This window comes from Hetaerina americana, unplaced genomic scaffold (genome assembly GCF_022747635.1).
Source record: "Hetaerina americana unplaced genomic scaffold, ioHetAmer1.1.p SCAF_9, whole genome shotgun sequence".
In the NCBI taxonomy this organism is placed as follows: domain Eukaryota; kingdom Metazoa; phylum Arthropoda; class Insecta; order Odonata; family Calopterygidae; genus Hetaerina; species Hetaerina americana.
The window spans coordinates 42127577-42199665 of NW_027287538.1; positions in this window are offsets into that span (position 1 = coordinate 42127577).

Genomic DNA, 72089 nt, shown 5'->3' on the forward strand with positions numbered 1-72089 from the left:
TCTCTGTATCGGTGGAGTATGTGGGGAGGAGGTGGGTGAGGAGGAGAGAGGAGGACGAACCTCTCCCGCAACGCCTCCCTCTTGCCCTTACGATTTTCTTTTCCCTTCTCCGGCAACTCTCAGCCTTCCTACACCCCTCTTCCATCCTTACTCTTCCTCCCTTTTGACCGCATTCAAAAGAATCAATCACGCATTCTGAATAAAACTGGACGATTTTTTTTCCACTCCCTTCAATCCTAAAGCGCTATTGACAGGAAATCCGTGCGCAGGGACGGAGAGATCAGAGGGTAGGGTAAAAGGGAAGTCGAAAAAAAGACCGAAGTAAGAGGGATGGGGGTAAGAAATGGAGTGCGGTAAAAAGGGGACATGAGACGATATCGATTATTGACTTATTCATTGGCTTTATTGCTTTAGGAAAGAACTTCGGGTCTAAGAAAGAAATCTATGCCCTCCTAAGCAATTAGGGTACCACGCTGCTATTGCGGTGGACAGTCTATCGATGGTAAACTATAGAAAACACCTCTCCAATCAATTTACAACACTCAAAACTCAAGAGAATAAAGAAATCATAGCTGCACGAATAAAATCTTTTATGAATACATAAACATCCTGAATGCAAAAGAATAAGAAAATAAAAAAATAAAGGTGCTTTGGGAAAAGACGTAGTAACACGAAAATAGTCCCATGAATTACTTTACCTATAAAAAAGTGGAGAATTACGGATATCGATAGTACCACCAGCATCTCAAAACGCTGAAATGTATATAGATTTAATTCTGCGAATTTTGTGTCCTATTTTACTTTAAAAAAAAAGGGTTTTTGAAGGCTCTTTTGCAATTTGTCAAACTAAATGCCGTGCTGCTAATGGGGACATTGACAGCCAGCAGGATTAATGGTATTTTTACTTTAAAAATAGGAGCGTTCCAATGAAAGCACCAACGGAAATTTCTTACATTCTTATAAAAGGGCATGCTTACCTCAGTCAAAATTTAAAATAAATCCATACTTCCGCATATTAAATAAACTATATTCAGAGGTTTTTTTATTCATTTCAAGCATTAAAACTAAATACCATTTAAGCAACAATAATTAATGTACTTTATCTTCAACGAATAAATACCGCACTGAAACTATTTTTTCAGAAGTAATACGCGTACATTTAAAGTAAAAACCTAAGAACGGCAATAAAGTTCTGATGTAGGAAATCCCACCAAGTGTTCTTTGGAAATGAAGAATCGTTTAATTGCTCCGCTCGAAAAATGTCATTTTTTTGTTTTCTCTTGGTTCATGTTACTACGAAAGGTTACTTACTTACTTACGCCTTCATTTACTTTCTATAAGGCCATTGTAATGCGTGAGTGACTTGAAATGACTAAAGGGGAAATTCTCCAGCAAGTGTTGTAATACCTATTGTCAGAAGAAAAGGATGGTGATATTATGCCTGGTAAGCTACCACCGGATTTTACATGCACACAACCTAATTCGCACGTTCCAAAATGCCGCTAATCAGTTAGTGATGTAGTCTTTACAATGTGCATTCGTTCATTAAAAAAAATGGAAAAAAGGAAAACTGATGTAATTATTAATACCTTTGTATAATTTGTACCACATGGGGATTGAACCAAATAGAACCGAACCCTATAAGGAATGAAATTTTAGACATTTTATAAAATATTCCGCAGATAATTCATCATCGATCCGTCGTCAAAGTACTATCTTAAGACATGGGGTCCAATTACAGCATCAACCCTTACACATAATGCGATAAGTTATTGGAAGAAAAATCAATCAAAATAATTGATGAAAAAAGTTAAAAATATTACTGAATATTAAAGGAGACAAAAGGCGAACAGAGATGAGTCAAAACAGTTTATCCAAATAACTGGTAATAAAATAATACTGGGACATTTTAAATAAAGTTCATTGAAAATAAAATATATTTGAAGGAATGGCAAAAGAGATCAAACATTAGAGAAAAATTTAACTGAATAACGTAAGTCACGAAAAAATGAATGAACGAGGAATACATAGGGGATTTGGCGTGAATCCTAAATAAGGGTTCTAGAGTAAGTGAGCAAGAGAGAGTTTTAATGCACACAATTGCGAACATCGAATAACCCTTATCCTTCACCATGTTGAATAAGAGTGGTCGACCCATTTTGAGCTCAGCCATCAAGATCTTGTTACATCAGACTTGTAAAACCACCAAGAGAATTATCACACGTTTAACTCGCGCGGATCTGAAGGAGATGGGAGAATCATGTGTTTCAATTTGCCCATATACTCACCCGAGATCAAACAACCTCCTCGCTATCAATATGATAGAACCCTTGAAGCTAATGCCTCCAACAACATGCTCAAGAGAAATGGCTTGTCAGAGTAAAATGGAACGAAGTGCATAGAAGGGAAGAAAGGAGAGAGGCCATGGTTGAGAGAGGAAAACATTGGCTGCATAGAGAGAGGGAAAGTAGCTTCTCGGAAAAAGGAGAGTGGGATGTAAAAAGAAACCCATCACGAATCCTTAAAAACATGACGACTAACTTAAAGGGAAACTTACGATTCCATTCCGTCCCACCAAACTGAGCGAGCCTTCAAGATACTTTCCTGGGATAAAACCATTAATTGAGGAGCATAAAAATTCACTTAAAATGATGATTGAAGCCTTACACTTCCCAAGTAAAACGGCTCGAAAAAAATGGATTATTGAACAGAATTAAAAATGTCGATATTTCTTTTGGATATTTTTTAACAAGAGAGGTCTAAAAATTTGGGTAGGAGACAGTATCAGGATGGTTTCAATATTTATGATTCAAGGGAAAGTTTGAATATCGTTCCTCGATGCTTCTTCGAAAATGGTGGCCCACTTTATCGATTATGGAAAAACATGTGCGTAATTTAGTTGAGAATTGCAAAATCGTTTCTGTCCTCGTAAACATCCATGCCAGACTGCTTCGGAAACAAATATTAAAGGCATTAAAGATAAGGATATAGGCCTAGGTAAAAGGCTAAACAAACCAACAGCTGATGTGGAATTACGGGGAAAATTAACACAAGCTACATAGTCATACCCACCAGTTAAAATTACATTAAGTCTTAATATTTCACATTCTTAAAATCTCACTATCTATTAAAACCCCATTAATTACAATGAAAAATCCAATTTGCATACAATAATTATTAACTAATTTATCATTGTTAAATTAATATGTCGTTATGTGAACAAGATTTTCTAATTACAAGCATTATCTTACATTTTAACACGTATGTTAAAATTAAATTAAAATGTATTTATTTTAAGCAAAATTAAGCAAATATTTTCACCCATCCGACAAAAATGAAGTAGAAATTTCAGAATATTCTTTCTTTAAATACTTTTATATTTAAATTTCATTTATTGTTAAGGATAAACGTCTTTCCACTATCAATGCAGGAATGCCAGATTTATCGTGAGCCATTGAGCCAATAGGATAAAACTAGCATTTGCTCCACTTCTGACAATGACAACAATATACATTGAAATAATTATGTATTATTCCGGAGGAAAAAAAATATTTAGGCGAACAAATCTATAATCCATCCGTTAAACATTCCTACATCATGAGTTTTGCTGCATTCTGAATCTATTCAACGCGAAAAGGTAATAGATCAAAGAAGGTTCCCTGAAAAGCAGCGTTATTTTAAAAAGCCAGTAACTCCAAATAAGTAACACTGCAAATTCTACCGCATTTTCCAAGGCCACCAATCCCCTCCTTGACTTTCTCATACTCTTTGGACAGGCGTGGGATACAAAAAAAATCACGAGGACGGGAGCCCAACATTCTGAGAGCGTCGAAACTTTGAAACTGCTCCAGATATACAGACTCGATGCCAGGGGCAACGAAGCGAAGGGTGACGACAATGAGTGTAAAGGGGGAGTCTGGGGGGTCGCCATATACGTTTTGGAATATTTTCCCGGTCCACGAGATCCCTTCTCACGACATCCGACTCCAATCCCCTCTCCCAACAGACCATTCTTCTCCTCCCTCTAACACGAGAACCATCCCGAACCGCGACCGTCCGAACCGTTTCCCGTAAGGATGAGGGTGGCGGGGAAGGAATGAAAAAGGCGGATGGAGAAAGGTTTTCTTTTAAACATAGTATAAGGTGCCGACCGGAGCATTCTCTCTCTCTCTCTCTCTCTTCATTATACCCCCCGCCCCAACGCCTTACCATACCTCCCCGAGGGAGTGGTTAGCGGGTATAAAAGAATGGTTTCGCCGATACAAGTCGAGACGGTGAGGCAAAAGAAACAAAGACAGACGTCGTCCTCACGAGGGCGCGAAGGCGTTTAGGTGGTTGAGGGAAGAGGCGGGAAAGGGGGGAAGTGAGTGCGGGGGCCCGCGCGAAGGCGGAGGTGGTTGGAATTTTCGGGATGGGGGAAAGCAGATGCGACTCCTAGGAGTTTGCAAAGGACTGGTCGCCCGACGGGGCGTTTTAAATACGTAAAGTGGATGCTCTTAATATTCAAGGAAAATATCAAAAACGAGATGAGAGGAGTGGAGCAGAGGGGGAACAAAAACTCCCTAAGTCAGCGGAGCGTCTTTTTCCTCCCACAGGAAACTTCCTCCGGCCCTTTTAATTAAATTCCCTATTTTGGCCAATCTGCGGGGAAGATTGACGCCACTGTAATTTTCAACCTCCTGATAATATTATTCAATTCGCTTTACAATTAAATCAGCGTAAAATAACGCAACAATGTGAAACGGTAATAAGATTATAAAATTTATTTCAGCGGCATTTCCGTTGTTGGCCGTCAACTTGCTTTAATTTGCATTCATTGTATTACTTTAGGAAAAGAGATTGGATTACCTAAATGTGAATCGGTAGAAGATGTGATGTCGCATCGGATAGAGGTTCCTTTTAATTCATTAAAGCGATTAAAAGGTTAAATTCGTCGTAATTCCCATTTAATGACTATTCCATTTTTCCTACGGTAACAAGAATAAGACTCGCAATAGTGTCAATTTTATCGTACTGGTATTCTCTAGGTATCACGGAAACAGTTATAAACACCGGAGAGGAATTGGAATTTTTTCCATCGATAAGAATTGATATCGATGATCTTCAGAGAATTTAATTTCCACAACCCCAGACTCCAATTGCTAAATTTATGACTTCAACTAAATTTGCATCGCTGCAAATTAAACTATCAGTCTTAGAACACGCGATTCGATATTCTAATTGTAGTGCTTGCGACAGGAATCACTTGATTTTGCACTCCCGCACGATCCAAATTGCAACTAATGATAACACAGGAATTCATTTTAAAGATGCAAAGGAGATATACTTAGCAGCATTTGACAAAAAGAAAACTCTTATAAAGGCATTCTCCGCTGCAATACGGCTCTATTTTTCTATATCTACAAGGCAGTAGATTATACAGCGTAAACCTAATGCCTTAGCTTCGGGTTAGTGGGTTCAGATACGAATATTTATCATTGCACGTGTTTCAGTTCAAATAGACGATAAATTCTCTTATAAATAAAATAATGATTATTGAAAAAAAATATTTAAACATTTCTCTCTATTGACAGAAATAAGTTATGGTAAAATACAAATATTCCAGCTCATTTTCAATCGATTTTGATTTACTACAACATAAGTAAAGCGAAACAGTAAACATTTTGCAAACATTTCGTCAATGTACCTTAATTATACAGAAAGGCATTAATTCATTACAATCTTCCATCAGGAGGAAAAATATATTTTTTTCAAATCTAACCAGTGGATTCATTCGAAAATCACGTTCACGATTGCGACATGCCCTCCGCTTCATCAAGCATCATCTATCTACGATATACCAGACGAACAGCATCTGCGGAAGAAATCCTACTTACCAAAAGCCAATCACTAGGCACATGCTAAGGGAAAGACAAGGACTTTATGAGGCAACTTAAAAATAAAGCAAAAAATTGATCAAATAATATTTGCGCAATAGTAGTACTATTGCGTAGTATAAAACGTATTATAATGTAATTAACCACTCGATTTCAATTTTATTCAACTAACAACTATTTCTTATAATATTTCACGATATATTCTTGACACTTACGGAAAATATTATGAAAGCACAAGTTTAATCTTGCAGACAAATTTACCGGTTTCGCTTACTAAAAGGCATTCTAAGTTGTTCGGGAAGGGTTATTATGATAGATGTCTTCGGAGAAATTCTCAAATCACTGCACGAAACTACTACGCTTGCAGCAAATATTATGGTTCCTCCAAGGTTCCGTCTTTAACATTCAGAAGGGAGCACGTTTATCTTGATTTATGTATCTTTGGTGTCCTTGAGTCTATTTTTAAATGTTTGAATTTTTAGCCCTACTATTCCTGGCCAACAAAATATCCCTGCACATGAAGGAGGAGTCGATATTTCAATACTAGATGAAATGTCAAATGGAAAAAGAGGACAAATTAAGTTTCACGCCCGGAAAAGAAAAAATATTACCCTCCCCATTCTGTCAGACTATTTACTTTATTCCATTTCCCCAACTCCTAGAAACATTCCTTCCTATCTCCCAAGCCTTCATAATAAAATTCACAATATGCTTCTCTATAGCTTCCCTTCTTCCATTTTCTCATTCTTTCCTATCTTCAAAGCAACGAGTCATATATTGTATCAACAATAGCGTTGCCAAATACACTCACACGGACTTAAACGCATACTATTTGATTTCTGCATCTTTGTTCATCTCCATACAATGCAACGGCAGTTAAGGGTATTGTTTAGACTGCATCGCCTTACTACTGACTACATCTGTATTACCTTAGTGCCATTCTTTCCTCGGTAGCATAACACATTTCGCTGGTAAGCGAGGAAGACAGCGTACACTGACCAACTCCATCTAATTGAGTGAGCGAGGCATTCACGAATCCACTAGCTTCTAGAATTCACGTTGTACTTTCATTGACTTATTCAGTAATACCTCTCCAAAAACCTATCCTCGTCTCCTTTATCACATCTCATCCCGGCTTTTTCTATCGATAATCCTTCCAGTGTTCAAGAATATTGTTTTCAACGCTAAAATGATCTTCAGGATCTGTCGGAAATGTCCATAAGTGAATGTTCTACCAACAATTCACTTTTAATCGTTTAATTTAACCACAGATGTGCGTCTCAGTTAAGACAACGTTGCGTCTTAGTACAAATAAAAAGTTAAAGAGCGCAAAATGGCAAATTTTAACCCTCGCTATAGAATTCTCTTGTATCAAAGCTGCTGCTGCATATTGTAGTTTTTGGTTTGAATAGACAATTTCACCATTTAATGTACTTTTCAACTAATATCCTGAAAGTAAGCAACACCACTGACATGAGAAATACTACCCAAAACACAATAATCAGGTAAGTACAGAGAAACTTGTCAAAATATAAATACTTATGCGTATATTTGCAAAAGAGCATAACTGAGAAAAATCTTTCGAACTGTTGACTGGTATACCAAATAAAAATATGTACTCTTCGTAATTTCATGCTTTATGGTGTATTTTAAGATTCAATCCAGGTTTTTCCCTCCCTCCACCATCAAAATGGTCTCTCGCCAACCTATCATTATGATGAGGGACATGATTTTCTCTTCGCATATAATTTACCAAATCCAATCTGTTTCTCCGCATTTTCTTTCTCTCATCCTTTTCCTAGACTAAAAGCCTCAGATTTCCTTAACTAAATCTAGGGATTTCATAATTAACCATTTCTTTATCAATATTCAATGAAACCGATTTCCAAACTAATTTGAGTTTAAACTTACCAGATAAGACATCCGGGTTTGTACGGTTGAAATTCGATCGCCCGTAAGCGAAAACATAGTTTGCTCGAATCCCGCATTGGGGGTCAGTGTTGTCATACGCATCATGCTATGAATTCTCTAGCATTATGAAATTGCAGAAGGACGATCAAATCTGGTGGAGCAGCCAAAAATCCAATAATCAATATCCGGAAGGATATGCGTGCCTATGAATGCCGAAAGCATGCGAGATGCTGGTATTTGAAACGACAAAATTACATTCCTACTAAGTAATCGGTGATGTAAGCATATTCATCTCCACCTTAAATGTATGCAAGTGGCTGAAAAATATTCCGCCAAATTTGTTTCAAAATTCTGCAGCGGAATCGCGTCCCATGGTAGATAATTTTAACTATTTTTGGATGGTAATCTTTGAAGGATAACGAAAGCAGAAAAATGTGATACTCTTAAAAGCCAAATCCATATGCACTTCACAAAATATTCATCATCTCTGCATGCTTCCTATTTTTCCAAACGATGTATAAAGTTATTTCCTCACTCTTCCTTGCTTGCTTAACATTATCTCTTCTCACAGTCTCCTACCAACTCGTTTTCATCAATTTCCCACGTTTTATTTCTCTAGCGCATAGATATCGCGAGTCAAGTTTTCATGTTTTCCTTAATACAAAATTATTTTCTTCCATTAATATATTAGCTTGGCTCCCTCCAATAAAGGATTAGCAAAAAAATACTAATTAGTGGTGGAAGAATGAAAAAGTAAGCATTATTAAGAGTCGCCGAACAGTCGGACAATCAGTCATAAAATCGGTTTAAAAAGTACTTGAAAGGAGTGCACTTTCGGAAGTTTTCCGCTTTTGAGCAAGGCATAGTGACTCTGAAGGGAGGGTTGAAAGAGTGGAGAGACGAAACTGGATTGAGATAAGGGGTGAAGGAGAGGAGAGAGGAAGACAAGAGGGGAAGAGTGAGGGAAAGTAAATGACGGAAGGGAAGACATGATAAGCTGCACCACTGAAGGACGCTGAAGGTTGTTTTTCGCGAAAAAAATACAAAATTATCACGCAATAAAAATTGCGTTCGAGCGTCGCTGTCACGTCCCGGATGTGAGCGACACTGACAAGAATAATTTTCCGTCACGGCTTTTGTCGTCATCTCCCTCGCTTGAGAGAGGGGAGAGTGAGCGAGAGAGATGAAAAAAAATATTAATTCGCCAGTTATTATTTTCGTTTTGCTTTCGAAAAACAAGGTATCTCAAAAAAAAACGTCACGCGCGGTTGAAAATAGCGGCTTCGAGGTTTTATAAGGGGGGGCTGTATACACTAGATGAGGATCGCAGAATATCTTTTACGGAGAAACCATGTTGAAATAATCTGTCTTTCACGCCTCTCATCTCCTTCAAAAGCCTTGTTGAAGGATTTTCATTAAAAAAGACTCACTGAACCCTCCTTTAAATTTGAGTATCAGACTATGATTTTTTTATGCATTCACATCATATCAAGTACAATGAGCTGCCAATTTTCATAAATTATCTCTGTCTTATTTGCGGTTTTATTGCATACCACATTATTTTACAGAATATTTAAAAGATAACAATGACATTTCTGTTTAACTTTACGTCATGTTGCACATCTACAGTTAATCCACAATAGAAATGGCATAATTCACGAGCTTAATATGAAATTTTCCAACTTTTTTCACATGGACAAAAAATTCATTTATGTGAAATTATAACATATATGGATATTTACGACCTTATGTTGAAGGATTTCTCGGCAGGGAGCCATTGTTAATGAAAGAATACATTAAGTTAAGTGGCATTGAATCGTTCGTGGCAAATACATTACTGCTTCCATTCATGATCAAACAATCATCATTATTTACCTATCTGTGTGCGTTCAAAATTTTAATAACCCGATAAATTAAACATATACTTGATACGAGACCTGAGGAGTGCTATGTTACAAAGCTTGAACAGATTTCAGTCCTTATAAAGTGACTGCTAAACGTCCAACTGCTCTCAGTCCGATAACTTTTGGTCCGAAAAAAAGAGATCAATCAAGAAGAGCAAATACGATTTGATACAATTCACGAGAGACCTGTGAAGCGACGGCGCTACTGGAAATACGCCGATAAAATCGTTTGAAAACTCAACGCCAGAGAAAATGTAAACGAAGCTATCCCATCAAAGTAAACGTCATATGGCCTTCTACACAAAAGGTGGAAATGAAAAGCAAAATAAAATTCCTCCATCGTGCACAACTCATAATGGGATCAAAGAGCTTATAGTAGAATGGCGGGTGAGCGCTAGAATTTTCTTTTACTTCAATTTGCCACTGCGATGACATTGGCTATCACATGATATGTTGCAAAACAGTAAACGCAATGAAAGAACTTCCGTTCACAGTCCGGATTTATGTATTTCGGAATGATAAATAAATCAAAGGCAGCGATGAAATATGATAGAACTTAGCTTTTAGTATCGATGAGTATATATATTCCTGGATCAGTATGGATTTCATTGTACGTTTTGTAACGTCGCAAAACTTCTACACGGTTTAAAATGAAGGGATGAACACCATAATTAAGTTCAACTAAAAATATTCCAAGCAACAAAAGTATGACTTAAATAAATAAACTACCTCGAAAAATTAAGAAATATATTAAATTACCATCATCATCACCAACTAATTCCCAAAGTATTACAAAGGATAAATTTATCATACAATTATTTTTTAATTAAAGTTATGTAAACTATACATGAATGCATAATAACGACCAAATTAAAATGCATAACTGAACTCACTCCCCGTCATGCTTTCTTTTTTTATTTATTAATAAAATAAGTGAGAGGAACTGCCATGCTGACGATTAAAACTCCTCTCTTTTTCCATACCTCAATTGAAGGTGCTGAAATAAGCAAATAAGAACATCCTAATTTTGATAAGAGAAACATTTGGAGAATTCCTTTGAACACAGTAATGAAGAGTTCAATGTCGTTCTCCATTTATTTATATTCTCTAAACTATCATGTTCCCAACCAAAGTCTTCATTCCAACATCGAATATTTTACCAACATTTTCCATTACCTGTTTCTCATAGCATGTAGATTATACAAAGCCTGTAGATTAACCTATGTTTTTCTCTTAAATAATTTCATGATAGGTTCGATAAGTTCCTCTCTCCTTGTGTTTTCCCTCCATAAGCTTTAGAAACACGTCGAAGAGTGGGAAGAAACAAAATCATTATTCTCAAACACAACGCCTGTCATTGCTGCACCTCCTCTAATGTACCAACTTGTAGGTTTTAGTTTATTTAACTTTTTGATTTTCTGATGTATAACAAAGAGTTACTCATATCCTAGCCAATTGGACTAATCATACCTCAATGGTAATGAGTGGTAGTAGACTTGCAGAGTGTTGTGTGCGAATGCGTAGAACAATCCCGCCGATAAACTCCTAGGTAAAAATCCTCGGTGATGCCTTTGAGTAATCGCCTATCCACCTAAGAGGGTCTCTCGGTATCAAACCTTTCTAAAACATCGCAAGGGACACGGGCTAAGAAATTGACTTTTCCCTACTCTTTTAAGTTTAAATTCTAATCGCCAAAAATCTTAGCTTAAGCCTTAAGCTCTCCCTCGAAGACCAAAGTCAACTGCACAATTGATAAACAATTTTTTTTCCATGCAAGACTTACATAGAAGTACTGATTAAATAAAAATACGAAAATCTCGAAGAATATTTCAACAAAAATGAAGCCCTGAAAGCCAAATAGAGCAGTGCTTTCAATGTTCTCGAGGACAGGTAAACTAGTATATGGATTCCCGGGGGAATGAAGGTGAGGCGATCGGTGAACTTTCAAGTGGGTAAGGGTCACTTAGAGAGTAACAGCGCCGCATCGAGTATTCCACTACGCCAAAATCGTCAAGGACAAGCCCAATTCACCCCTTTCTTTTAGATAATAGCTTAGCCTTAATACATATGCCTATGCGTTTTCAATGGGCACCTGTTAACAAAACTCTATAAAAAAAATACTTCCCATGATAGGGGATATCACTAGCTAAAATAAAAACGTTTCGTGATGTCATAAATGTGACCACATATGTATATATAGTATATATAAAACTACATAAATGTACCAAAGGGCTTACTACGTTGGTTGTGCTCAATCAAGTCAATGTATGCAGTAGACATTAGCTCTGCAAATTCTATGATAAGCAATTATTCCCGAAAACCCTAGAGAGTATCTATCAAGGTGACTATATCCACACTCTTCGCCAACACGGTAAAATAATAATGACACTGCTGAGTAAGAATATGCAGCCATCCACACGGAAGTCACCTTCTCTCAGGACGATCAGAATTAGAAATGTATAGCAATCACCACCGGGTTTAGCGAAAGGAAATATTTAAATTGCAAATTGAAGACAGCAATGGTTGATTTGATTTTATACATCAAAATTACTATTCATAAATATCAGAATGTTTATATATGACACCTGAGTTACAAATCAGTGAAAGCTTAAACCTTAAAATCCACCACCAAACTTAGCCAAATGTATTTCATGAAGTACCAATGCATGAAAGAGTGATCGTCAAAAATAAAAGCAAATATATAGATGTAGGTAGCTATAAAAAGAAATGGCATAAGAGATTCTAACAAGGGACGCTTATTAGCCATACTATATGTCTAACTACCAGGTGTATGCTTTCGATAAAATCAGTAACAATATGTCTCCGGGTTCTTAGGATATGAATTAGTGCTTAATATTTAAAGCGTTTAGTATTACATTCAACCATCTCGCGAAGTCAGAACCTTCTACCTAAATTCAATCAGCTAAAAAAGACCTACTCCTAGCCTCACTCTCCTTTACTTACCAACAATCTCCATTCTTCAAAATCTTTCAATTTCCCATTTCCTCAAAATGCCTCGGTTAAATATCTCCGCCTCTTCCGAATTTTTACCGATAACCTTACCCATTTTCTGATGATCCCAACACTTCTTTCTCTTCTCATTCGACTATTAAATTTTTTCCACGGTAGCATATTTAATGTTCATTTTAATATTTACTAATATAATATGGTATCCTAGAGCATATATCGTTCTACTGTTTAGTTTTGTAAGTTATTCACAAAACGCCATATTGACATCTACCTACTCTATCTATTCAAGTCCAAAGAAATAGTTCATTAACCTAGTAAAAATTGCCTAACAAGAATTTGTATGAAAAGAATTCATTTTAGTTACATCCACATTTTGAAAATGCTAGCAATTTCTTCGCAGAAGAATGTTTTTTTACGAACCATTAATTTATAAATGTCTCACACAGAGGAGGAACTAATACACAGCACGGCTGCGGGCTCTTATCCAAAGTATGGAGTATCTAATGAGGTTGAGTTATTCCTTGCATTTTTCCTATTCAATCAAATATGCATCATGAGAAAAATTTTGGATATTCCATAAATCCTCACATGAAATAAAGAGATTGAATGGGAAATACCTACGCAACAGCAAATTATCTGCAAGGGTTGTTATTGCTAAATCGCCATTTGATAATAATAGTCTGAAGGTTGATACGGGGTAACATTGAGGGATTAAGAAAAGGTGTTTTTTTTTCGAAAAAATGTTTTCCAGAAAATTTCTATGGGAATAAATGCATCATTCCCACACGACTACTGCTCAAAGACCAAAAGAACAATTCCTATTTAGCGTATTTCTCCGAGAATAAAATTACCTTTCCAGATATTTTCAATAATTTGTTCAACGTTATCCTCAAATGGACTGGTAACCCCGTTGGGCATTAAAAACTACGATGCCAAAAATAGGAACTCTAGCTCGATTATTGACAAGAAGAAATCCTGCTAAGTAAGTCGTCTCTTAAATCAAGAAAAAATAATATAAGATTGGGTAACTTTTTATTCTGGAAATTGGAGTAGCTAAAGAGAGATTACGTCAAGATACCCATCTGTGTGTTGAACTTTAGTCTATAATCTCTCTATCTCGGTAGAAATAAGTTATTTGAACTGAATAAGCGGCAAAATTCTCCAGAACTAACGGTATACGAAAGATCTGCATAGTTTGACGGCGTATGCGACTTCAATTGAGAAACTGCAGTGCAGGTAGTAATGGCCATTGACGGCGTCGATCCCAACGGTGCCACCGTTTCCCCCCGACCACCACCACCGCGAAAATATAAAGGGCGACATACTGATCAGCCGCCCTGATTTACCTCCGCGTTTGCGTTTAACTGCGCGAATAAATCTCTCCCTTCCCACGACTCACCGGCAATGCGCGCCACCCAACTGCGCAGAATAAACCCGTCGCGCCCGCGGCACTCCCGCGGGCATACCTCTGCACAAACTTCCCGTCGACGGCGCGAAGCGTAAAAATAAATAAATATGACCCCGCGCCACTACGGGAAGCACCCCGCGTGATCCGAGTAATTCAAAACCCTTTCGGGGCTCGTGGGAAAAATTCCGTGCAGCGACGGCTAAAAGCCCCGCTGCGCCGTGTCGCCCGGCACCATAAAACCGGCCGGCCGCGCCTCGCAATTCGCCGTCTCGGCATTGTTCGCCTGCAAGCGCGACCCCAACCGCTCGGATCCACTAGCGACTCTCTCCCCCTCCGCGGATTCCTCCATCATAATTCGTCGCGCTAATGGCCCTTTGCAGCCGCGCCCACGCAACATCCCTGCCGTCTCCGACGACCACATTTGACGTGCAGGAAGCATGGATGCATCCATCTAGGCGTTGGTGGAAGTCTTCGGGGGACGGCCTCGAAAATATTAAGCAAAAGGAGATCCCCCACACATTTCAGCGTTCCATCATAATTTGATTACAGTATTATATTACGTACAATGAACTGAACAAATTTGTGTGAAACGCTTCCGATTAAAACCCAAGATTGATAAAATGGTGTATTTAATCAAAGACCCATTACATGGATTTCATTTTAGCGCAAGCGACACGTGCTAGTATACACATCACTACGACCCTTAAAATTAATTTTGCACATAAATACGCAATATTTTTATTTTGCTGTATTAGGAGTGGGGATAACCACCTATTATACTGTCGCTTTAAAGGAATATCAAGGTGAAAATTTTCGATAGTGTTCTTAAGCCTAATAGTTTTCAGAGATCCGTAACTGAGCCAATTGAGTTCATATTATGGTATGGCACCAAATTTTCTTCTCTGATTATCGTCATACAGGATACACAAATCACTTATAAAACACATCCCGTAAAAAAATGTCAATTAATATTAAGTTGAATTTCAGAGCTAATTGGACCATGCAGTTAGTGGAACTGATCCTCTTCATTGTACTGGCATAAAGCCAAAGACACATCAGCTTTAAGCCAATGTGTAAATACGCGAAGTCCCAACCCAAAACCAACAAAAATCAATTTCTGAAAACAATTATTTCATCGATTTCAATTGAGTGAAACAAAATTAAATCCTTAACCGAGCATAGTTAAATTAGCGGGACAAAGTTAATTGCATTCACCAGTTGACAAATTAAATTGGTATATATTTTTTTATTTTCTGGACACGAGAACTTTCTGGGAAAGAGCTGGCGGCACTGGAAAAGGTACTGCCTTCAAAGCCTCAGAGTGTAATTTGCACAAGCCATGAGACACAATATGAGGAACAGATTAAATATACGCCAAAACAGCGATAATTTAGACTAATGCTGTAGTATTGTAAACCTTCGTATGACAACGCTTTAAACAGGTAGCATGTTGATATTCAAATAAAAATGAAAATGATTTTCTAGCATAACAGGGCAAATATTTTCAATTATTCCCGGTGTATTTTCCCGGAAAAATACTTCATTTTTACATGCTCTACCAAATTTCTACATGATCCACCAATTTTTTACATGCTCAAGTTAAAATTCTCATAATATTATAAATTGATGACAGCTAAAAACTGATAGAAAAAACTAATTAAAATAACATGATAGTAATCTATTCTTACTTAAATATTATTCTCCAAATGTTAATATTAATAATATTTGGGAAATCGTACTTTTAGACTAATGGAAATTATTAGAACTGTTCAATATGTTATGGGTAGTTGATGTATTCATGAGTTCATTAGAAGCAGAAGGTAAAAAAAACACCTTAATCTCCAGTAAGGAAAAGGAGGCATTATTTTTTTGTAAAAAAAAAACAAAATGACGACTGCAAAATTTCGGATATTGTAATTAAATAAGTATTCCTGAGATAGCATACAGTTTTAGCATATGATCTCGTAGAGTACTTCATTTATATGAAAGACTGAAGATTGTAAAGCTGTTTTTGCATGCTCTCGTAAAATGCATTCTAAATTTATTTTAAATGTTCCAGTGTATTTTTAAAGCGCCTATAGTTTTCTAATCAAAATAATTTCTATGATTACACAGGATAGATGAATCACCCTGCGGGAGATGTTACTTATACAGATTATTGGTAGCGCCTTCGTCTACTTGATTGCCTTATTCGTAATTCCTGTAACCTAAAATTGGTATAACGAGTCTCTAATTCTATTTACTCTGGTTTTTTAAATGTATTAAAATAAGTGTTCTGCATTCAAAAGTGTAAAGCAGCCGTCTACTTGTTGATTGTGATGAAGTATTATCAAACTTAAACATGCTAATAAACAGCTAGATAACGGCACCTTTTTACAATCTGGCGTTACATAAAAAAAGGACAACATTGAAGAATAATAATCGCTGTGCATAAGGTTTAAAATTATTTCACGCCTATCTTAAACAAATATCAGCAGTATCTAATGATGAGTAAGCGTAATCATTAAAGCACAAGGTTAGCACAAATAAATGAAAATCGATGAAACATGGTTTAAATAAAAAATAATAGTACCTAAGAGCTTGTCATAATAATAGAATCTAAACAACCTGAATCATCGGATACTTGTACATTGATTTGATCAATTATTGATGCAAATAATGTTATTGCTTTATCCTTAATTAATGGAGTAATTCTTTCGGGTAAAAGCAGTAGTAATTTACGTAAAACATACTTAGGGTTTCAATAAATCCACCCAAAGTCAACAAATCTGGCCGCTCAATATATAAAAGGATGGAAACGGTGATTCCCACGAGGCTTTCCCATAATCCATTGCCGAAATTACACCGTTTAAATTAGATGCATACAAACCAAAAAGAGGTGAAATTAAAATAAAAACTAAACTGTACATGTTTGCCCATCGATCTCCTCTATTCCAATCCGTAAAGCATGAGAGATATTTAAGATGAGTACAATCAATTTAAAAGAGGCAAACGAAGAGTATTTTTCAAATTTTCCTCTTTAATGCTCAACAAAATCATTTAACACAAACTTCACATGAAAATTAAGTCATTATATTCTTGATTATTACTACTATCCCTCGGTCTCAAATCCATTGAAATATTTCATAATATATTAAAGTCAAATACACAAAAATTACTAAGTATATAATAACCAGATACCGCCATAAACCTAATTTATTTCAAATTAGCTATATCTAATTCTTCAACTGCATAACAGTTTTCTTTCAAATATTGCACAAAAAGAAAAAAGCTATGATTAGCATTTCTTAGGAAACAAATGGAGTGGGAGTGGTACCTTATTACGCGGAGGTCATGAGAAGTTCAACAGGATATGATGTATGAGTTAGTAAATGCATGTGGAAATTGCCATTCCTTCAGCTGCTTTGCTCACCAGAGAGAATGGAAAATGCTGCGAAGTTTTTTTCCGTTTGAGTTAGCATATCATTTTAAATTATATTTACAAATAAATTATGCATGCCACGGTGAATAATCATTCAATTAACATAACATTTTGAAACGCTATGAAAATGAACAAGGATGAAAGGCAGATTATATATAAAATACCTACAATACTTGCACATCTAATAATAAAACAGTTTAAGAAAGCACAATAATTAACCAGAAGGTTGTTTCATAGCTGAGAATAGAGCTCACCGAGTACTAAGCCCAACGACGTGTTAAATTCAAACATCAAGGTACGGGGGTCAGTTCCTTACCCTGTACCGCCTATTGTTTCCCAAGTGGTTCCGGTAACCGCAAAATCACACACCTTGAGTGTTTCAAGGGCGAAGCTAAGGGTGCTCATTGGCGCCCCCGGCCTGATCCCTCCGATCAGTATCCCAGTGCTTTACCCACTGGACTACCACGCCCCCAATAAAAATATGAACACATGAAAAATAACAGAACACTTCTTGAGTCCATTACCTAACATAGTAATTCACTAAGATGGAAAATATGGCATCACGCTTACATTATTCAACACATAAGTCGATAAATTTCAATGGTATTTACGAGTAAATACCAATCCAGATATCTAGAAAATTCAAGCACAATACCTACTTCGTTCTTCGAGTAGTAAGTTAAAATAGGCTAAGCCCATATCCAATTTCTGCTAAGAGTAACAGGAATTCAATTGAACACAATATTTCGAAGAATTCAATTTCCTAAACAAGATGATTTTTCACTAAAACCATCTGCTGGCATTTTTAAACACTCTCTGCAATTATAGCCAAAAGCACGAATCGATGAAATGACATCACTGATATCTACATTAGTGATTAAGGGGAGTGAAAAATAAAACCATCAGGCCTGGCAGTTCCAGTGCCTGTATCGGGTACAAAAAATTACAAGTGAATATATTATTAAAGTCTTCAAATCAGAGCGCATAATTATTAAATACGAGGTGCGCCGGGATTCTTTGCACTTTTAATCGTTTTCCCGAAAGCTTACAAACTGTCAAATTACTATCCCAACTTTGCTGGAAAAAATGTTTCGGCCGTCCTCATTATTGCTGAGGAATAATCTTCGGTCATTATTTTACAGGTATGCCTGGCGCAGTACTACGGCTTGCTTAACTTGGGAAAGTTGATATTTTCAGGCGCCACTTTGAGGTACTTGATTTAATATAATGAATTAAATGATTTTAATGATTACTACAAAACTTTTTTATGACTTCGAATATAACTTCTGCATAAAACAAAAACTGTGCCGTACAATAACAAGGAAATAGCGTTTAATGTTAAATAGTGGTTATTACACCAAGTAACCAATGATTATCGATCAGTTTCTCGTCTTTCGTTTAGAAATATCATGTTTTCATTTTCACGACTCGAAGATCAACTTTTTTTTACCTATAGAAACCTTGTTCGGCATGGGGACTAGAGGGATTTTTTCATTTGGAGCAGTTAAAGAAAAATTGTGAAGACATTTCTCTTCCGGTAAATGAATCACGATTTCTCCTAAGCAGAGGCTCGACCCCTCCGAAGCGAGGGAATTCCTAGACCCAGGAGCCGGTCCCCAATCTGCTGGGGACGACGACGGCGTTTAAGCTCCCGGGCCGCAATCGAACGCCGAGGACGAAATCAGCAAGTGCTCAGGATGAAGTCTCGGCGCGCGCACGCGCTCCCAGTTGTCCCCGACGATGGCAGGGCGTTACAACACTTGGCATACTCTAATCGACTTAATGGGTTTCAAGAGGGTTGAGCGGAGGAAAGAGGGGGGGGGGGGGTTGAGGGTACCGAGGCGCGAATCCCGCCGACCCGTTCTCCCTCCCCCCACCATCCCGCGAACCCCTTCAAAACCAACCCCTCGACCCAGCGCCCTCCTGGCTGTTTTACGAGGTGTGGGGGGAGTAGGGAGGGGCGCACGTCGGCCACGCCGGAGAGCGTACTTCCGCCTCCTCGACTCCGAAGGCCTCGTCTGCAAATGCCGACGCGCGGCGAGGCGCCACCCCCTCATCCCCCGAGCATCCATTAATTCTCATCGAAAACATCGGAAACTACTACGTAGTTTGACCTCCCTCCAAACGAAATTAATTCCGAGCAGAGCATTTAATCACACGCCCCGTCCTCGAGCGCGAATCAAATGGATCAAACGAGGCTTCCACCGCCCGTCCCAAACACCCACACGTTCCCAAACCCTTCGCTCTCCACCTCCGAATCCGCCAAGGTTGTTACGGCTGTGTGGTCTCTGTCGATCAATGAGCGATCTCACGTCACCGATTGATGGGCTGGAAATCTATTTCCAGTAATCGATTACCCTATCTCCGAGCCTTGACGCAAGAGTATGAATAAACCTAATTCCCAGATAGCTTATGAAATACGATACGATTTCAACCGCCGAAGACTTACATCAGTGGTCCTAAAATTTCACTGCAAAACGATATCAAATAAATAAAGGTACTCATTGCACAACCAAAGTCATAAGCGTATTATTATATTTTCCTATTGCTGAGAAATATCTAATAATTTCGAAAAAAATGCTATTGATAAATATCTAATATGGCTCCTCAAGAGAGAAATATTAAATATTTTTCAGCAGATATATTCACACCCCTATTTGAAAAGAACTACTAAATTAAAATTTGCAATAATCTAGTGTCAATTCAAAGTACTCTATATATGGGTGAGCGAAAAATTCTTTTGTTAAACTTTCATTTGCGTAAGACATGGCTATGTGTCCATCAATTTTACTACCTACAAAAAATGAACAGGTCATAGTAATAGTTCACGCGCTGAAATAAATAATTGCATTAGGATGGTCAAGAGAAGCGGCATTACATGCCATTTTCATTAAATCAATTATTTAGGCAATATATGACACCAGAAAATTGGCAATGGCTCTTGGTGATCACCAAAAATGAAGAAATCTAATAATCATTCATAGAAAAGAGTGATGGATATTACAACAAAACATCAGTGGTAGCAGAATAAATATTAACCTTGGAAAGGAATAAATAATAATTTTTTAGCAGACGAAGGCGAAGACAGTTTCATGACTTGCTAAAAAAAAAATACGTAAATTGACTAAGAAAATCGGCAAATCAATGAAGCGGTTTTGCAAGAATTTTGCCGAGTAAAAAATAAAAAATAATACAAATTACCTAAATTCTAGATCCACAGGAATTATATGCACCCACACCAAAACTGCCAAAGAAAATGTTAATCGATATTATATGAAACTGATATTATCTTGCTATTTCCAATGTTTTCAAAAAATGGTACATCTCCGCAAATTTGGAAATTTTTACAAATCACTAATCTCAATTTTTAAACTCAATACCCTGAACAAAAGAAACGACGAAGTTCTGGTAACACGTTAAGGAAGAGAGACGGCTCTTGAGGAAAATTTGAAGCAGGCAGATCAAGTGGATGCAAGAAATAGTGATTTAGACAATTAGTGACTGAAGATGATAACGATAGCAATTGAGAGAGAAGAAGGGAATGCATTTTGGATAGAATAAAAGGCAGTAAAAGCATACAGAGTTGAAAAATGAGTAAATTGTACTATGTAGCAGAAGGTTTTGAAATATATTTTGTCGTTTAAGTTAGAAAACCTACCCTAACACGGTAAATTACTGATTTCTAACTAGCTCTGTTCATAAGATGTTGAGTCGCATAATTATTTTCAATCTCCAATCTTATTAACTTCAATATTTACGATGATTCACTCAGAAAAAACAATATAAAAGGTCATATTGACCAGTACTCGCCTCAGAAGCTGCCCAATCGTGAGCAATCATGATCGTTTCGTAACCTCTTATCTATATCACCAAAAATCTTGTAAATGCCATTAATTTGGCTTCGGTAAAGGCACTGCTTCATTTCGACATACAACATATGAAACTTCTCATCGCATCCCCCAGCGTTAAAGATCTAAGGGTACTTCCAAAAAGTACCGATGAATCTGGAGGTATTAAAGTTGCTCGAGGAGTTAGAAGAGGCAATTAAATATTAAAGATATTGAGAACATCGCTCCGACGAATATTGAGACCGATAAATTTTGAGGATTCAGGACTTTATTAGCTTATAAAGGCAATGGCAATCTTCTCTTATTGCCGAAGTGGAGAGCAGGGCGCAGCGTGGGAGAAACTAAATAACCGAGCGAATTATGGCTATTCGAAAACTCTAAGAAGACCTCTTAAGGGACCCTTGGACGTTACGTAGGAAATGGGCCCAGTCGGGAGGACGAGGGAGAGGGACAATTTGAAGGACTGATTTGAATCTCCCGGAATGAATGCTCAACCCGCTGGTAGAAGTATGAAATCTAGAAGATGAGCTCCGACATTGTATAACCTAAACTACCATCGAAATACGAGGGTCATCCGGAAAGTAGTACCCGTTCGTGAAATAAAGACACAAAAGTAAATATTAACAAACATAAAAAATTTTATTTGAAAGAGGATACTTTAAACTACTTCTCAACATAATCTCCAAGCAAATTAAGGCATTTGTCATAACGTGTGACAAGTTTCTGTATTCCTGCTGCATAGTCCTTCGCCGCCAGCTCATTGAGATACGCGAGGGACCCATCTTGCACAAATTTTTGCATAATGCAGATGGTGTTTAACAATTTCATGAACAATTGTTCGAGAAACATTGGGAAAATGCTCACAGATGTCATCAATTGTGACGCGCCGATCGTTCCTCACGAATTCGTCAACTGAGCTCACCAGTTGGTCTGTAATGACAGACGGTCTCTCCGAACGCTCATCGTCGTGTGTGTTCCCCCTCCCCATGTTGAAGTTGCGACACCACCGCCGAACAGACGACTCGTCCATTACATTGTCTCCATACACCTCCTTTAATTGGCGATGAATATCACATGGGCGAACGTTTCTTGCATTGAGGAATTTAATCACTGCCCTCACTTCACAACTGGCGGCGTTCTCAATTTTTTTAAACATTGTAAACAATCACAGAAACAACACAGGCAATGCTAGCGTCACGCAACTTGGCTCAGAGAAGGCAGACAAGCCACTGAAGCTATCTGACCTCGTCCAGCGGCTACTCGCGTCGTCAGCACTTCATGCGGCACGAACGGGTACTACTTTCCGGATGACCCTCGTAGATACATATAATTCCGAGTGGACAGCTTAATTCATGCAAAAGAATCTGAACTCGATTAAACCGTCTTCGGTCCAAAGAACTGATAACGACAGTAATAAAGCAGGAACGTTTCCTCATTTAAATAAGTTTTAATCATAAGTTAATAATGAATTTATTAGACTGGTAAGAAGATGAAAATCATCGCCGAACGTTTTCCCTGAGAGACAAAGGGATGAACAGCTAAGCATTAAATTCGTACCATATACCTATTTATTATATTGATAGTTCAAATAACCTTTGTTAAATTATTAAGAAATTCTAAAAGCAAGTCCCTACATTTATTGTAAATACAAGAGTGTGTTAAGAACCGACAAAACCTACCATTTACAAAGAGGTAGACGGGATTACTTACCTGAATAAAATATTACCGCTCTGTCCCCAGGATTCGCTATTAACCAGAACAGAAGAGAAGGGTATTTTAAAGTGGGTCACATGGCATTCCGGAAATGAATCAGTGCATTCAAGCCTCCCCGAAGCCGATTCAGCTAATAAAATGCATGCGTCAGGGAAATCGGCATGCTGCTGCCTGAAGTCGAAAAATCAACACACGATAAAAAAGCAAAAATGTTCGTGTTGACTATGTCTCCCATGATAATGATAATTAATGGTCAAATTGCGATGGATGCAATGCAATATGAGCACGTCAAAATGAGATAAATACCTTAATTGAGGCCCAAAAAAGGTTAATAGCTAAAGCTGAAAGCTGAAAGCTGAATAAAGGCAATTAAGTTCATGTTTTGTATTTCATTGCAATATTTAACTATTTAAAAGAGCTGTAACGCGTTAAAAATGTTTCGCACGACATTAAATTGTTAAATGACATTATTATTGCAGTTTATATTGAGAAAATAAAATGTATCGGTGATCTTAAAAGATATAATTATAAATAAAGTTGTTTCCGGCGCAACTTGGTGGAAAATCTTCTCATTGAAATCAAAATATAACTAAGTTAGCCAAAAGTCAATATAATTATAAATATCATAATTCGCACCAACATAATGTACCAATCTCTGTCAGTCAATATGCTCGATCACTTGAAGTCATTATTTGACGGAAAAATATCTGTTTTTTTGACTTATCTATCACTAAAAATCAATTGGCTAAATAGCAATCAAAACCAAATGGCTTCGTATGCACTATTTTTAACACTGATGTTAAAATCATTACACCAGCAATCTCAGGAGACAACTTCCCAATGGATTTTTTGAGTAAAAAATAAGATTTTTGAAAGCTTATAAATGGTCGGAAGGCAACTTCCACTTATTTTCTTGGGAAGCAGCAATAGATTTTTTAAACAGAACATTCACACCCTGTGCATTAGACTATATTTACATGCCATTATTTGGCTAGCAATCGCCACTATAACCTCGATACAAGCTTCGTAAGTACCTACATTTAAGAAGACGCGTTCGATATCAATGGAATGAGCTTGAACGAAACAAAAACTCCATAATTACGCAAACTCTTTCGTAAAAATGCATTCGCATATCAGTTAGAGGCCTCCCACATTTGAGTAAAATGCATCCATTCCATCATGTTTCCGCGAAAGGTTCGGTAAACATTTATCACACACATTCCTCGACGACGAGAAACATCTGGAAAAAACATCTAAGCCAACAGGCTGCTCTTCCCTTATTCTAAACACTCCCGTCTTGCCATTGTCTTTTGGTTCTGCATTCAAGGCTTTTAAGGACAAAACTTGCAATTTCGCCCAGGGAAAAACATACCCTTAAGTCAAAGATTTAAAGAGCGTATGTGGCAATTTTTGACGTCATTTGGACATTTTTGCGCCGGCTGAGCGAGAATTGCCTTATAAATGCTCGATAAAAATGAAATAAAAGTAACGGTAAGCCCATCAAGTCTTAGGGAAAAATCCACATCCACCACGGACGAAGGTATTTAAGTTTGAAAAATGTACAACCATTAAAGGCATTTACAGCTTCTACAGGCAGAATAATAGAAGACATGGACATTTTGGGAATATCTCACGTTACCAAATAAAGGTCGTTTTTCGAAAGAGTAATCCATCCATATTTCCGTTCATAATTGATATGGCTAATGAGTAGGCTGTAATATGAAAATAAGTTTCAAAGCAAATATATGAAAATTGACCACAGGGACTCTAGGAATATAGCAGTAAATTACGTGTATGGAATATGCTATCGAAAAATAATTAATCCAAACCTTTAGAAAGGTCCATTGCTTTTAATGTTTTTCTTTCCTTTAAAGAAAGACAACTTTAAGGACGATTTTAGGTGTGAGTACCAACGAGACAAAGGAATTTGAAGAACAAAAGTGCAGGGAGAAGGGAACGAGATTTTGTGCAACGAGAATGGACGTCGAGTAACAAATGAATGCGTGCGATGAAAGTAGAGACGGGAATAATAACAACACAAAAAAAAGAAAAAAAAGGAACAGAAATGAAAAAATAAGAAAATTCCAAGTCCGTGGAAAACATCGAGGTGGATATTGAGGTCGATATCCAAGGAAGATGAGACGACCCTTTGGTTTGGAGGTTATGAGACGGAGAAAAGAAAGGATGGAAGGAGATAAGACGCGAAGGTGAGAGGCTGCGGGATCTTAAGTAAAAGAGCTAAAGGGAGAGGGAAAACAAAAGGAACAAAGAACAAACGCTCTGAAAGAAGAGTTCTTTGAAGATAAGGCCAGGTGAACACTTTCAGAAACGAGAGAGCAAACACTGTGATAGCCCCCTGGTACAGTTGGTTACATCGCTGCGGTCCGTAGAACAAATTTTGAAATATCCACGACAGGAAAAAAAGCGCTAACCATAACTCAATGACTATTATACTTAAAATTCCAAATATTTAAGGTGTTAGAGTTTACCGCCAATGGTCAATGGATATGAGGTACACCAATATCGAAAATAAATAAATTAAGTTCAGCAAATCATTTAATTTAAACATGAAAGACAAAATAATAGGATTGAATACCACAAATAACTACCACTGAAGTAACGAGTTAAGCATGGACCATTAGTTAACTTACTTTCCTGAAGTGATTCTTTTTACCTTGAGAAATTTAGGGAACATATTACTTGTATTCTTCACTTCCTGCTATAACACCAGAAGAATTGATGTCAATTTGTGTTTAATTACACACATATTCTTCATGCCGTTACATTTAATAGTAAATAGATTTAAAACAATTCAGATTATAATTATATTCCGGGACTTTCTCCCCATTACTAGTTCCTGTCATATGATCCTGTTCTCACATATTAAGTAAGCCTCTGCCACATTCTGTCATTGTTTACTGCCCGAGTCATTTCATCGCAAAATAAGGTATAGAGGACGAATGCGAGTATGTGGCAAAAGGTTTGTGGTGTGCCGCTGTCATTTAGCATGCAACATCTACATTTTTCATTTGAAATTTGTAATTGTTTTAATCAACCACCACTTGAGCACTAATTATTAGGAAACCAAATCCAAAAGGATGAACCATGCTATGGAAAGCACAGGCATTAGGGGTACTCTGTATTCAAATTAACACAAAAACAACCGTCAGCAGTGAATGAGAATAAATCATTCGTTATAATACTAATATGATGAGACAATTTTCTATCATCGAGAAGAGATGTTCTTTCCAGGTTCATTTTCCGTTTGAACGGACCATAACCGTAACACAATGGAAGCGAAAAACTAGTCATAAAAATCGTCTTATCCAACGTCTTCCACCGTTTTTCCAGGATAGTGTCGTAACAAATACAGCTCGCGGTGTTCTGCGAGTAAGCATAAATAAATCGGTGATTACCCGATGAGATATAAGTGAAAACCTGGATCAAGCAAATCCCATCGTTGATGATCGCCAATATAAACCCCACTTTGTTTCCTTAAATCGTACCAAATCTCTTCAGACATAATCAAGATTCTTACTTATGGCATCAATATGATCGCTCCTGAAAAGACGACTTAAATTTTTAAAGCAATAGTTACAGTTCACTGTTAGCCGCAAGAATTTGTGCATAGGCCGAACACCCTTCGTTCTTTACATCTAGGATTTGGCCAGCAATGATCTTGTCACCGTACAAAGACGGTTTATGTACTATGCGCGTGGTATATACTGATTTTGTAATTTCATTTTGCTTTTAGAACACATAACACAAATTAATCGAAAAAATCTGAGAATTGCTTTACATGCCATAAAGATTTTCCGTTTCCGTTTTCTTGATATTTTACCGTCAAAGCGAATACCAGACGTATTTCTGTTTGCGATTTCCGTACTTATTTATTCTCTGCGTGACTATCAAATTTGCTGTGCGGCAGATCTTTCGTGCGTCTCATTCCTTTCAATGGTTTCTCAGTTGCAAGAGAACCACTCGGGAGCGTGTTGAAATTTGCTTGAACAGGGAAACGAGCAGAGGGAGGAACGACTCTACTGGAGGTCAAGGCGGGAGTCACGCGTGCTGAAGAAAGGCCGCAGAAGTAACGGAAATGGTGTTCGTGGGATTGTTCGCTCAGCTATATGAAAGGGAAACCTTTTTGCTGGGGGAACAGAAAAAATCAAGCGATAGATACGGTAGGTAGGCCACGCGACTGAAACGTAAAGGAAAAAAAAGTAAAAAAAACATCGGTGTTTAACTTCGTTCCTCGCGAAGGGCGTTGTCGTCCGAGTAACTGCAAAGCAGTCTTTTTGTAGTGATTTTGCTCACCGCCGCAACGATACATTTCACCTTATTTGCTAGCAGTTCTATTGAGACTACTGTTAAATAAATGCTCTAAAGTGCATTATCAAGAAAAGTTTCTCTTTGGCGCACCAATATTAGTCCGCGTGACAATTTATTGGTAACACCAAACAGATTGAATATTAAGAATGTACTGTCACTGTAGAGTCAAAAATATATTTCAACCATGAATAATTAAACACCGAACAACTAAACAAGACGAATCCCACAGCTAAACACTGATACGCAGAAATGTTTGGAAATATAAATGCTTCTTCATTCAGGTGTAGGGAAAGGTACACGCCATCCCTTTCTCCTCGTAAATTCAGGTGATTAGTTAATCCGTTTTAACAATCACTTTTTTGCCAGTAAGAAAAAAGCGATCTTGGCCGCCTTAAATTGGGCTGGATGAGAGTTTTTATTCCCGAAAGTGAAAGGATTTTTCCCCTACATTAGTTTTTCTGTGGTGATGTCAGCAACGAAAGATATTTCACAATTCCCCGCAAAGGAATTTTTCAAACGCGTGATTGATTAAAATCATTTTCCGCAGCCGTCATGCTCTCTGCTTGTCGTTATTTTTGTCATAATTGGTCATTTGTCATCCAAACTCGTGTATTTATCTCATGTTCTTAAAATAGATTAGCAGCGCTGATATTCTCGGTGCACCTTTGTTCTTCTCCGAAATTTATATATCCCACAGGAATCAAACGAACATTTACCTATTATCTCTATTATTAAAAAAATACATACATGCTTATCTTAGGGGAAACCTGATTCTACTTAAGATTCGATAGAGGCTTTAAATGACGCATTTAATCCACAAGAGCACGACAAACGATATTACAGTTGGGGGTGAATGGAATCTTCCTTCAATAGAACGGGGACAAATACTGCATTAATACCTCTGCAAGAAACTTCGATTCATGCGAGGCTCCCCTTAATATGGTCACCGTCAAAACAATTAGCCAAATAATAAGAATACCAAAGATGGGCAAGAAAATTCTGGATCTTTGCTCAATACACCATCCCAAAATTGTCACATATTCATATGTAACGGAAGAAATAAGTGACCACAAAGAAACTGTAAAAGAATTATCAGTTTCAATAAACAAAATCGTTAAACTCAGACGAAAGGTATACATGAAATTCGAGAAAAGTAATTTCAAGGATTTTGCCACGTCTTAGAAAATTCCTAAAAGTACACATTAGGAAAACGCTCGCCTTTTTTCTGTTTTCGTGTTGTTATTGTTCCCGTCTGTACTTTCATCGCACGCACTCATTTGTTACTCAACGTCCATTCTCGTTGCACAAAAACTCTTTCCCTTCTCCCTGCACTTTTCTTCTTCAAATTCCTTTGTCTCGTTGGTACTCACAACCTAAAATCGTCCTTAAAGTTGTCTTTCTTTAAAGCTAAGAAAAACATTAAAAACAATGCACCACCTTTCTAAAGGTTTGGATTAATTATTTTTGATAACATATTCCATACATGTAATGGACTGCTCTATTCCTAGTATATAAAGCCTATCGTATTCGTGAATTCTCCGTCCGCAATGCGTAGAATACTAACCGGTAATAAGTGTCTAAATTGCATGTTTACCTGCCCTCTATTAACGTATTTTCTTGTCCTCTTTGTGTAGGCATAGGAATAGCTGCTGACCATTTTATAGTAGCAACATATGTATGCATATTGCATGATTGGTGTTCGGTCGCCCCCTTTCCACGCGATTTTGGTGGATGACGGGGTGCCAGGTGCATGAGGAAATAAAGTGAAGGTATGTAGAATGGCTGATAACCTACCACCCCCTGCCACACGTCCTTGCGAAGGCTTGCGAGGTATCTACATCTACTTAATACCCCGCAAGCCGCCACAAGGGCGTGTGGCAAGGGAGGTTAGGGCAACACCCGTAATTGAGAAAAAAAACCGCATGCAAAAATCACAAATTATTACAATCCACAAACAAAACATGGTATACATCCATGCAAAAACCCTTGCAACCCATACACATACAAACACGCAAACTAAAAGCTAAGATAAACATGCACCTTCAAATATGCCTGATGTATATGCAATGTTTAACTTTGTTCCGACTTGTAAATTAAATGTTTTTAATATTTCTACCTGACTTGTGAAGTGACTTCGGTTTCTTACCATTATGATTCTTGATTATTCGGGGAAAGAATGTGGATTTGTATCTATTTGTACAGGAATCTATCTCCCATATTTTGTCTTGGTGGTGTAACGTCCCTTCTTTTATCTTTCTAAGGTATTGTGTAGATGTAAAAGGCACATTTCTACGAAAAGTTCCAATCCTGAGCATTGGGTAAAAAATACAGTTTTCAAATTTTGGATGCATATCAGATTTAATTGTTAACATCACGTGAATATGGCGTATAATTGAGAAAATATAAAAGTACCTACCTCCTGTTACGTTATGACATTATTCATATCCAAAATTTCAATATGTTTAACGTAAAAGTGATGTTTCTTTTATAAGATTTATTTTTTACAGAAAAGGCATTTAGGAAGTTTAAATCAAATAATGTCATGGATAAATACAAGCATCTCAGAAAGAACTAATTAAGGATTAGGGAAACGTGGGAGGAAGAGTTTTTTTTGGATTGCTTCGCGGAATGAATGATTTCGTTATTTCTGTGATAGTAACCATCCCCAAAAAAAGGATCTGCAGCCGTTAGGAAGAAGTACAGGGTATAAGTTCGATTTCATGCGCAGCTTGAGGAAGTCAGAATCATCACTAAGATGATGAAGTAGAAGGAAAATGATTATTTAGGAGATGATCAGTTTGGGTTTAGAAAGTGGAGATGCACGCACGATGCCATAGCAGTGATAACATTACTAATGGTGTGAAACACGGACTACAATCAGGATACACTTTTTCATTGATTTCGAAGAAGTTTTTGAGAGAATAAAGTGGATATGAATATTGAATATATTGCAGAAAGCAGCAGTAGATTGAAGGGATAGGAAACTTATTCCCAATCTGTTCGTCACAGACTAATCAGGTGCGAGTGTCGGATGGCGAATTTGAATGAGCAATGTTGCAAAAAGGGGTAAGAGAGGCGTGTAAATTATCACCCGTCATTTTCGTCGAGTACGTGGTGGTAATGGTACAAGAGAAATTAAAAAAAACTCGAAATAGGAATGAAAATCGGCGGGGAATTCATAAAATCAGTTGGGTTCGGAAATCATCACGTTTTAGTTAGCCAGTCGGCCTAGGGGTTACAACCATTGTTGAATTAATCAGAAAATATGTATTAGAGACAGGGGATGAGAATCACTGTAGGCAAAAAAAGTTCATGAGGTTTTCGAGAAAGCGGAAGGCTAAGTTACACTTACAATATGAGGGCATAAACTAGAGAAGGTGGGACATGTCACCAATATTGGAAGTGATTTAGACCAAAATGATGAAAGCGGGAGAAGAAGAATTGCGTTACGGAAAGAAGGTAGGAAAACTTACAAAGGCCATTAACTTTTAGTACGGATGTCAAGAAGAGGTTAAAGAAAAGTTTGATGCGAAGCGTGGTTTTATTCAGAGCGAAAACATTGCCGTTGAAACAAGATGATGGGCATCGATGGGCTTTCGAAATTTGGGTTTGACGAGAGATAGAAAAGGCGAAACGAATATAAAGGAAAACAACCGAAAAAGTATTAGACGTATTAAAATAGGAGGAGGAAGGATTTTTAGGCGATACCCAAAGTAGGAATTAAAGGTGGATGCAGAGGGTTTTGGATGGTAATGCAATGTTGAAGACTTTGATATAGGGGAGAAAGTTAGGCAAGCAAGGAAGGATTAGGATCGGCATGTTGGATGGTATGAGAGGAGAAATAAGGTGTGCGGAAATGAAGAAGAATTTATTGCAATGTCGGATAGCAGGCTCTGTTTTGTTAGGAGATATTAAGTAGTGTATCGTTGTTCAGTTTGTGCACTTCCAAAACCTTGATTAAATGATAGACTACCTAATAATAATAATTCCCTCGGGGCCGCAAGAAAACTCAGGTATGTTGTACCTTTCCAACCTATGTCTTGCCGTGCATTTCTTGACTCAAGGAACTTCCAATCTCATTCCTCTTCATTTTACCCTCATCTCGTAGTACTGTGTAAAATCTCGGCCGGATTTTCTCAGAACTTTTGCAATTTAATTAACGTTTTCTCTCATGGATCCCAAATACCGGCCTCGTATTTCTTATGTGGCCTAACTTTACATGCCAGTCACGGTAAGCTTCCTGGAAGAGGTGTCGACGGGAACCTCATCCAGGCACCTCATCACGGCCTCTTTGAGGTTATCCATCGTTCCAAAATGGTTGCATTTTAAGCTCTTTTTTATTCTTGGGGACACAAAGAAGCGCGGCGGTGCGACAATAGGATTAGAGTGCGGCTGACGCAGCGTTCGTTGCTGCTCAGTGCTTGGCCAGTCACCAGGAAGGCGGTGTCAGACTACAAATACTCATTCTTTCCCCGAACAATCAGAAATCATAATAGTAAGAAACCGAAGTCACTTTAGAAATACTAAAAACATTCAATTTACAAGTCGGGACAAAATTAAACATTGCAAACATGTTAGGTATACTTGCAGGGGCATGTGTATGTTAGTTGGTAGTTTGGGTGTTTACATGTGTTTGGGTATTAAGTGTTCTTGCATGAATGTATGCCATGTTTTTTTTGTGGATTTATGAATTTGTGGCTCTAGCATGCGGTTTTTTTTTTCCTTTTCTAAATTACGGGTGGTATCCTAACACCCCCCGCCACACGCCCTTGCGGCGGCTTGCGGGGTATTAAGTAGATGTAGAAGACGGTGCGTTGTCATGGTGCAGCCTCCAGTTTGCTAAGATTTCCTTCCTGAAGCGTTGTACTCTTTTCTGCAGCTTTTCGAAGACTTCCATGTTAAACGATCTGTTCACTGTCTACCCCTACGGCAAAATTTCTTTGCGGATAATACCATTTCAGTCGAAAAAGACGATGGGACAGACCCTGTACTTTCCTGTGATAATACGTAATTACAAAATACTGTGAACCCTACTACGGAATGTCTCGCAGTCCGGAAGTAACAATATTTCCAACGAAATATGAGCTCCCTTATAGAATGGTTTTTAAGCAACAAGGGTAACGTCCATAAAGTACGTCATGCACTTTGGGGATAAGAACACTTTTGTGACTCCTTTTGGCGATGAGGTAGGATCAAAGCATTTGTCAAACAGTTGCGTAACGCAAAACGCGACTAAAGTAAATATATAATGGCACTTACCAGCTCTCCCAGGCGTAGTTGGCTACGAAAAATTACGCAGTTTCTCAGTAACAGCCAACGGCATTAAAATAGAACAACCAAGCATGGTATTATAGCGAGAGATAATGATGCTCCATTCCTCATCCAGTTGCTAACATTTCGGCTGATGCGAACGTTACGTGCTTATTTAACTAGTCCTCAGCGAGGAGGGAAAACATATAAACGCGAATCGAGCGAATTTCGGGTTCCATGCTAATGGGAAGTATTCCAGCAAACTTAATAAGATGAGAATTATAAGAGCAATATGACGACATTTTAGTCGACGTGTACTCTGGTGACGGAGAATGACAACGGAGGGATGGAAGATAGTAAAAAAAAACGAAAACGGCGTCACGTTATGTATGTACAGAGCTACATGAGTTGTTGGTTAATGCCCTAACGACACCACTCGCCCCACACAAAGCGTTATATTTTAATTATGCACGCCTGACTCCCGTGTGTTCCAACATGACGGAACGCTTTAGAAAATTCGAGGAAATAGGGACTACTGAGGAAAAAATTCCTGGCGATTATTGCGTCTCCTCGAACTGATGCAAAAAATTTCCCAGAATGCATAATGGACGTTTGAAGTGCATAGTTCAAAAACTGAGTTAAAAGATAACATTCAACGGAGAAGAAAATTAGACGGTACGGAAACAAACGTAAAACGGATTGATTCCAAACGGTTAAAAAGACAAAATGGAAGGATTTACACTCTAATTAGGCGCCATTTATTCCGCTTGACCCACATGAAACGTAATTCGCTTCAAAATCCTAAAATTGAAGGAAATTGGTAGGGAATGACTTAAGCAGGGACCGAAAAAGAGAGGTTGGGGATGAAAAATGCAAGGGGAGGGGGGGGACATCTTGCTTCTGACGACAAAACATAAGGACGGGGACGGCATGGGCCGAAACACTTCCACGCAAACAATCCCAAACGTATTTATAGCATTATGGTGGTTGGAAAAAAAACACCGGCGGCGGTAATTTAACTGGCCGAGGTCTTAGCGGAAGAAGAAGGGTAAAAAACATGGAGGCGGAAAAGGGCCTGTTGAGTGAAAGAGAGAAAAAGATAAAGAGAAAAGGAAAGAAATGAATGAATCAGAAAAGGAAGAGTGTTGGGAGATATAAGGCAAAGCAGGAGAATGAAAATTTCGAGGAGCGTCACTGAAAAGCTGAGAATAACGGAAAAAGAGAAACGACTGTCTAGTCTCCAGTATGTTAAGGTTTTTATTTACGGTGATATCCGAAAAACAGTTCTCCTAATTGCAGTTCTCTTAGTGCTATCACGCTGCTGCACTCATAGCTAAGTAGGCTGCATATTCAAAATGTAATACGCAACTCTCTATGTTTGGATATCAGGAAGTTATTAACACCGATGATTATTTATTATCGAAGGTTCCAGGCCGGAACAAAATGTATAAGCCCCTTCCTCGTACCTACGTAAAAATATTAGTTTTTTAACCCGTAGCTTAGTAAATAAACACACTGCTGCTTCTAAAACTCAAAGCATTAAATCACACCCATTTAAATAGAACACAAAGAAAGTAAACACGGTTACAGCACGTGGCTCCACCGAGCTCAATGTATTGAAGAATGCCCTTACCTCTTGCATCATATAAAATGACTACGTTGGTCGAAGGTTATTCATTTAATTAGCAATAAGGAAAAGATTAAAACGCAACAACAAAATTAACAAGGCACTGAAAATACCGCAACGACACACCATAAGTTAAAGAATGAAAACGTGGTTATTTGGTAGATTGTTCGCAAAGATATTCCAAGTTTTAAGTACCAAGAAAAGCTATACATCGTTTAAAATTATTTTCCTGTTACAATCTCTCAGAAGCAGCCTCGCACCCAAAATTTTCTCCCGGGAGATAAACACTCTAACGACAGCTACCAAAATGCCATCAAAAATTCCTGGAATTCCAATGCAAAAGTCTTCACTTAAATGCACATATGAACGTTGAAATTCCACTGGTGACATAATACTTATAACAATCACTAGAGGGCATAAATTGGCATTCTACAAAAATGAAAATAATTTAAACGAGAATAATGCTGAATGGAAATCTATTAAATCTACATCTACATACCTGAGATACCTTTAAATTCGACGCAAGGGCGTGTGGCGGGGGATGTTAGGAACCCACCTGTAAAAGAGAATAACACCACATGCAAAACCAACATATTCATGCAAATCTACAACCACAGAGGCAAATTCGATATTCATGCGAAAACCTCTATAACTGACACACATGCAAATGCATACACTATCAATTAACATACACATGCACCTACGAATGTGCCTTATCTCGTCGCACCTTTAATCTTGTCCTGACTGGTAAATTTAATATCTAATACTTCTATAGTGACTTTGGCCTCTTACCATTATGAATCCTGATTTTCCGGGGAAAGAACGAGTCTTTGTATCTATCAGTACTGAAATCTATCTCTCTTATCATATCTCTGTGGTCTGATATACCTAAATAATGTGGGACCATAATAATTCCTTCAGTGCCATTGTTAAACTCGCCTGTTCTAAATATTTCTAAAAGTCTATGACTCACTTGTTGTCTTCGCATCTCAAGTGGCTCCAATCCTATTTCCTCTAAAAGACCTGTCACACTCGTCTTCTTATTGTAAAAATATTTAACGAATCTGGCGGATTTTCTCTTGACTTCATCTAATTCTTTCTGTCAAAGTTTCTCCCAAGAATCCCAAATACTTACAGCATATTCCAAAAGAGGCCTTACTAGAGTGAAGCAACACCTTTCTTTTAATTCCCCATTAAATTTCCCCATAACTGTCGTTTAATAAAACCGAGTTTATTAAAAGTGGATCCGTATATTGCCCTGATATAAGCTCCCCATGAAAAACGTGGTGTTAGAACTACCAACAAATTTTTTAACTTGATCAACCGCAGTTAGCATTGAACCCTATATTTCATATTTTATATCCTTTTCCCCCACTTCCTTTGTTCCAAAATTTCTAAATTGTGTACTTGACTATATTAATCAGTGATCCCCATTCCTTGCACCAATCCGATATTGGGCCTAAGTCTCTAGAGAGTAGCTCGCAATCTGATGGGCCCCATATTTCCCTTTATACCTTTACCTTTATATATCAGCAAATAATCTGAGGAATAAAATTCTAAATAAGTGATTTTATTTTAAGTTAATTCCGATATTTCGTCCATCTATAACAGTACTGGTACGTTCGAATACGTTTCATTCAGTAACCACTTTAAACTAAAGAGCATAATTATTAAAGAAAGACGTTATTGTTTTGTTGCCCGCATGGCCTCTGTTACTTAAAAGTATTTTTCTAACCCCAAAAATACTGGAAACTTTCTTGCGGCCCTTTCAAAAATAGATTCTGCAACATGCAATCTCTTTTTATGGCTCCACGCCTGGAGGCTGTTGGCGGCGATGACGTGCTTTTGATGGGTTCATTCCTCTCCCGGGATTTCGTCGCTTCGGCTGGGCAAGTTGAGGAGATTTTCACCTGCCCTGTCGACGAGGCATCTCCAAGTATCCGAAATTGACGATGCCTTAAGGATGGGGCGAAATTTGTGTTTGCATAGCTCATCTGGGCGACATTATCTTGCCATCGGGGGATTAATCCTAACGAGGACATGTTCTTCCAAAATCAATGTTTAAATTTGTATGTATGGAACGATAAAATAGTATTAACGCATCAACATAAATATAAACGCGTTACTTGAGCATAAAAAGTACATTAAGAAATATTTCAGTGATATTTGAGAGTTAAATGATGTGTAACCCTGATAAACATTCTTTTCCTGCAAAATCGCACACTTTAAAGTATTCATGTACGCTACAATAAATCCATCAATTGCGGTATCTTCTTACTTAGGAGAAGATTATCCACACTAGACCTGTACCCAGTGTGTCTACTAAGGTAATTGGGAATAGGTACGAGATAATTTTCTTCACTCTAACAATGTACACATTTAATATAATTTGGATTTCATAGTCGCTCCGAAAGGAAAAGAAGGCACCGAAAGCGTTCAACAGGCATCTACTCCATGTTGATGCATTTCACTGGGATATTTTTGGGTTATCTGTCCATACGAATCTCTATTTATGCGTCGTGGTTTCCATTTTAAGAAATAGGTCACGGTACGAAGTATGAATTTCATAGCCACCCTAAAAGTAAGAGGTATTGAAAGACTTCAAAGGCAATACCCCTCATCTCACGGGGACGTATTTCACGAAGATATTTCCGGGCGGACGGAAGGAATTCTCAGACCTAACATGCGGTAAGTTGCAATTTCCCACTCCCCATCCCTACATACAAACCTTCCCCCGCGCGTTCCTTCTCTAGAGAGGCCGTGGAATGGAGAGGAAGAACCCAAGGAGAGATGGGATGAGGGAGAGCGAGCGGTACGAGGGGGCTTGAGGAGGAGGAAACACGGCAGGGGAAGGAAATGAAAGACGATGGAAGGAGCGGAAGGCGAGATGGGAGGCAGGAAGTGGCCAGGGGTGCAGAGTACGTGGATGCAGCCAGTGGGGGAGAAGGGGTGCTGGAAGCACTGAAGACGGTTGAGGAACGGGAGAGAGAGTGTGAGGGGGAGAGTTGAGAAGATGGAGAAGGGAGTTGTATCGCCTTTGGAGAGGGCGAGGACGGTCTCGGGTCCGATGCAAAGGAGCAAAGGGAATCGCGGGGAGAAGGAAGAGAAGAGAACGGCACGGGGAAGGGCATCGCTGGGGAAGGCTTGGAATTTTAGTGCCGACCGAGTCGTATGACCGGGGGATCTTGGAATTTCAAAAGTCGAATGCTGGGGTCGATGGCATTGCGGCAGGGGAGTGGTCAAAGTGTCGGGTACACTGGGACGAAGCTCGAATATAGGAAGCAGGGAACCGTATCGGAGATAGCGGACTTACGATAGATAGAAGGAAATGGAAGATGAAAGGACCAAACGGAGGTCCGACCACGCCAACCGGCAGAATGCTAAAAGAAGTAGTGGCAAGAGATAAGGCAAAGCATTATCTGTGGATCCCATTCGATAAGTGCATTTTCAACGCGGAGGAGCTGATACCCAGCACGACATATGAAAATGTATGGAATAAAAACATAATAATTGAAAATAAAGTGCAATACTAAAACAGGACAACTGAAATTTCTTGCGATTCCGAGGGGAATCTAAATGACACCGATTACATTTGTAGATTCAACCAATGATTTAATTAAGAGGGGTTGGCACCGTAGCCGATACATTAAATTACTCGTTCATCCCTAACACGATATGCAATCGTAACAAAACCAAGCATTTTAATGCATATACTACGACATCAACATAAAGTCCTCGCAATCCACCAAAAATGTTTGTGGCAGGGAGTGCAAGTACCATAAGTGAAAAGGGAGGGCTTGGGAGAGGAAGGGGAAAGGGAAAATTATTAAGTAAAAATCTATCAAATAACGAGCAAGCATATATGCATGCTGGAGAAAGACTTTATTCAAAACAAGGGTTAAATCATCTAATTTTATAGTTTTTTGTTATACGAATAAAGAGAATAAAAATGATGCACATTCATTCATACGAGAGGCCTTCGCCATAACAAGACAGATCATGCAAATTTAAAACTAAAAAGGGAAAAAGACTTGCATTAAATAATCTAGTCGATTATCGTGAAGCCTATAAGAAAATATATGTGAACCTGTGTTTTTTTAATGAGCTAATTCTTATCCAAATACATGTAAGAACTATTATTTGTCGAACACGAATAGATGCCCCCCAGCCCAACTCGGGCCGCGGGGTAGATGTAGAGGTATAAATTAAAATTAAACAAGCACCCTTCGGGACAACATATTTATTTTAAATGAGGCAGATTTTATGAAATGAATAGGTTAAACATCGGCTAATTAATAAGCACCATATCTATGGCAGAGATAAAAATAGCTACAATTCACCCGAGGTTAAGCCCACTAAGTTCACACGTACGATTTCTTATATGAATTGAGTTTCTCATTCCATCAACACTGTTATGTGTTATTTTGATCTAGTTAGAACTCATTTGGAATATGCCGCAAGTATTTGGGATCCTTGGGAAAAAATTTGGCAAAAAGAATGAGATTAAGTCCAGAGAAAATCCGCTAGATTCGCTAAAAATTGTTATGATAAGAACACAAGTGTGACAGGTTTCTTAGGGGATTTAGGCTGGGAACCAGTTGGAAGTGCGGAGAGAACAAGCGAGGCTTAGACTTTTAGAAAGGTTCAGAACAAACGAGTTTAACTATGACACTGAAGGAATTCTAATAATTCACACTACTTAGGTAGATCAGACCACAAAGATAAAATAAGGGAGATAGATTCCAGGACAGATAGGTACAAATACTCATTCTTTCCCCGAACAATCAGAAATCATAATAGTAAGAAACCGAAGTCACTTTAGAAATATTAAAAAAATTGAATTTGCAAGTCGGAACAAAATTAAACATTGCAAGATGTTAGGTATACTTTCAGGTGCATGTGTATGTTAGTTGGTAGTTTGAGTGTTTGCATGTGTGTGGGGTGTAAGTGTTCTTGCATGAATGTATGCCATGTTTTTTTGTGGACGTATGATTTTTGTGGTTTGTGCATGCGGTTTTTTTTCTTTTCTAAATTACGGGTGGTATCCTAACACCCCCCGCCACATGCCCTTGCGGCGGCTTGCGGGGTATTGAGTACATGTAGATGTAATTAACTCAAAAAGTGAATTGGCAAGCTTCATTAATGTACCGAAATGTAAAATATAATTACTGTGTTCAAATGACCTACTCCACGTAGTAAGTTAACTGTATGACTTGAAAGTGAACATCAAGCTGTGTGAACAGTCATTATAATCTCCTATTAGTACCTAAAATTTAAATGCCAAATTTTGTTTCTGGTAAAGATATGGAATAACATTATTTCATGTGCATATAGTATAAATAATTAGTCATTTATTGAAAAATATAAAATATGAGACAAAATATTTTAAAATTCTATAGCTGAATGATTAAAGCACTTATTTCCTATAAAGAGGTACAGGCCTTATTGATCTGGGTACCGCATCGACGCTAACCAAAAGGTTGCGAGTTCAAGTCACGCCTTGAGCATGGCTTCTGCGTTAACAATGGTGACCTACCCCCCGAGAAGTATAATGAAATGTCTATCCAAACATCATGGGCACCCTAATTAAAAGAGATAACTGAAAAAGAAAACTCATTGTAAAATTGCTCAAACTAAAGAAATATTGACAGAATGTAAACCTTTTGAGTGCGTTTTGAAAATAACGAACTGAAAACCACTCCCGTTTCTTAGTCTCGTCTAACGAAACACGACCTGATAACCGGCTTATAAATAAATCCTCCTTCAACTCCGCATAATGACTACATCTCTTTATTCCATCCAATCCTTCCCTCCCCCTACCTTGCTTGCTAAACTTTCTCCGTGCTATAACATCGTCTTTAGCATGCACGTACCATCACCAATCAAAATGCTATGCATTCACCTCTTCAGTTTCCTTTGGATTTCTCCTAGCAATCATTTCCGGGCCGAAAAATATCCCGCAGTAAACTACTTTTCAATAATTACCTCGTAAACTGCCACACAGTCTTTTGTTCTTGCTAATATTCTCTTTTCATATTTTCCGACAAGTCTCTCGATGTCTCTTTATTGCCAATTTTACGATGATCTGCAGTTCTGATTTCCTATCCCACAGTAATATCCGGAGTAGGTACTCATGGAGAGGGGAAAGTAGTTGTAACTCGGAGAAAAATGTGGATAGTTTCTCCCCTACATTCCCTCATGATTTTCTTTTTCGCGATGTTTTTTAACTCTTATCTCAATTCCCCTTTCTTAAGATCTTTATCGCATTTCCTAAGCTCTCATTTTAAGAAAGCATTAGTTGAGTCTAAGGTAAGACTTAACAAAGTAAGGTAACTTTTGCAATACATGTACATACTCTGCTCCACTTTATGCCTCTCTCCTGAATGACTTCGAAACGGAACTATACTTCGTTAACGTTCCCTCTGTTTCACAGCGATTATTACCGCTGAACAACGTGAAATCGTCTTACCGAAGCTGTACCTTCATTATAAGCTCTCGGGCCCTATCATGTGGGTGGTTTCCTCTGGTATACCGTTATCACTCGAACGTTGTAGAGCCACACGGGTAGTGACCTAACACCCCCCACCACACAGCCTTGCGGCGGCTTGCGTTGTATTACGTAGATGTAGAATTGTTCACTACATGTTCTGAACAGTAGCATCATAGTTCTATTGGTTCAATATGAAGTTAAGTTGAAAACAGCTCTTCATTTTTGCGTAATGAATAAAAATTCTCCTAATGACTGGATAATACTTATTTAGTACAGCCCTTTTCGTTGGGTCAACATATGTGTCCCTGGGTGTCCCTCAAGGGGTTTTCCTATTAATTTATTTATTCTGTTGCGTTACTAAAAAACCAATTTAAATAAATATGTTCCCAAATCATCAGGTACTGCTTCTCTATGTAGGACTCGTGTAATTATTCCCTCTTTATATCCTCCGTCTGAATACTTCCTCGTCTCTCGTGTAATCAAACCGTTTCATCTTCAGAATAGGTCCTTAAAACCTCTTTTTCTTTGTTCTTACATTTCTGATAGAAAATAATTTCAACCATCACCAAAATTCATTTAATTTTAACTTTCAATCCATTCATTTATTCAGTACTAATCCGAATACAGCCACGTTTTGTCCTTTTGCATCGCATTATAAATATGAATTAACAAAAGGAGCATTTACACAAATCCAAGCCCTAGATAGAAGAAAATCAACCTTAGCAAGAATCGAACCTGTGACCACTGGGATGTGAGGAAGGACGTAACCCCGCCGCTTCTGAGGCCGGCTAAAATTTATTTCCATATTAGAAGCATGCATGGAAAAATGGATGCAAAGCATATTGATTGGCAATAGGATGTTGGAGACGGTGATGGAAGGGTCGTTAAGAAAGCGAAGAAGGGGCATAAAAAGGACGGCATAGAAGACAGAATAAAGGGAGGAAGGAAATATGCAGAGATGAAGAGAGACTTCTTGTAGAGTAGGGTATCGGATTGTGTGTAGTTAGGAGATAAAAGAGAATTTTTTGTAGCTGCGTGCATCCAAAACCTACCTTTACCGGTAGAGTACCCATAAATAAATTAGAAGCATAACGCGATTGAATTGTACTGTTAAGAATACTGCACTAAACTTTGCAAAAACTATCAATCATTTTAATGTCAAACTATTCCCTTTGGTTTTAAAACTAATAATTTTTCTTCCGCATGTGACTTGTATCATCCTTTTATTCTTAATCACTTAAAAATAGATGTTCAAGTTCATTGCACCCAATGCGGGAGCATTAGCGTGAATTAGTCTACCTGAAATTATTTTACCTTGGAGCATCATCGTTCTCGGGTAAATAAATTAATATTTACGCCTGTTGGGTAAGGCAGAAATTATCTCAATGGTAACACTATATTGAGCACTTAAATCAAAGGATGCATCACTAACATTGTATATTATTGCTAAGATCACAGTTTCCGACGACAATTTGATGAAAAACAAAAGTTATAAAGAAAAGAAATTTCAGGACCTAAAGTAGAGATTAGAGTATCTTTCGACATGCCTAGCTACGCTCGATAAGTACGAGTTAGGTTCTGAAAAGAGAGCATCAACCCTCAGGCCAGGAGCATGGCATAGTAAGTAATTGAAACGACCCGTCACCGCAGAAAAGAACTTTGGAGCATTAAAATAGCTAAGAGATGAGCCGTACTTTTCATTAAGACGCCTTCAACCCTCAAAGAGAAAAATTTTGCAAGTTTCGGTCGCAGAAAAAGAGTTAAAAAAGCCGAGGCCAGCGGATTCCTCGTATTGCGAATATGATATATGACAGCCTGGAGAGCCAGTGGAAATCTGCAACGTGAAGCGTTGGCAGTGAGAATCTATCAGCAATTTTTAGGATAGATAAAAGACGTTCCTCAGTTCTTGATCGATGTCCACTGCGAAAAAGTCTCCATCCTATTCCCGTCGGTAAAAAATGCAGGGTCCCATTAAGAGGATGCTGGGTGTTTATATTTCATTTTGGGAAACAAAGAACTTTTCAGTGAGAGCCGAAATGGATTTATGGAAATTACTCCACCCCTTCCCCTCCCACGCTGAGATTTCACACTTTTTCATCCCAATGCTTTTCCAGCCACGCCAACTTTTATCTCCCTGCTTCATTTGTTCAGTGGTTTCTTCCGTTTTGAAAACTCGTCTCGTCATCCCTTTCATCTTCTCGCTCCTCGCTTAGTCAAATTATTCGAGATATACATCAACCTGGATACGAATTAGTTCCTACGAAGAGATTTCACTGCAATTCTTTTCGAAGTTTTTCTTCAAATACAATTTCAGAGACACATCCCTTCGGTTTTTCGGGTTTTTAAATGCATTGCGGTAATAGAATCTGAGATGACATTTCTATCACAAGAACAGATCAATATTTGATAATAAACTATAATTGCCGGGTAATTAATTATTATTACCGTACGCTAACGGAGGCTTTTCCGCAATTGACGAAAGCAGCATGAAAGCCGAAATAGCTAGATATTTGCTCGAATAGTCTTCTTATGAGCCTTAATGTATAGTCTACACCGTGTTTTTATATTACACTACGTCATTAAAATTCCACGAATAAAACCCTCCTCCGCGTCAACTTATTTTCAAAATAGAAATTTATCGGAAATAGTTTTGGAGTAAACCTAATCATTGCTATGGAGATGACCAGGATTGTAATTCAAAAGAGGTTTAAGGGAAGACTCGGTAATGAATAACTGATCGTAGCACTTTTCCACTTGATAAAAATATTTTTATCAAGTGGAAAAGTGCTACGATCAGTTATTCATTATGTTCGACTTCCACCACATCACGCCTGAAGCTACTCAAATTAGAAGACTCGGTAGGTAATCTGTGTGATAGAAATGGGATGACATTCAGTGTAAACAAAAAGGTTATGAGGCTGAGAGGAAGTATACATTAAAACATTATAATACGATATATACGTAGATAATAGAAACACAGAAATTTTACAACTAATATGGAATGATTTATTGTGGAATTGCCGTGTTTTTATTGTCTATACAATGGAGGAATTCCAGCGAGTAACTATTACCACAGCGTCATACCTTAAAACAGGAGGAAAAAAATAGTCCAGATGGAAAACTTTACTATCTTGGCAGCGCTTTGGACTGAGATTGACAAAATAGTAGGGACATAAGAAGAATAATTCGGTTAGACCAAAAAAATTTTTCAAGATAAAGGGAATTGATGACAGGGACATTGAGCAAAGATATTAAGACGAGACTCGTTAAAACTTTGATATGTAACGTTGTTTTGCACGACGATGGTCGTTGAAACAAGATGACTGGAATACATTGAAGGGTTTTGAGCATTGGGAGAAGAGAATGATGGGATAGGTAAAATGGATGGACATAAAAACAGACGAAGATGTACTTTGCATGGTAGGGGAGGAGAGATCCTTGTTGGGAGAAATCGAAAGGAGGTAGGAAAGATGGTTGCATAGTGTTTTGATTGGAAATGAGATGCTGAAAACTGTGATTGAGAGGAGAACATTGGGCAAGCGAGGAAGGGGTAGGAGGAATAAAGTGTGAGAAGGAGTTTAAAATTAAGAAGAGTTTATGGTAAGGTCGGATATCACGAATAGGATAGTCATGCTGGACGGATTGAAAATACAAGGAATTAAAGAATAATTTAATGTAAAGTAGGATTTCAAGTTTTAACAAGTTATATGAATCTAAGGAATGTTACGATGATAAGTCTGTCTCCATCCAAACCTACATAAAAAAGTTTACAATTAATAAAGATTAAATAAAATTTAAATAAAAGAAAGCTAGTAACAAATAAATACAATTCCAATGCCCACGGCAAGAATAATAAAACGCAATTTTTAGCAAGTCAATCAAAAACACTCTGAAGACCAAATCGGACCGCTAGGTTAGTCAATTCCGTAAAATTAAGCATGATGGTGGCATTAAAAAATCAAGATTTGAATTTAAATGCATGCTCATCTTAATTACATGCATAAAATGCCTTTTCCACTTTGAGCTCGCAGTTTAGCATTGGCAATAGGAAAACCTGCTTTGCCTTCAAAACATACTTAAAATAGAAATGCAAAATAAAATAATCTTAAAATTTTTTTAATAACCAGGGTATATAAAAAGAGTCGTGCTTTTCCTTGAGAGGAATGACATCCCTAGTAAATCATCGCAATTGCTCCAGTAATTTGAAATCCTCGCTATTTTCCCCAGCTAGATAGAATCGAATCCAATGAAATATTTTTTTATATCGTATTCAACCTAAATTGAGCACGTTTCCTCACAACTCTCTCAATTTATTTATATAATTTCTTTTTCTACACTCGGGGGACGAAAATTTCAATTTTTCGCCAGAGCGGTCCCACGATTTATCGTACGATATACACTAACTTCAATTAACCCATTTTTACTGTAACCTAAATCTAAAATTTTCAAAAAAAAAATAAGGCGCAAGGATGCATTCGGAATAATGGGTTAGGACGCGAAAAAAAACGTACCACGATTTAATGCGTCTCTTATTGTTCCTCAGATCGGATGCCGACCTACAGGAAAAAAAAGAATACCTCCATCGTGTCCACATAGGACGTGGGTGGGATGGTCGGAGCAAAACAGAAAAGGGAAGTGGGGTCATCTGGTTTGCAAGGAAATTCGAAAACCAGTTCTTGCGGGCGTGGAATGCCGCCGTTTCAGGAATGTGCGGTCAGGGTGGAAGTGAGGAGAAAGGAAAAAAAAGGAGGGCAACTCTCAATTCCACTGGAGTGGAATGAGCTGGAGGGTCTCGATGCATCGCGCGCTGAATTCTGAAGAGGCGCAAACTCGCCGCGGTCAACGGAGGCTAGGAGTGAACGAGTTAAAAAAAAATATTGGAAGAAATCCACCGGATAGAGATCATGTAGGACTAACCGAGTGAGGAGGAGAGGGGGGGACGAAAGCAAATTAGGAGAGCGTACAGGAGACGACTAGCGTACGCGGGAAGAACGCAGAAGAACGGGGGGGGGGGGGCGAGTGGGAGAGAGGGCTGATGTGAGAGGAGTGGGGACAGCCGAGGGGAAGACGGTAAAAAGAGCGGGTTCAACGACAATAATGGGGCGAAGAGTTGTGGCCTACGAAGGTGAAGAGGGGGCGTGGAATGCTTGTGCATGGGAGGGTGAGTGCGGAGCAACGGGGTTGGGAACAGAGAGAGGGGCGGTGAGGGGTCGGGGGTTGGAATCGTAAAGATAAGATATGCGAGCGGGATGAAAGCTTGAAAAAGGGGATTTCAGGGAAGACAAGGGGGAGGAGGTAAATAACGACTGGATGTGGAGGGAAGCCAAAAGGGAGGGAGAGGGTTCGGGGGTGGGTTTTGGAGTCCCGGGGAGAAGGACGAAACGTGGAGATTAGGAGGCAATGAATGAAGTGAAATGAGAGAAAAGGAGGGAAGCATGTCGGGGATCCAAAAAGGGGTGATAGAGAGAGGACGGGCTCAGTGCATTGTGTAAGGGTGTCGGTGCAGTCTCCTTTTCGGAGCACAAAATGCTACACTCGCGAGATTTTGAATAATTATCATGAAAAAAATTAATTTTTATTTTTACTCGAGCAGAACAATTTCTCACCCCACGTCGCCCACTCGTTTTACCTTTCCGGGTGCATCTCTATCAAAGAGACGTGGGAGAGCGATTTACTCTTGTTACCATACCAAATATTTCCTTCGCCAACCTTTGTTAAGGAAGCACCAAATGAACCAAATCGTGGCCCAGCTGATAATGAACGTCACGTGGAATACTGCTAACATCATAAGCAGCAGTGATGTATTTTGAAATCAGGTTGATAATTATACTTTGATTAAAAATGACCGTAATGAAACAAAGTATTATGGTGAAACTTTCGTCCCATTTTTTCAATTTATAAATAAACGTAGAATGAAAAAAATTGGAAGTGGAATACGAGCATTCATATTTAGGCCAACTCGGGGGGATAATGGCATTCATATGGCAGAATTATTTACGCTATCAATGTTTCTTGTGTCTATAAAAAATTGGAAAAACTCTTTCGTAAATATATTTTAGATATATCCAGTTCTACATTCACATCGCATTTGCATGCAAACATTATGTTAAGTCCTTGAATTGAAAATGTACCTAACATAACTCCATAATTTTGTAAAATTCTACCAGGGAATGGCAGTCCATTTTTAGGGGCCCTGATAAAATAAATGTGATGATTAACCCACAGCCTAATGTTAGACATCAATGAATAAGTATAGTTTCATTAATATAATACTTTAGGCAAGATATATGACGTGAACAGCCTTATGCGTGTCCGACGAGAGAAAAATGTAAAGGAAAACCAGTGACCCGATAACTCTTTTCCAATAACTTAGCCCAGAGGAAAGGCTGAATGAGTTGGGATACTTGCTGAAAACCAGTTGCGAACCATTCGCAACCTTAATCGATAGTGAAAAAAAAGTTAAAAACTCCAAGAGATGACGGGAGAAAAAACCCATCCTCTGCTGTAAATCAAAAGCAGAAGATAAAGGATAAAATGGGCCGCAGATCTGCGCGCTAACAACCCGGCCAGCGTTCCAAAACGAATTACGAAACCTCCTGGGGGCGGACGCCGGGACTTCCAGTCATCTGTACTCCCCTTGTTTCTCCCTCCCCACCGAAAACTCGGAAGGGGGTGAGGTCGGGGGCGGGGGTGGACGTGGTTGAACATTGGTGGAGGAAGGCAGAATGGGCGGGATGACATGTGTGAAAGGGACGGGCGGCCATGTGGGGGTGGGTGGGAGGGGGGAGGTGCGCGGGAGGAAATGAAATGAAAGGCCGGGGAGGAAATGGAAAGGAATGCCGACTGGGGGTGGAGGCAAGGGACTGAGGGAATGGGAGAGGTTGGGGAGAGAGATAGAGAGAAAGAGGAGTCGGACAGACCCTGAGCGAGATGAAGAGATCGGACGGGAAGATGATCGGAAATGGACGTGATAGGGCCATAATAATGCAACGATAAAGGTCCGCCCCAAAATCCCAAAAAAAATTTTTCCTCGGATCCCTTTATCCCTCCGTCCCCTACGGCGAGACCCATGCAATACGGGAGGAATTCCAATGCGAATTACCAAAATGTAATTAATGAAAAATGCAGCCGCCGGGAAAAAATTCAAACCCACGTGAAGCGGGAGTATTGACTGAAACGAACTACAGAATGGTACACCACTCCAAATATTTTTACGGAAATGCCCGGACGAAGATGTCTCACGGGGCCCAATCCAGTACCCCGAGCGCCCGCAGTCACAGCCCTCCACCTCCACAGTATCCCTGGGAGCCCAAAGTTGACGAATGTAATGGGAGAAAAGGGAAATAATTTCGACCCGTTCACTTTCTCATTTTTATCATAAATCCCAACCCTGGAGCTCAAGTATAACTTAATGGAAGTAATTTAAAGTCGCCAATGTAATTTTAGTCGCCAATGTAAACACTCAACGCCGTTGAATCATTGAAGGAGAAACCATCTATTAGCCAATATCCAATTATTTGGTAGCACTATCCCAATGATTTCAAGTCACTGAGTTATAAGATTTAAATAAGATAATTTACTCAATCAGATCGTGATGAGTTTTAATGGAAACCGGGTTCGTACAAAATACTATTACAGCCGTACATTTTAGATCTACCTTAAGCTCAAACATTTTTGCAACCCTTGTAATTTTAGGAAAATGTCTTTTTGCATATGGAATGGGATATCAGACACGTGCACTGACTTAAAATCCTGTTGCATGAAATTAGACCAGTTAAGATTTAGTTATTTGGTGTGACTTATGCTTGAAAATTTAATGTGAATGAGTTAAAGGTTGGACGGCGGAGAGTTCAATTTCAGAATGTATCCATCGGCTCAATTCCGTATCTCATAGTATTTCAACTTGGGTGTACAGCTTCAAATATATCCCACGGCTAAATATTTCATTAGTTCCGTGAGATATAAAAAATGTAAGCCAGAGATCTTACACCATGAATTGCGAAATTCGTATTTCCTTAGCACGAGAGCTTCGTTCCTCATAGTACTGGAGGATAGGTAACGTTTAACATGAAAAACGCGACTACTTAACTATCGGTTGTTTTAACCGCTTTAAGAACTTTATTCGTTGATTCGATCCCCCGTCACGCTTTTGCGCATCGTAATATTTGCAGGCGGTGAAATACATCATTCGTAATTTTTGTACATCCATCCAGTGGCCAAAATTTGACTAATTTGTTAAAAGTCAGTCTTCATTCTTCAATTCAACGTAAAAATTTGCACCGATATGATTTCACAAAAACAAGTAAATGCAAACGCGTAAAAACATATAACATTACAATCAATATGACTTCTCTAGTCATAATATCAGCTCAGTATTAATGACATAATGATAGCACTTTTCTGCAAGTTAATAAATATACAACCTACCACGTATTGATGCACTACGTCATCTTTATGTAACCTGAATATCACCTGAAGAGCAGTACACCGGACGGTTGTACAGTACGTCAAAACCTCGTGGGTAATAATTTTTCAACTAAGGGAAAAGTGTTTTTCTGTTGTTATTAACATGTTTCACTTCCACCTGCATCACGCCTGAAACTGCGCACTTCACTAGATCGGTATATTGAGTACCTCGTGAAGCAGGTTCCACCCACCTTCAAATATTTTGGTTAGCCTGGCTGGCGACCCAGATAAGTAGATGAGGATGAAAATGTCCATTCTTCAGTGACACGCTCACGTTTACTGTCATTATTAAACGAAGATAGGCAAGCATACCTGATATTTGAAACATGTTGAGCAGAAACTATTTCAATTATAATGTTTCACCATTACAAAGTTTAACAGCAAGAGCAACTGCACATGCTCGTCCCTTCGGGATTAGAGGGTGCTTCGCAGGGATTTCTGAAGTAGGAATTCCTCTCGCTGAACAATTTAGAGTTCCTTTCAGGTGTTTGTTGTACTATACTCAGCTCCCGGCTTTGCAAAAGGATTTCCCGAAACGGGGGCGTGAAACTTTATATTCCTCTCGGGAATCAAACCACCTCTTTTCGTGTGGCTTGACTGCACGGCGTAAACGGGCTGTAGGGAATTGTTAATGATCCGATGAACCGGAAACGATTCCAAACTATTCTTATTTCACTTAATCCTCAAGAATAGACTGTGAGGTGGTCGAGAAATGAATAGCAAGGAAGGAGGTAAAGGAAGTGCAAGCGAGGGGATACGCATTCCCTGGGTCGAACGGCGAAGGCCACCCGGTCACTGACGAGTATCCGCGGGAGAGCGAACTCAGTAATAAGGCAAAAAGCTCAGTTTACTTTTCGGTGAGTCCTTTTACAATCGGGCTCCATTCCCTTACAATCCACCTTCCGGCCACTCGACGCTAAGGTTCACGGAATGACCGCTCGTCCTCCCCGACAACCCCATCCTCTCGCCATCATTCTAATCGCGCGTAAAGTGAAGGTGCAGAAGAGGTTCTGGGATAGCAAGTCGAAATGGCTTCCGCTCACTCCTTGGCCCATCTTCCAAGACACCCGTGGGCTCACTAGAACTGACTGATTAATATAGAATAGGCAAATGCTCCCGATGGCCTACACTCTCTCCAATTTCGGCCTACTTCGTGTTGGAAATGTTTTACAGACTTTAGAGTGTAGTTAAAAACTTCGTGGGATACTTCCAGGATGAAATAAATGAAAACGTTCATTTCAATTGTTTAATCTACATAATAAGTTTTAATAGATTGTCTATAGAATGAGGCATTAATTCAGTTATGAAATAGAACACATCTAATCAAGCATTACTGATGTCCGACTGAATTCCTATAATCCAAGAGCCATGTTATAGGTCATCATAATTGGTTTTTGGGTTCTTATGCTGGTACAGTAACCATTTGCCACTTCATTTTCCACAACCAACTTTCCCCTTTGCCACTCCTCCCCGTTTCCTCGAGGTGTATTCCTCTTCTTAGGTCATCCAACATCTTGGTTCTTGTTCTTCTTCTCTCTATCCTTTATCCGTACACTTCAATGTGCTCCTTAACAAACCAACTCTTCTTAAAACATTGGCTATCTAGTTCCCCTTTCTCTTCCATATTGTTCCCCTTACTGAGTTCTATTATCCTCGATCGATTCAAAATATCCCTCGATTCTTACCCTATCTTTCTAACCGATCATCTACACCCGTCTCCACAACCGCATCTCAAAAGTTGCAATTTTCTTTACCTCAATTTCCTCATGTCTACGTCCCTATACATTACAGAAATACACCGCTCAAAAAACACTCCCCTATACATTCACATCTATATGACACCACGCAAGCCACCAAAAGGGCGCATGGCGGGGATTGTTAGATTATCGCCCGTAAAGGAGAATAAAATCACATCTAGAACTACCAAATGCATGCCAATCTACACCCACAGAGGTTCATAAATTCACGCGAAAACCGTTTTAACTTACACGCATACAAATACATATACTATCAACTAACATGCACATGAAATTACGAATATACCTTATGCCTACGCAGCGTTTTATCTTGCCCTCACTTGTAAATCGAAGTAGGTTAGTTTTTTAGGGGAGGAAATCGACGGCTGAGTTCATTTGCGCCGCAAGGGATAAACAGGAAAGGATGAAGGGTGGAGAGATATCGGGCGTCGACATCAGTCTATTCTTAACAAAAGACGCCAAAGGGAAATATTTTTTGTAAATATGTGGTTAATTACCAATTATGATATTGAATTTGATTTAATGTGTGCTCAATTTATGGACCTCCCTTTTATTGTTTTAATTAAACTTATGAATTATGCCATACTCTTTTTTGCGTTTTTACTATTTTCCCGATAGTTAAATGTTGCGGTCATCCCACCAAATTTCACCATTTTGATTTTTGAGGCCGTTTGCGCCATTATGGATTGGCAGGATAGGATGAAGGGCGGAGAGAAACTTGGCGTCGGCATTAGCCTACTCTTAACCAAGGGCGCCAAGGGGTCCGCAGCTTAACGTGCCATCCGACGGACGGCGTACTCACTCAAAGTTCTCTCCACAAAGCACCTCAATAGGGCTCGGGATACGCAGAAAAATATCTGCCGCCTCCGGGATTCGATCCCTCCTCTGGGTAGAAATTTTTCACCGCGTAAAAATCCTGGCCAGGGCATATGATTTTTATACTCTAAAATTCTTATTAAACAATTGTCTACTGTTATGCTGGAAAATATGAAACACCTCTACATCTACACAATACCCCGCAAGCCGCCACAAGGGCGAGTGGCGGGGGGTGTTAGGTCACCACCCGTAACAGAGAACTAAACCATTTTCATAATCAACACATCTATGCAAACCTACACCCACATTGGCGTATACATTCATGCAAAAACCCTTTCCGCTTACACGCATGCAAATACATATGCTATCAACTAACAAACGATTTCACCTTAGAATGTAGTAAATATTAATCCTATAACGTGCTAGGTAGAATTTATTCAAGTAAGAAGGCCAACCAAGAAAAGGTATACGAGATAATGAGAGTAAGAACTTTTACGTGCATACGAGGAGAGCGGGTATCACATTGAAGTGAGGATAGGCGCAGAGAAAAACCGAGTGGATAGAGGGAAGAGATGAAGAAAGGGAAAAGGCAGGGGCAAAAGTAGATGGGAGAGAGGAAGCCACGGGATGGCATGGACGGAATGGGTTTGGAATGGAGAGAGAGGTCGGAAACGGTCGGGGAGGACCGCAAGGAGACGGGGTGACCCGGGGATGGTTTCGGGAGGGAAATAGAGAGAGAGGGGGGGAGAAGATAGGGGAAAAGACTGAGAAAAATTCCGGGGCGAAAAAGCGGGTTATTGAGTTGAAGACCAAGAGAACGTAGAAACTGCTGAAGACGGACGAAATTTGTGTCGCAGAATGCGGGAGTGAACAGAGTGAGAAGAAAGTGAAAGGTAAGGAATGGGCGAGCAAGGGAGGACTCCCGAAGCTTGTGACAAATGAGAAAGAGAGAAACGACAAAGGGAAGAAACCACAAAAATTACTATGTTCAGTCCATGCGACATCTTTCGCAATTATTAGTTTGAATGACTATTAAACTTTGAAACCGGCACAAATATTAACGATTAAAAGCGTAAAATTCAAGGATACAAATTCCGTCCAGAGCTATATATACTGTGTTTGACTTGTATTTTTACCTGATGATGTTATACCATAGCGAAACCTAGGTCGCAATAAAAGTGTTTTATGTGGAAAGGCGAAGTATTTTAAATTTAATTTCAATATGAAAAATTTCCACCAAGTGACGCCAGAAACTGTTTCATTTACCCTTCCACATTATAGAATAGGAAAGTGCATTTGTTTTTAAATGACTTTCAAGATTCAAGGCTAAAATTTAAACATTTTTTCAGTCACAGAGAATTCTCAAGAGTCACTGAGTTTGATAATTCACTTCCAAACTCTTAATTAAGACATGAAATACAGTAATGAGCTCATACTTTAGCCCAATAACAGGAGTTGTGCAGCTATTTGTTGCAACGCCTATTAATGCGGAAGAATGTGTTTAGTGAGCAAGAACAGCGTGACCAATCGTTTTATCCTTTGGCGTAATTTACTAAAACACTAAATTCCCCATTAATTACGGGATATGTGCAGTGATTTCTTTATGGATTGATAAATATGCGTTCGTGGGTGCATCAATCCAAAGAAGGCCGAACGTTGTTTGACAACGAACCCAAGAACCTAGACCATGGACCAACAGGTATTTCCAGTAAGCAACAAGGACGCCCCTACAAGTTTTCAACGGTCAAGTAACCATGGCGATGACATCATAAAAATTTGTGTGTCCACAGGAAGATTATATTGAAGAATAAAAAAATCTTCAACTTTCCGGAGTGAGATGCTTGTCAAAAACAGATTAGGAAGTTTAAGAACTTCAACGCACCTATTGCATACCCATGTAATATTGGAATTTCCCTTTATTACTTTTCAAATCTGCATGGCCTATCTTGTTATGGTGGAGGCCTGTAAAATAACTGGTTGTGGTTAAATTATATTCCTTTTTTTCGCATAGCGAATAACTATGTTACTAGATAAATTAACCCTTGTTTTGAATTAGGTCTTTCCCCAGCATGTTTACAAGATATGTGCATGTTATTGGATAGTTTTTTACAAAATATTTCTCCCTTTTCCTTTCCTTTCCCATATCTTCCCTTATCACTTATCCCTCCCACCTGGTAATCGCACCGCCTGCCCTACACCTTTTCGGTGAGTATTTATATCGATAATCAACCATAATGCTTTTATGAATAGTAGAAATTTTGAGGCCCCCTTATGTAATAAACGGACCGTTTTATTAATTTTTTATGGTTCAAAGCGCGTGTGGTTGGTAAAAAATAGCCTTCAATCTAAAAAATGAACAGTAATGCCCGTTGCCTAGGTGGTGTTTAATTTTGAGAATCCACAACGAGTTCTACATGGCCTTTGTTCCCATTCCAACGACTTAGATCAGCGAAAGAAAAACACAAAAAGACAACCGATAATTTGTTTTCCAAGGTCCCAAGGAACCTCAGAAATCTAAAACCCCAACAGAAATTTTACGCGAAACGTAAGAGAGTGAAATAATCCAAGAGAAACCGCGGAATCCAATCATGAACATGAAATTAGAAGGAAGCACGTCAAAGAAAGGCAAACTAAGACCAGTAGGCCGGATGTAGCTTGTCAAGAACCTGAGCTCTACCTACAAAGCTCAAAGGAAATAGGTTTCTGGCGGAAGGGAGTCCTGAATGATTGTGAATAACAGTTAATGACCTTTTGAACAGGCGGAAAATTGGAAGATACTAACTATTACACAATACTTATAACTCCTATTATTAGCGGGGGCACACAAATTACGCGAAATATAAAGTTAAGTGGGCAAAATTAAATTTCAAGTCGGCATAGTACGATAACAAATGGATGAAGAATTCAGAATAGGAGAAGACATTATGGAATCCACAACAGAAAAATATAGATGCTTCGAGCTCATCAAGAAAAAAATTAATTCCTATGGAATACATACAATGACAACAAAGTTTATCCGGGAATGCTTAAGAGACAATGTTAACACAACGATAATAATAAAAAAATAAAAAGACTACGCCAAAAAGGTCGAGCTAAAAGACAAAAGCGCTACTTTTCATTATATTAATTTAGATTTTATGTATCATAAATGTGGGTCGTGGTAGTCCATAGGTAGAGCGTTGGACTGCAGCCCGGAGGAGCCCGGGTTCGATTCCAGGGCAAGGGTTCAACCTGGAGCCCCACCCAAGCTATATGATTTTTCGGGTACCAAATCTTCTTGGGAAACCATAACCGGCACAAGGGAAGGAACTCGCCCCCCTTCCCTGATGTGTGAATTTCACACGCCGTCGGGCTTTACTCGAAATCTACCATCACCTACCAAACCAACCTTTGGGTTGATTACTGTATTTATGGTTTTTAATGTTTTTCTAGGTTTTTTATGGTTTTTATGGTTTTTTATGGTTTTTATGGGTTTTTTATGTTTTTTATGTTTTTTATATAAATGCCACCATTTTTTATTCTATATATGTTTAGATTTTTGCGAGACGTCATATAAACTATGTTACTTGAGATAATGTACTGATTCCAAAGATACATAATTCATGAAAATCGGTTCAATCATTTGGTGGGATGGAATAAAGAAACTTACATCTGCGTATGGACCCTGAGAGCAATACTCTCCTTTTTGGCAATCATGTAAACTGGTAACAATCAATGGACCAATGTGAATTTCATAATGTATCATTGAGAAATGTATAATTTCTATGATAGGGAAGAAAGAACATCAGCGAATACCAACGGATACATAGTTACGACTTTTTGTAACTACAGATATAGAACTTGCATCTGCTAATGAATGCGGATTTAAAAATATCAGTTGTGAATTCAATTTTCTCTTATCTCTTCCCAATAGTACGACGTAAAATGAGTAATTCTAATAACTCCCGTGATGTCATTAGTATGCTCAGGAGTCTTTATGTCTAAGTTTTGCATGCTCTCTGCGTATTAAGAGTATTCCTTCCGAATTTCTCAAGCTATCACTTAATTTCTTACATCATTTTACAAATCAATCGATCTCCCCTGACCTTTATCCGATACAAAAATAAATGGTTTTTCTGTTGGATTCCAAATACTCCCAAAATAAATTCAAATATTACCTCACTGACACGAATTAAAACCTCCCCTTTAGCATTTCAATTATTACTCCCACGTCCTGTCTGATTAATCCGAGTTTTTTTGAAGACCGAGTTTCTCCTTGCGTGTGCAGATCGTGTAATCATAGAAACCTATGAGAAAGCACAGGAACGCAAAAAACCACTATGTACAGACAGGTTTTACGTTGGAATTCGACTTGTGCGGGGGATGAAAACTTGGGCACACAAACGTATGAGCAGAGCAGTCGAAAGGAGAATACGTAAATACCGTGGGAGGGAAAGACTATTGACTGGGTATTTATTAGAGCGAGGCAAAATGGGGAGAGAAAGTAGAGAAGGGAGTTTATCGAAGCGAAAGAGGAAAGAGCATGAGCGGTAGAAGGAACATATTTGGAGGAGGAAAAAGCAAACAAAGAAGATACGAGTAAATATGGTAAGAGAAATGAGCTATGTAGAAATGCATAGCCACTTTTTCAGATAACTGAAACCCATGCTATGACTTAATGCTAAGGGAATTTCACAAAGAGAAAGTTTGAAAGACAGCTAATTGACGTAGGTATTTATTAATAAGAGGTTTCTTCAACCGATAAAATTAACAGCTTTAAACCAATGAACAACTTATATGAAATAATTGATCATCAAAAGTCACAATTGAGTTAGAATGCAACTAAAGACTTGGTTATTTTGGTTAACTTTTAAAAACATTAATATACATTAAATATGAAACCAATGGCATCTGATAATTATGATGAACATCTTAACGAAAGGAAAATTAAATTAAGAGTTAAATAATCAAACTTACGATGCCCTATGGGGGAAAAATGGTCTTCGACGAGTTGGGTGAATGGCGTTATTATCATGAGGTGGCCGCTTATTAGAGGAACGATAATTGCACATCGTCATCGGATTTCTCTTGCCATTTATTTCCCGAACGTTATATTTTTCCTCAGCTATTTCCATTCCTATCAGCGAGCTATCTTCCAGAATCCATGCCATTCGAAAAGCCTATTCTCCTCTTTCCTCATTTTAGCTTAATTAACTTTCACTTCTTTAAAGACTTCTACATTTCACCACCCCTCAATATCACCTACACTTTTCCTACCTACTTCGAATTTCACTTTATAGCTTACTTCTCCACAAAACATTAAACTTTCGTCATTAGTCCCCATCTTCACCCAACTAATCTTCGTCATTCATAAAAGCCCGTTTCTATTCCCACCTTCATGCCTCATAGTTTAGTTTTCGTATTCATAAGATGCTACGCTCCGTAGTAAAGATATTAGTAATTTCTTCTTTACATGTTCACTAAAATAAAATAAAACAGTTTAACATATCTCCTCTTCCAGTATATGCTTTTTCACGCACAGAAATTTCTCTTCAAATGCTCCTAATGTTGCTACGTTCATTTTCCTCCTTGTACATACTGCCCAACTTCTCCACTCCATCTATTTCATTATCTTCCACTTTAATGCTTCACATAGCCCGTCTGCATCTCCATAACCTCATTGCGCTGGTCTTCATTTTATACTTCCTTCATTGGTCCCGTAGAATCACTCAAAAAAAAACTAAAATCTCTGGCTTCGTGACCGACTATTCTGAGACATTTATGTGTACCCAATCACCAGCAAACCATCTTGAGGCTGTTTTGCACTGAGTGCCAAGGCACCAGTCAGCAATTAATAAAAACAAGCCTAAAAATCAATAAGAATATATATTTTTTCACATATTTACACAAACACGCACGCGTGTACACACATACCTATATCCATCACGCAATAACGGCTGAGTTTGAATGAATGATAGAAAATATGAGAGTGCTTGTATTACAACTAGTTCTGATGTCATTGCGACGATTTTAGAGTGAAAAAATCATTCGCCTTGATGAATCATTCGAACCCGGATCCCTCGACGTCCGGCCGAGTGCTTTAGCCAGTTAAGCTATCGAGGCGTCCTCTTGCACTACGACCAAATTTCGGAGTACAAGAGGACGCCTCGATAGCTTAACTGGCTAAAGCACTCGGCTGGACATCGAGGGATCCGGGTTTGAATTCCGGTAGAGGCTAATGATTTGTAAACTCAGAAATTGTTGCATTGAAATGTATTTTATCGGATGACTACGTTAAAAAGTTACTGTTGCGGCATCTCCCGCATTTTCTTGCAATTAATTATGATGATGTCCTATGGGATGGAAAAAATCTTTTTCCCTCCATTTTATCTTCACCGTCCCCCTCAATACATCCACGTCATCTCCAAAGCATCCAATCCATGCCCATTTCCCCCCCTCAAATACCCAAGTTGCTGATCTTTACAGTAATAAGCTCGAAATAGATTTTTTATAATGATTTACCTTACGTCCGTGTCATCAACTACCTCCTCTGTATAATAAACGAAAGTATAAAAAAAACATGAATAGTGCCAAGTATTCAAACTCGACAGAACTTTTATTATTCCTTTGATACATTATCCTTCATAGTTTCTTCGGCATGTGAGGCAAAAATCCCCGGTCAATTTTTCATCCCTGGATATCATTGGCCAACCCGTCTCTCCCTATCCTACCCTATCTGTGAAGGCTGATTATAACGCTGGGTGATAATTAAGCCGTCTACCTCTCCATTCTATTTCGTTTTTTAACTTTCCCCATTCCACTCTGCCGAATGCGTTACCTAAAATCATGCTAGTAAAAAAATACATTCTTCTAATATTGCATATTCCTTTTCCATTATTCCAACCTCTATTGCGATTGCATCTTAATATTATTAAGGGGAATTAGGAATATTATTCAAAAATTTAAAAATTGAATTGGTAATCATTCACGGAAAGTTAAATGTCAAAAGACAAAAAGTTATGAAAAATATTATTTCAGTGCAAATAAAAGTACAAGGAGAATATTAAGTCATCAGTAGCTGCAGTACTATTTTGAAAATAATGCTAACTGATGTGGAAAATTAGATAATTCATGATTTCATTTTTTATCATAAATGACCGTAGGAAAAAGTCAGCATTAAAGTGAATATTGAATAATATCAAAGCTTTGCGTTCAAATTTTAAAAAACCGAGCACATTTCTAGGCTGAGCTAATAGGAGTAAATAAATGAAAGAGTGAATGTTAAATAAATTACCACAATAAATTACATGCTATGGGGAAAATGAATAATAATACCTCTGCATGTAGAACAAAAATAGAAAAAACATGAAAATTACTCTTAAAAAGAACAATGGAAACATGGAAAGTACAAAAAAATTAATAACTAAAACTAAATGGAAAATGTAATAATAAATTTCGGAGCCCATCTACGCGTTTATAGATGATTCATTCATAGCACCACACTGATATTCGCCAACTCAACTTTTATCGAATTTTTAAATAAAATATGAATGATTTTTGTATCCACTATTGAGCTCAATTTCACAGTACCGAGGCAGCAGTGCCATTGGTATCGATTTCGTGCAATTAATTCTTCTCTTTTGTATCATTCATCCATATTTTCTCAGCCAAAAGGAGTCGGGACTCAATATTGCGAGATAGCAAATACGTATTGTAGTGGCCAAAAAAAACTAAAGAGAAAAATTTCAAACCGGCCCTGTTTCATTCATAATAAAGTGTGATAGCTGGGAAGCACGATAGGAAATGGAAAAGACTTTCATGGAGGAAGGAGGGAATTGAAATGGGACTTAGGGGTCACTGAGATGGGGAAACAGGGTTTGCAACAAAGCAACCGAGAGGGACGAGCGACAGAATTTGGGACGAGATGAGGGAGAAGGGGTAGGAAGCGAAAATGGGGCACGCGGAGAATTTGAATTTGTCGCTGCCTGGGGCGACGGAACCATTACTCACGAGGTTATTACATATGTGACTGAAATTTAATGGACTCAATGTGCAGAAGTTCCATAGGTGGCTGAAATGAATCTGTTACAGCATAGGTGAAGAAGACATGCTCCCTTAGACTATAGTACCGCTTACATACTGATCACATTTGAAATTTATTGTAGACATTGAAGTGAATTAACTGAGTAAGCATACCAACAAACGCATTTATAGCCGTGAATTTCTCGTAAATTTTAATAAATATATCTCATGTTGAAGTATGTATTATCTTATGTTGAAGTAAAATGTACTCACATAAGTAAACCAAAAAATGACAGCCCTTCAGTCGTTTCTTAAACAATGTGTTTCTGTACACAAAAAGATAATGTTTAAATTTAAATTACCGTTTTGAGGTACATATTCGAGCTTAAGTCTCCTTCTTTGAAACCAAATTTGCTTACTTTAGAACCATAGCATTTTTGCATAAAAATATTATTTTACCATTTAATATATTTTTTTTCCTCAGGCAAGGGATTGTATCACCGGCATATCTCATAAACTGTCTGCATCCAAAACCAACCTTAACTGGTACAAGAGCAATAATAAATTTCCCTTTGAAATTCTTCTACTTAGGAATTTCTAACCATCTTCAAACTCTCTAACGCGCCTGTCCTCCTACTCCCACCATTCCTTTCCACCACATTTTCTAACCCACCTAAGTCAGACAAATGACCAACAGATTAAGGTGACATCTCCCCCCACCTTCGGAAAAACATAAAATTTACATTTTCTAATTTATTCTCATATTTTATGAGCAAACTTATAAATTTATTTCAATCGCATCAAATACTCGCATAAAAATTATTTCCAAATGATTCTTGAAGCCTCTCTCCCTCTTTTTTTTTCGAAAACTCAATTTTGGAGAAAACATATTGCTCCTTGTTTTGCGACAGATTACGGATGGCGTTTTTGGAAGTTCCATTCCCTCTCTTTCGAGTTTTCAGAGTGATATTGCAAACGAGGGCGTCGGTAGCTCAGGCTATACGTTGGCGCTGACCATACAACAACGCTACTTCCGTTTGATGACTCCCAATTAGGTAACGCATCTGGATGGGGAATGGTTTTCCATCCCTTTGAACTGAGAAAAACCACGTTACCGAAAGGCTTCCTCTGATAGGGAAAAAAAATACTGGAAGGAATCGTATCATGGGGAACGATCGACCTTTCTTTCTCACTGAGTGATACCGCAAGCAGGATGTTTTGCAGTAGATATTTCCACACGGCGCAGGGCGGGAGAAAAAGGGTCTGAGATGGAATACGATGGGATGGTGAGAGAAAAGAGCTGCAAAAAAAGCACGATGAGGGATGAGATGAGGAAAAATTGTATTAATGGGAATATAACTCCACAGGGTTCAAACAAGAGCGCGATTCGAGCAAGACAAAAACTCTTCTGAGAGTTTTCTTTTCCCCGAAGCAATAATAGGCAAGGCGATGTGCAGGGAGGGAGTAAGAGTTTATGACGGAGGAGGGATGGGAGGGGTGAGAACGGAGGGATAGGTTTTTGTAAGAGAATAAAAAAGAAGAAGTAATTAAGCGAAAGTGGGAGTGCGAGAAGGGGGTTGAGGGAGGGGAGAATTAGAAAAGACTAAGAACAAAGCAGGAGATGCAGGAAAGCCTGAATAAAAATAATATGAAGGAAAAGACGATGAATGCTGGGTGAGGAGAATGATGAGAAAAGAAACGGAATATAAAGAAGAGGTCGAATACGTAAGGAAAAAATAATGGAAAACCAAAAGAAAAGCGTTGGAGCATGGGGAATAAGATTGAGTGGGCGAGGAGGAAGAAAAATGGAGGTGGGGGATTGGGGGTGGGGAGATAGCGAAGGGGAAAAGAAAACGGGGAAGTGGGCTTTAAGAATACAGAAATGTGAAAATAAGGGAAGGAAGACCGAGGGAGCTGTACGTGCGAATGCGGGAGAAAAAAGAAACAAATGAGTAAATGGATGGAAGAAGAATAAAGTGAACGGAACCTTTATAGTATGAATAATAAGATTATTCCACCGCTACTAAAAAAAAAAGTTTTCCCCCACAATAATAATCACCAAACAAAATATTTTCGAGGATTTTTAAACAGTCCATGCCACGCAAAATGAGGGGGCGGTAGTGAATATTTTAATCATGATAATATTCCAGTGAAGACGTAAACGGATTATCATTAATTTTAATAAAAAGCCAGCCGCTTCTGAAATAGGTATCATATGGGAGTGGAAGTTAAATTATATTTTTATAAGATTTTTTTGTTTTTTTCCTCCGCCAGCCACAAGCAAGCGATTCAAAATTCATAGCTAACCTCCTCAAGTCTTTCATTTCCACTTCATTTTCCTCATGTTTTCCTAAGTCGATTCCAAGCTTTTCTCACGTGGATGTAAATGAGACTAACTTTGTTCTTCTTCCACAAGCCTTACTTTCACATTTTACACAATTTCGGTGACCCCGAAGACCTCCTTTAAAGGCCCGATCGTGAAGATGAGTTAAAACTTGGCAATAACTATAAAAAACTTACTCCTTTTCACGTGTTCAAGAGATTTTTAAAAGCTTGCAAAAATCGTCACCGATTTAACTCACATGCAGCATACTGCTACCATATAAACAGAAACGTTCAGTTGAAATAGGATAGGAAATGTTTTGAGGAGGGAAAAATAGACGACAGTTGTTTTTAAGAAAATTTATTCCTAAATTTTTGGTCAGAAAAGTTGGCTTAAACAATTCATATGCCCGAAACAAATCAGTGAGATTCACGCATTATGTCTATTTATTTGATATTTGCATACTTACAACACACGATTGGACACTATGTAGAAGCCACCGTAACCTACACTGTGCTGTGTTTGTTGCACTACCTGTCGATTGCTAACATATTTATGCTAAGGGCATTTGTGTTATTCTAGAAAATTTTTTGGGAAAACTCAACTGTGTAACCTGGATACCACTACTCACGTTTTATTTATGAAGATACTATATACTTCTTACTTGAAAGGTTGATTAATAAATAAAGAAAAATGTCATTAGATAAGAAAATAAATAATTAAAATAAAAATATATTAACCATTAATGATCGAGGGTATGTTTTCAAGAAGATACGCCAATTAGTTGGTGATAATGATCATAGAAAAAATGCTACTAGGAGAGGAATCGGGTTTTCGTAAAAAGTGACCTCAATAGGATGTGTTTTAGGAGAAGATGGGAAATATATTAAGACATTAAAAGGAAAATTGTGCTACGAAAAATAGCGCTGGAAAAGAGAAAGGAGTTGACTACAGGTACCTTAAGTATATTCGCACAAAGAAGATAGATTAAACGTTTACTGGTACGCAGTATTACGTACTTATGATTCAAAATGAGCAGTAAAAATCAGTGCAGAATTGAGTCCTCTGAGACGTGTATTCGCAGAAACTCGAAAAAAAGACGGACGGGGAAGAAAATGAACGCAATATTTTACCTGCAACGCCACAATACGGGAGGTTGTAGGGAGAAATTTTGAAAATTGCGATATAGGGGATAATCTCAAGTAATCGGGAGAAAAAAAGTAGTGAAGACTGGTAAGAGGGAATTTGGAGTTTGAAGACTTATCTAAAGTAATGCTAGAGGTACTTATAATAGGGTGTGCTTGGAAGTACTAAATTCCCAAAACGACATCGTTTTACACGACCCTTCAAAATTGCTTCTCTATTATTATTATAATTAAAAATAAATTATAGGGGTTAATTTAATAGCGTTGCGCAGGTGAACATGCAAGGAAGGTGGAAAGAGACCATGAGTCGGCGTCCATAAACTCACAACGAGAGATTTGAAAAGTAATAACATTTATTATTTAATGGCCCACCCGTGGCACATTGGTGCAAAATTCGAAAAGGATGGTCAATATAATTTAGCCTTTTTTCAATGCGTGGGAAACTTGATACTTAGTAGTTTTGGAGGTTGCAGATTATGAGAAGAAAGTCAGAACGGGAACTACACTATTTGAGTAGGTTGGACCACAAAGATAAGAGAGGTAGACTTCAGTACAAACTGATATAAATATTCGTTGGAAATGAAAAAATCGTAAATTTGTGATTCCACATAAAATTTATTGCGATACAACCCGGGTTCCGACGCTCAACGTCATCTTCCGACCTAAAAATGACGCTGAGCGTCGAAAACCGGTTCGTATCGGAATAAATTTTCTGTGTAAACACAAAGGAACTATTTTTTCATTTCTCATATGAATCGATTCCATATAATTACGCCGGAAACCATCAATTAAATATTCGTTCTTTCCTCGGACAATCAAGAATTATAATATTGAAAAATTGAAGTCGTTATAATAAAAAGAGAAAATCATCGAATTATCAGTGAGGACAAGATTTAACGCTGCGTAGACGTCTAGTGCGTCCATAAATGCACCTGCTTGTGCAAATTTTAGTGTGCATGTATATGTATTTCAATGTGCGCAAGTTATATTAAGTTTTGCGTGAATATGATATATTCGTCTGTGCGAATGTGCATTAGCATATTTGTTTGTTTTGCAAGCAGTTGTATTCTATTTAACACCCACCGCTACACACCCTTGCGGCAGCTTGAGTGGTATTGTGTAATGTAGATGTAGAATGGCAATAAACGAAGGAGCGGATTAAATCTGGGTGACTAAAATCCTTCAAAAAGCTACATTATCCTGAAATTACGAAAGCAGGGGTTTTCGAGCAAACGAATAGGGAGCTGAAATTGCTTTTGGCGTGATGGCGATTAAAATTTTCCAGACCTATGAGTACAAACGTTTATTTTGATCGTAAGTCATGGATTACAAACATAAAATGAGAAACTAAATAGGTACCGATACCAAAGTACTGGTCTCTATGACCTAACCTCATTGCTTAACTGTTTGATTCTCCTCGATGTAACTTGAATGGAGAAAAAAAAACCCTTTTCGTCTAATATTTGCACAATTTTACCACGTTTTATTGAAAATAATAGATTATTTTATCAATAGATTAAATTCCAAAACGAAGAGCTGAAATTGAATCACTTCATTAACTTCTGCTTTTTTACAGATGTAGCCTAGAGGGGCACCTTTACTTTTACCCATCAACTTTATTTTTCGACTTTCAACCGAATGAATGGGATTTTAACACCACTGTCCGCCGGTCAGAAAGATGTTCACCTATATGTCGTCCCCGCAGAACAGCAAAAAGGGAACTTGAATATAACTGTAAAAACCGTCAAGACCGAGTATTATACAAGAGCTCTCATGTACTTCTGTCGTCGGTGAAATAGGACAACATACCTAACATCAGAGTTATGACACCATCTGGCTGCCACTTAATTGCATTGGCTATTTGTGCCACAGGCGAGCTCTTGGGTTTATTTCCATGATTTTATCTTAAAATTTGTTTTCTATCTACCCCAGAATGAGCATATTACCAAGATAATGAGAAATTATTTACAGAAACGCGCCAATTCCACAGGAGGGAATCAAAATTTTTTCAAATTCGTTTGTATTGTTAGTTGATATCCTGCGCTATTAATACATAATTAACACGATCCGATATAAAATATTAACAAGGTAATGAATTACAATTACCTATTGATGTTAAAGCGAACAAGTGAAAATTGTTGCTTCACAAATGGATACTTAAACAATGATTTTGGTTGTTAAATAAAGAGGGATCATACTATAATTTTAACACGCAAAAAATTATTTCCCGAACTCAATATAACATTTTTAGCTTAAGGGTATTTATGTTTGGAACAAGTTTCACAGATTTGAATTTTGTAATTCTCAATCAGCGATAGACTTACTAATTCAAAACATTTTCACTTCGGCTACGGAAACGATAGAGATAAAACGCGAAGAGCAATACGCTGCATTGAAATATTGCCCTTGCCTGAATAAATACGTTCTTATCCGTGGCCTATGTAATTCTATTAAAGGCATACGGAAATTCTATTCTTCCTAGCAAGGCTAGAAAGTGGTTTTTAGTGTTTAACGAAAGGAGAAAATAAACTGAATAGAAATTGTACCCACAGCTCCAGTCACTGCTCTTACAAAAGTAAAAATTCACACCACTACTGGCATTGTGAGAGAAGATAGCTGAATAACTATACGGGCGCTCACAGATATATTGAAAATTCCATTCCGTGTCAACAACACGTTGTTCGCCAAAGCTCTAGGCGTATTCGTGAGCGGAAAATTGCGCGAAATTCACCATGAAATTTCGATTATCTTGCGCGAATGATTTGTTAGCTGTGTTTTTCATCCTTTCTGTAGCCCAGACCCAGTCGAATACGACTTTTTTTCTGTTCTGAAGTGTGAACAAACGCCTTTGCAGAAAACATTTTTCATCATCAGAAGCATGTGGAGGCGAACTGAGCTTGTTCGGTTAGTAAAAATAATAGAATCAGGCGTGACTTCGTAAAAATTATGAAAATAAAAAAAAAATATAATTACCTTCCTAGTTGCCAAGCATTGGCACTTCTAATTAATACGGCTGCCCGTGACGCATGACTAGAGATGAATCATTGAAACTTTTGCCACAGTTGCGTTACGCACTAAGGCAACAACTTGAAAAAACATTTAATTTTGCAATATAAATTATGCGAATAAAATAACATGATCACGTTTATAAAATCTTAGTTGAAATTGGCAGAATATCAACCTGAAAAAATGCATTTACCATACCCACTTCACTAGAGTTGCATCTACACCATAACCTCCAAGTATATCTTATATTATTAAATGGATAAAAAATTTTGGTTAGTGGTTCTCACCTGGGTTCACAGGCCATGGTTTTTCTCGTCGTTTACTTTTCAATTAGTTGTGCTCAAGAATCTACATCTACCTCTATACAACACCCCGCAAGCCTCGGCAAGGGCGTGTGGCGCCGGATGTTAGGTCACCAGCCAAGCATGCACATTCCCAATCATGTCACATCTACACAAATATTAGTTCGATAATGCACTAAAAAATGTTAATCGTACGAAAGAAAGCACTTACATTAAACAATATTCAATACGGGATACCTATACTCAACTCGTGCTGTGGAACTGGTAAAAAGATGGGTCCGACCGACAAAATATATACACGTACACTACCAATTCCAATTACCTCCTACATGATTGCTGTCATATCTATTTTGAACTCTATTGGTAAGAGGGCAAAACGATGTGTTTTACCTATCCGCTCTACTATAAATCTCACTAATTTTAGGCATATGATCAGATCTACCCTCTTTTACGCGTGGTGACCTAACAACCCCGCCACACGCCCTTGCGGTGGCTTGCGGGGTATTATATAGATGTCGATGTACCATAGCAAATTGGGGTTTGTAATTTGATTTTAATATCCTCAGATAAGTTAGCCTACCTTAAATGTACGCAGTAAATTAAACTTCATTTTAGCCCACTCTCAACAAGTGGCTTCCATCCTAATTCTTTCAATGGTGTCGTGACACTGCTACCTTGTTCTTAAAAAGTTTTCACAAGCCTAGCTGCTCTACTTTACACACGATGTTGTCCCAAAATTAAGCTTACCTCGAAAGGCTCCCATACACAAGCAGCATAATCAAAGTGGGTTCCCAGTATGGCGTCCGTGTTTTCGGGTGAAATACTTTTCTTCCAAAAATTTATTGAAACACATTAATTCAAATTTGATTCTAGTTCCCATGCCTCGTACCACTTTTAATTTCTATTCACGTCAGTTAATGATGCATTATCTTCATGAATGGATAGTTCCCTATTTATCACTGCACTGTCAACAAGTACACTAAGTTTACTGTAAACCAAAGACCCGATACCAATAATGAGGAGCAATAGTGGACCGATAACCTTCACTTGTTGGACACCCGGTGTGACGCTTATTGTGTCGGATGATACTCTGCGTATTAGGAACCTTTACTCCTAGTTTGTTAAAAATTGATTAATCCAGTCTAATTCACATTTATCAAACCCGTAGCTTCCCTACTTTTGGACCAACTTCCGATGAGGGACTTAGCCGAATGCCTTTTAAAATCTAGAGCATCAACAAGAACCTTATTTTCACCCACAACAAAATATCATGAACGAAAAGTGCCCGTTGGGTTTGGCAAGATCCACCCTATAGAAAACCGTGTTGTTTTTTTGCATGTAAACTATGAGAATCGGGGCACGATATTCTCGTGTTTCATGCTTGAACAATTTAAATTGAAACTTGCAATTATGTACTCTATGATTCTGCATGAGATGGGCCGATAATTACTCGGCTCTTGTCTATCGCCTTTTTTAAATAATGGAAATAAATTGGCTACTTTCCAGTCTTTGAGCACTGCGCGATCATTTATTGATTTATTAAATATCTTTTCCATATAATGCGCTATTTATGAAGCCATCGTTTTGAATACGAATGCAGGGATTTGATCCTTGATGCAGGGAAGTCCTTAAAGTGCTGTTGTCTTTGGGCAAATTTATGACTACTAGATCAAGTATATTATTTCCTCTGGTGGGTATTGGTACCAACTGGTTTAGCAAATTTAATGCAAAAACACGAAGTAAGATACACATGACTCCTTGCTCATCCCTTCTGCAATAAAACTATAGTTTTTCCTGCCTATAGATGGAAGATTTAAATCCCCTCTGATTATAATTTTTCTATTGCGTAAATGGGAATTCGAATTGACAACATTTCTTTCTAGTTCTAAAATTGACGTATCTCTGAGATCGGTAGGTCTGTAGTAGGCAAAAATGTAGCCTCTTCTCGACCTAGAGCTTTTTTATGGCGCACCAAACGCTCTCTATGTTACTATTTAAGAAAGACCCACTTCTGCTTAGGTGAATATCTTTAACAGCTATTAAAACTCCTCCTTCAATCCAATTTTCTCCGCCAATTTTGTAAATTCTAAAGCCTTTTAGAAAATATTCCTCGTCTGCAATGTCTTGCGATAACTAGCTCTCAGTTACTCTACTTATATTGGCTTCGAAACTTCTTATTATACGGAAAAACTGAGCTATTTTGCTTTTCAAACTTCGTCAATTGATTATTACAAAGAAGATAGCTCTTTCATTGAATCATTCCTTGCTATTATCTTTCTGTTGCTACTTACTGCAAGTGTTAATTTTGATTGCTAATTCTCCTGTGCTAGGTATTATCCCTCATTACATATTACCTTATTCTTGCCGCAATTATTACATCAATGACCTGAATAATGCTGGTTAAGTAAATTCTCACTAGTTCACCTACTCTCTAACCTTCCAAATATGCCTAACGTCCCTCATATGTTGCTGAATCCTACTCACTACCTTCTGCGATACCTCAGTCCTATGAAGTACCCCCGAACGATGGAGAATTGCCAGACACGATGCAAGGACAGACCGAAAGTCTATGAATTTAACTCTAATTCCCAAACAAAAATTTTCTATTCTATTACTTGCACCTCCAATCCTTTCTAAACCATGTAATCAGGGAGAAATCGCAAGACAATTGAGCAAACGCTTAAATTTACAGGGATTTTGCACTGACCCCCGATCCGCTTCACCTCCAAATTCAGCTCCTCAAAACAAGGCAGAATGTCCTCGGATCCACGGTGCATGGCGTCGTTAGGTCCTACATGTACAACAATTCGTAGCTTGGAGCTTCATCATGTGCAGCCGCCTTAAACGCCTGCGTCACCTGAGGAACTACACCCTGTTTACACCATGAGAACCACGATCCAACACTTACCGTTGGAAACTACGTCATAATGGAGGCGTTATGGGGCATACATTTTAGCTATATATCATAATAATTCCCTTCCTTCCATTCACTAACGACTTTCTCTAGGCAACGGCTGCTGAGTAAGAGTAGGGGCTGCAGATGTGCTGGTACTCTCACCCGAAAGCACCTGGTACCTGCTGGAGACAGGGATGGGAACTGCCTTCACTGAATCCCAATCGCGCCGCAGCGTAACCTTCCCTTAACTCCGAGAGCTGACCCTCCAGTCGTCCGATACGGAGGAGCGACGATTGGGAGATGAGATACGAGCCCAGCTTCGTATAACATTTGGGCGGACCCGTGCAGCCCTATTTGCAAGACGATCTTTCGAATTTCTACCCCGAGCAACATCTGTCTTGAGAGAAGACACCCCGCCGTTGATCTACGATTGGAGCTCTTGTACCATTCTTTCCTACGTGGCGATACGAGCCCTTAGAACCGCGCATTTACCAGCGTTTTTGAGCTTGTCAACGTGGGGCCTTGATGAAGTCATTTTAATTTGGGGATATTAGGTCATCAGCCATATTACATCTAATCCAATACTTCCACTAACATATGGCACCCCGTGATCCATTTAAAGAACACGTGGAAAGAGAATACCGGATTTCATTTATGCAACATCCGTTATACGAGATATATCACAACCGCATAAGCAGTGGCTAGTCACCACGCCACGGGCTACACAAATGACACAAACATGGAATCCTATAAAAATATTGGAATTACATTTAATGCAGTCATCAACTATAAGGTAGCATTCCACTCTTGCAGGACAGATAACTGACCAAAGAATTATATCTATAAATGTCTTTGCGCATCCTAAATTTTGCAGCTCTATGATGTTACAGGTGATTCCTCTGTATTTTAAGAATATCCACAGGGGGAATTCCATTTTTCCCGGACAATTATTGATTCTTGGTAAAGCTCAGAGAGATAGAACGAATTCTACTTTAGAACCTGTAATATCCTCCTTCGGACGCTATCATCGGGAATTAAAATTGAAAATTGAAAAAAGTCCTCACCACAGGTAATACGATAAAAGTAAGTACCTGAATAAAAACTTTCTAACATGATTTAAGCGAAGAAAACCATCTGCCAATATCATAAAATAATTTCCCGTAGCTATCTATCAAAACTTTAATAATTACCAGTGAACGAGTCAGTAATTACCATTGTTTGCACCTTCTTATAATTGCATTTTCATTTGGAACTAAATTATGCCTGCGTCACTCACGAAACGCAAGATTCAGCATGGGGCGTCGAGACTTGTGAAGATCTTGCGTAAAAGACGGCTGGAGATGAGGGCGTGAAAAGAATTTCTGAGGGGGACTTGGGAATGAAAATGGCACAAAAGGAGAGTGATAAATGACAGGACAAGTGAGTGAATAACGAGGAGGGGGATGGAAGTAAAAGTGGTGAGTAAGATTATTGTTTAGAAGCATGAGAGGAAGGAAGAAAACGAGAACAAAGAAGAAGAGGTCATGTACACACAAAAGAAAGGAGAGGGACGGAAAGTTGGAAACAGGCAGAGCGATAAACGAGGGTTAAAGGAGGGCACAGCGAGATAATCAACCATAAGTACCTACTGTTTCCATCGTGTATACTTAAGAGACCTATTACTCTTCCACCCTCCGAGGCCACTTCTTCCAAGGAGTCTTATATAGGCTCCCATTTCAACATCCGTCTTTGCTCCCGGCTTATACTTTCGCCTTCTGCTCCCCGGCGTCACAAATTTTCCAATCCAACAATAGTTAACGATGTTCACAACTCGCCAAGTTGGAACAGACAGTGCGGGAAGAAGTAGTCAGACCGTAGGATATATGGCAGTGAAAGGGAGAGTTTTATCCTTCGGCTCCATACCTGAATATTCGTTGGCCAAAATTTACCCTTCCGTTTTTCAGTAAAGACCCCTTCGTAGATCTCTACAAATATTCCAGCTCGAAAACAATTTTTTGGCGGTCACCACAGCGATTCGCCTCCAAATTTTCCATTACATAATCACACACGCAACGCTTCTAGCAAAAGGTCCAAAAATATAGAGAGTAGTTATTAACTGTTGTAAACTTTAAAATACATCTAACTATCAACATCAAATAAAATACCTTTACTTTCATTAAAAGAGATGAATAATAGATTAATCTAAATACATTATGAATTTAAATGGATCGATAATGGTAGCATCCAACAATATTAGATAGGACCCATCATCTAGAGAATTAAAAAAGGTCAAATTGCCAAAGTTGTATTTCAGGCATTTGAAATTCCAACCCTACATCTACATAATACGCCGCCGCAAGGGCGTGTGGCGGGGGGTGTTAGGTCACCAACCGTAAAAAGGAACAATACCACATGCAAAACAACAACGTGGAAAATTACACCCACAGCAGCGCACACACTCATGTAAAAATCCCTTCATCCAACACTCATGCAAACACATATACCGCAAACCAACAAAAAACTGCACCCCAGGATGCAGCACGAAAGCCATCTTAATCCAGAGCTTAAACTTAAGCTCTTTCAAAGCATTTTAAAAATATGTACGTTTTTAGAAAAATTCCAAACCGGAAACCGCAGCGTGATGACTAAAG